The sequence below is a fragment of the Onychostoma macrolepis genome, chromosome 03, assembly GCF_012432095.1.
Source record: "Onychostoma macrolepis isolate SWU-2019 chromosome 03, ASM1243209v1, whole genome shotgun sequence".
NCBI classification, from domain to species: domain Eukaryota; kingdom Metazoa; phylum Chordata; class Actinopteri; order Cypriniformes; family Cyprinidae; genus Onychostoma; species Onychostoma macrolepis.
The window spans coordinates 10,756,180-10,828,268 of record NC_081157.1 but is presented as its reverse complement, the minus strand read 5'-3'; the positions used below and the strand labels follow the sequence as shown (position 1 = coordinate 10,828,268).

Here is a 72,089-nt window from a genome sequence, read left to right as displayed (position 1 = left end):
GTACAAATTTTTTGCATATGGGCCTGGGGCTGACTTACTACAGTCTGATAGCATTTGAAAATTTTAAATATCTGCAAATAAATTTAAAAATTTTAAGCTGTCTCCTGAGCCATTTCTAATTCAGTTCAGAATAATATAGTTTCATCGTTGCCTCATTGTCAAACTGAATGATTACAATTCAGAATTTGGGACATCAAAAATCTATTATAAATACACACATACACAAGTGTTTGTATTTATGTCCATGGTTAGTCATGGGTTGTGTATGGCATTAAAATGTTAAAAAATGGCATTAAAAAGCATTAAATAAGATTTAAAGAGACCTGCAGAAACCCTGTGAAAGCAGGTCCACTCAATTGTAATGCAAAATCAATATATTCCAGTGTCCAGTGTGAGGTATGTGGCCGCATTAAATATGATATTTCATGTGATGGTCCAAAATTAAAAATGTCTTTTAGAGCAGTGTCATTAAAACCTACCAAACAACAAAGTCCACAAAATTCCTCCACAATCCTCAATAGGCCTGTCTCCCTGGTGAAGTTGTGAAATCCTTCCCGCTGGATCCATGTTGTGGTCTGTTGTTCTGTAAATTTTGTGCAGATAAAGCAGATGATCCAAATGCAGTTAAAAAGAATTTATTAGACAAAAACACAAAGTAAGATGAGACAAGGAGCACACGAAACGGCCTTTACAGGATAACAACAGACATCTCAGTTTAATATAATAAAAAAGACAGAATAAAGGACAGTCTTTTCTACAAAAACACAAATATTCCAGCTCATCAAACTCTACAGATTGCCATGTAATTTTCTAGTGCTGCTTAATATTTTATAAAGTTCACTTAATAACCTCTAACGTACTTTTCTTTAATACATTTAATGTAAAACCTTAGCTCCACTAGATTATGTCAGTCATAACCCTCCTCTCCATTACTTACTGCTACTACACAGTCAGCAGAATCAGAAACACAAAATTATCTTTTCTTTTTCTTTCTTTATTTTTAAAATAAAATTCAGTTTACTAATTGTTTTATAAATAAACAAACCTCAATTTTCTTAAAATTAAGTGTTTGAATTTAAAAATGGACCTTGACTTAATTTAAATATACAGTAGCTCAGTGTTTTTCAGCTCATTTATCAGCAGGTTAAACTGTGCTGCAGGTGTTCAGTGAATGAGATGCAGGCTCTTGAGCTGAAATACAGCACACTACAGTACAGCAGCTGTTCTGTGGATTCACTACAGAGTGTTCGTCCCGGTTGTGATTCGATCTCTGATATCTACGACAGCAGCGAACAGACTTCATTAAATCACCAACATCAGGCCTCATGAACAGATACAGCAAACAGTCAGCAAGTGGATTCACATACACGAGCAATCGTGCACATCTGTAAAATTTCACAACAACAATACTGTAAACAAAGTCTGTAATAAATTCCAGAATCAGAAAAGGCAGAATGAGAAATGTGTAAGTCAACAGCACCAGGAACAAACTGCCCAAAATTAATTTGCGCTTCAGAGGAGTCATTGATATTGCGCGAGAAAGACCTCGCCAAGTGCCAGCAAAACAGAGAATGATGATGGGGTAGGGAATTAAACACGCTATACACAGGGGTAGAGTATAAAAATAAATATCAGGGGGGTCTATTTCTGCAAAGATCAGAGGCACAAACCAGATGATCACAGAAATAAAACAGGAGAGTTTGAGTGACTGGTGAGATTTGTACCAGATAGGATGAGAAACCAGAAGATATCGTTCAAAAGCAACACATGCCATAAAATACAGACCCACAATCAAAGAATAGAAATATGCAGTATACAGTTTATATGACCGTGAGATTGCTGTTTTTATTAACATATAAATGACCTGTATGAGATCTGAAAGTATCAAATGACTAACAAAAACTGAAGCAGCAGGCCGAGATTTGATGATGAAACACAAGGCGATCAGAGTTAAGATCATGACTGGGATCTCAACGACTGAAAGGACACTGACAAATACAAAGTATGCATAATCTTGTTTCCTTAGAAAATTCTCCCACTCCTCATTGATTCCGATGCTGATGTTATGTTGTTCCATTGTTTCACAAATTCCTGAGAGCAAGCACTAAATAACAAACCAGTCATTAGCTTTATGTAAGAAATGCTTCAATGTCTCAATGTAAAAATTCTTAATTGTAAAAACAGATGGCCTGACATGTTTCTTCTAAATGTTGCCATTCAATGGGTGACATGTGATGTTAAAGGGATAGTTCCCCCTAAAAATGAACATTGTGTCATCATTTCCTCACTCTTGTGTCATTCCAAACCTGAAAAAATCATTCATCTTATGAACACAAATGAAGATGTTTTTTTATGAATTCTGAGATATTTCTGTCCCTCAACTGACATTGAGTGGTTCAGTCAAATTATCTGAAGAGACTTGATCACTTTATCTGATGAACAGATTTCATTTAGGCTTTTATTCACATATTTACACTCATCAGCAAACATAAACAGGACCTAGTTGGTTCTTACGGATCTCAAACGTGCTGCGAAACACACAAATATCACACAACTATCAATTGATCATGATCACTGATTCTTGGAAGCAATTTGCCATGACTGATGTGTGCATTGATTCGTGTTCATCTGTGAATAAAAGCCTCAATTAAATCTGTTCAGCGTATAAATCGATCGAGTCTCTTCAGAAGATGCAGACTGAACCGCTCAATTCATCTGATTTTCTTTATGAACTCTGTGTTGACTGTCAGCGGAGGGACAGAAATCTCTCAGATTTCATTAAATATATCTTCATTTCTGAATGTGAACAAAAGTCTTGCAGGTTTGGAACAACTTGAGGGTGAGTGAATGATGACAGAATTTACATTTTTCGGTGAAATATCCCTGTAAAAGGCTTAAAGTACATTATACATTAAAAAAGGTAAAGTTTAACTTGAAATAAACTTTAAAAATCCCTCTGTCTATAAAATCTTTTATTTAAACAATATTGTAAGAATGTTGTTCTGAATATTCAGTGTCACAGCTGCTAGTGCTTTAATAAAATAGTTCAATAAAGCAATAAATACTGAACAACTTACATTTATGACAGAACTTGGCCAGTTCAGTTGGTTTGCGATTCTTCTTCCACGAGGAAGTCAAAGGAGAACTTTCAGCGTCACATTTTCCACGGCTATGCTGTCGGTCTGATGGAGGACATCGTTCAGATACAAACAAAAGTGAATAAACTTTTAGTCCATTTAGTAGCAAGTTTAACTCTAACATTTCCAACTTGAATAGTGAGATCTTACTGTCCGTTAAGGAGCGAGACGACTGGGGAAGCTGCAGTGAATGCTGTTTATTGAGCAACAGTTGTATGCTGAAATAAGACGAGAGCCGTGAACAGAACACAGTAGCATCAATGACAAATCAAATAAACTTTTCTTGCAGGAATCCACAGAAACGAAGAGAGCATGTGTTGTAATTAAACACACTCAAAGGTTCACTCAGTCAATGCCATATAAATGACTGTTAAACTGTAATTAAAGCTGAAAAAATGGTAGTGAAAAAAATGTTTTGGCTCAACTACCCGAGTACACTAAAATGTTTTCTAGTTTATTGTTCACAGTGTTTTTCACTTCCTCAGTCAAATAAGAAACCTGCAAACACTAAGAGAAAGCACAAATGCTCTGACTTTCCTAATTCTCTGCTTTGTGAACTTAGGATAATAAAACTGAAACTGTGCACACTTTTAATTAAAGGAAACTAGTTTGATTAACTACAAACAATCAGTGATACCAGAGGCTGAAATGCAAATATAGTTAACACCATATGAACTCGTACATGAGATAACATGATCTGCAATCATAATGACAATTACAAGACAGATGATGATGTTTATGAGCTGATCGCCTCATTATTGAACACAACCCCTAAAATGAGAAGTGGCTCAGACAAGGACCTGAAAGAAACCCCCCAAAGCTACATTAAACAATATACACATGATCTTACCTGGATCAGACCGTGGCTTGAAGATGTTCATCAGTAGATGATGGTGTCTGTGAGCTGATGGTCGTTCTTTTATAGTCTGAATTCACTCCAGAATTCAGAATGGAGAGTGATTCTGTCAGATAATGAGCAATTGAACAAAGATGCATTAACATAATGAATGCTTAATGCACATACAACCACAACTTTAAAATGTACCACCACTACATTTGTGATACAAAACCATTACATGAAATAAAAAATAAATAAATAAATAAACAAAGGCGTTTTATTGCAGACAGTGATATTTGTGAAGCACCACATCAGTCAGCTTCAGCTCCAGCTTTGGTTTAGTCAGACTCTGGTTAATCGTGTAGTTCTGCTCTTCAACGATGTTCTGCTAAAGTGCACCTCATTCTCATTACTGGCTCTTGAAATTGTGATAAATGTGAAGATGTGCAAGAATAACTTTATGAGAAACTGACATTTCTGTTTATTAAAGATTTACAAATCATTACAAAATGTATATTCAAAATGATATATATGATGAATTTAAAATTGGTGAAAATTCAGTGGACTGCTTGCACTGAACATCAGGACTCATTTGTATAAAACCTCTCAGAAATGCTCATAAAAATAGCCTTCAGCTTTGACTTAAAGGTGCTGTATGTAAGTTTTTGACTCTACTAAAGCATAAAAATACCATATGTTTGCAGATATGTAAGAAACATGCTAAGTTAACATACTTGTTCATCTAAAAAAACAATACTAGTCAGTTATTCTCCTTTGAAAATATGCGTTCCGGCCCGGAATGTCTGTGATTGTTTTGGTCTGTGAAACCTGCCCACTGCCAGTTTACCCAATTGTATTTCAGCACCCTGGGTTGCCAGTTGGCAGAAAACAGAGTATCTAATTAAAAAAAACAGTATTTAATTTCAGTCATGGAAGCTGCCAAACGAAAGGTGTCAAGAGTCAGTAATCTGGCAACCTGTGTCTGTGTCAAGTCTGAGGGGCCGGGTGAAAAAAACCCTCTCCAATATTTTACATTTGGACTGCAATACCACTATATTATACATTTGGACTGCAATACTTTTATAAAGAAGCTAAAAGCAACTTTCAGTAAAGTCTAAACCTGATTCTTAAAGGGGTCATATGATGCGATTTCAAGTTGTCCTTTCTCTTTGGAGTGTTACATGCTGGTTGTGCATAGATAAGATCCCTGAAGTTGCAAGGACTAAAGTCTCAAAACCAAAGAGATATTCTTTATCAAAGTTAAGACTCTGCCACGCCCCCCTAAAACGGCACATTCAAACCCCACGTCTACGTTATGATGTGGAAATAGACAAAGATGGCAGTCACGAGAACAGACACTGTTCACTGTGCTCGCAGAAAGAGCTGGAAACATAGGAACATTTCTTGCTGCACTTGATTACTATCACAACACAAGAGCTGCATATTTCCCCAAATTCCAACAAATGAAACCAAATTTTATGGCATTACCAAATGCAGAAAAATTAAGTCACATTTTAGGGGAAAATTCCAAAATGATCACAACATCAGCAAGATATGTATCAGCCTGCCACAAACTAACACTCTCAGCCAGTGGACAAAACTGAAGCAAGTTCATTTATTTATCCCCTCTCGGGCTTGAACTGATGGTAAAACTAAGGACACTATTAACTGTCTTTACATTTATTTTGAGAGCTGAATCCCGCGATTATGGAAAGGGGTGTTACATTTCCGACGCGGCTTGTGGTGTTCGGCCAGTCACAATGCACTGTGTCAGTTGGCCAATCAGAGCAGACTGTGCTTGTCGGAAGGAGGGGCTTTGTAGGGGCATAGAGTATAGTATTTAAAAAATAATGTGTTTTTTGAACATTAAAGCATGTCAACATATTCTGTTACACCAAATACACAAAATAACGATCTTTTGAAAAAGCATCAAATGACCCCTTTAAGTGTTGACTGAGGTGACACTTAAGTGTTGTGAACTAAGGACTACAATGATGCCAACACAAAATGGCCGACCTCGACCTCTGAATCAGCCAATAGTGAGTCTGCTCATGTGAAGTCCAATCATTAAATGTAACTACAATAAAATCATTTAATTAAGACACTGAAATATTTTAATATTTAAATGTTTTTTTTTAATGCTTTGCATTGTGCAAAATTATCACAAATTATTACTGATGATGATCAATGATGTGAACATGAGTTCCATCAATGAGCACGTTTACATGCACGTTCTTAAGCCGATGGTTAATAAACTGAAAACACATGTGGTCATGTAAACGCGATAACCCGTTTTCTTTTATCGGTGTAACGGTGTAAGCATAAACTGTTCGCAACAGGTACTTTTTTGCCTCTTACTCCAATTTCGCTCGGCATGTAAACGCAATGACCTGCTTTCTGTCGGATTATTGAAGTGCACATGTGCGATACGTGACAGGAACGCATCGTTTAGTGCAGATTTAAGCGCATCTTGTAAACGCAGCTTACTTGCATTGTCAGGTTACTGATGTGCATGTAAACCAGGAAAACTGGTTATTTTAATAAGCTGATATTTGTGAGTAATCAGCTAACTGGTGTGCATGTAAATGTGCTCATTGGTTCGAACTACTCCAGGAAAGCCCACAATCCTCATAAAAGTGGCTTGTTTTATTTTGTTTTTGCAGCATGGTCTGATGGTCAGTTGGAAAGTCAATGAACTGCTATACAGTAGTGGCCAAACAAAAAAAGGTGCTAACGATTTTGTAAGCATATTGCATAATAGCTTAGAGTCAATTGTTTTATTTGTGAGACATGCCAAAATTGTGTGGTTATAATTTTTTCCCATGCTGTCATACAAAGAAGTTATGAACACATGCAAAAACAAGAGAGGACCAATGAAATATTAATAACTGATTATGTTGCTATGCTGCATGCAGTCAATGCGACAGTGTTGCCAATTTAGTGATTTTGTCACTAGATTCAGTGACTTCCTCGCCCCTTTTGAGACTTTTTTCAAAAGCCTAGCAACAAAATACATTTATTGGACAAACATTAATTAGTTTCCAAGACTCTCCTGCTGATCTATATTTATATTTATATAGATCAGTGAACGTGCCGTTATGATGTCATCTAACAACATTTATTGACTGCTTTAGCTACTTTCAATTGAACGCAGTAGCAACACTGGTTAGTGTTTTTTCTCTTCATATTTTGATGGTTTAAGTGAACGTGAGAGCATATTTTCTTAGCGATAGATTTTATTTACACTGTAAAAACAGCAGGATTATCTGCTATATTCAATTGTTACGCTCTTTCCCAAAAACGCAACAAAATCAGGGAGATGCCGCACACAACCACTGCTTCTCGAAACTAATTTATTTAACTATAAAAAATAAAAATGTATTGTTTAGTAATCAGGCAAGTGCTTGTAAGTAATACACATCACAATAGTCCAAACAAACACCACTAACAACAGTCAGAGTCATTATGACTTTCATTTCTGCAGTTAAAGCATTGTTTCGTAGCGTGGGAGAAGTTGTTGAATTTTTGACTAGGTCAGTAACAAAAACAATACCTTGACGATCAAGCCTGTATCGTTTTATCAACTCCCTGTCATCATATAATCCAACACATTCTTTTGTTAATGGAAAGTGCGCGGTCTCCTCCTCTCCAGCTCTCTTAAATAATTTAGCAGCCTAGTCTTAGCACTTAGGAACCTTTATGAATCACTCTTATTCTTAAGTCTAGGAATAAGAGTAAAATTCATCATTCTTATAATTTTGACACACTTAAGACTAAAACTTTACTCTGAGCGGCTTTATACATACGGGCCCTGGTTTCTCTCTAACCTACATTTGGAACTTCATTTTCAAAAAAACTCAAAATATGCAGGAGTAAAAGATAACACAATAAGAGACTGATTAAAAACTGAACCAAACCGGGAACAGAGGCAGAAGGAGGAAACAAGACACAGGTTACCATAATCCGTAACTATGGAAGCCAAATTATGATAAACTAAGAAATCATGATAACAAATTACATGAGGGCTAAACACTAAAGGTCCGTTCATACCAAGGACGATAACTATAAGATATAATAAAGATAACTATAAAGATACAGTTAATATTGACAGCCAGTTAGAATCTATCCTGCTATAACGAGCTTGAGAATTTAAAGTGGCAGACAAGCATGTGCTTAAAATAAACAGATGATATCGTCCACTGCTGTGGACATTAATATTGTTATTTTTAAAGTTATCATTCTTGGTGTGAACGGGTTTTTCCTCCCTCCCATGTGGCACAGATCAGATATGACCTATGATGTGTAAGCAGGGAACAATCATGTGTATCCTAATATTCTGCTGTATGTTTCAGGCCTCATACATATGTGGAAATATATATCTCATATGAATCAGATACGTGAATATGTAGACAGATATTCCCCTATCAATGTGAGTCATGTGTAATTGAAAAAGCAATAGTGGTGAATGATGTGAACTCAGGTGGACACAAACCGCGATCACATGACTTTTCAGTGATGTAGTGGAGACTTTCTCATCAGTACATCTACTTTGCGTTGTTTGGATAAGTGTACAGTGTAATTGCAGATTTAGATATGGGTCACTATTAAAATAAGATGTAAGCTGGTCATCAATAGCATCAGAAATAGCCTAGGCATCAATACCTGTAGGGTAAATGCAGCCTATACAGACTAGACGTGGCACTTTTAAGTTTATGTGTGCATATGTGTGTGTGTGTGTGTGTGTGTGTTCTTTAAGGCTTCAGGCATAACGATTTTTTAATTTTACCACAGAGTGTTACCCACATCCACTGAGTATCATAACTGGTTTGGTTTCTCTCATCAGAAACCTCTTCCTCTGTTGTTTGGGTGTTTATCCCTCAAGACATTATCAGAAGCTTGATGTTTTAAAGCTTAATAGATTTAGCTGTGGTTGCATATTTCCTGATTTCTCATCAGAATAAATGTATTATGTATGCCAAAAACCACCTCAAATAATACACAGAGATTTACTTTGTCCTACTGAATGGAGCCAATAGTGAGCCTATTTAAATGTTGTTTTTTTAATGCTTTGCATTGTGCAAAATTTTGACAAATTATTACTGATGCTTCATTTTCTATTGGTATTAGAGGCTGACATTTTTTCGGGAATCCCACGGGATGGGAAACAAAATAGCTACGAATCATGTGATTGGGACAGGACAGGAACAAATGTCATCGGGAGTGGGCGGGACCGGGAATAGTAATGATACCCAACTTTATACACAAATATACCTTCTATATAAATAAACTATAAACTGTATATTTTAATTCTGAACTCAATTCTAGTTGCCCTGTCTCGCTCTCCTCCTGTTTGCTCTGGTGTGGCTGGTTAAGTGAATGACGCAGTCCGCGACGGACAAATTTAACGGCTGGTCTATGTGGTAATACAGTACTCGGGCAGGACATCCAAACGCTCACCTATTATTCATCGACCTCAAATATGGCTTTTCATCTGAAAGATATATGTAGTAGCAACTTTACATGGCCGCTCAATATGATGTTAACCTAGAAAAATATGCGCTATTGAAGAGCGCCTGACATCTTGGCAAATTTAAAAGTGCTGGCTAATGCTAAACGTAAATTCAGTAACATTGTTATCCACGTCGACGCTAATGATGTTCTACTTCGCCAGTCAGAGATCACTAAAAATAATGTTAAGAGGTGTGTGAACTTGCAAGTACGATGTCAGACACTGTAATATGCTCTGATCTGCTCCCTGCTTACCGTGGCAATGAGATTCATAGCAGACTGTCGTCACTCAATGGCTGGATGTCTAAGTGGTGCCCACAAAATAACATAGGCTTTATAGACACTTGGAAGAATTTTTGGGGCAGACCTGACCTGTTGAAAAGAGATGGCGTTCATCCCTCCTGGGGTGGTGCCGCTCTTCTCTCTAGAAATATGGCACATAGTCTTAGAGTTTGTACTTGACTAACTGGAGCCCAGGTCAGGAAGCAGACAGACTGGCTAAACCGATCGTCTGCTAACCGCCTAGAAGACAGAAGTCAGTTAATTCTCAGCACATAGAGACTCCTTCACCTAGATATCACTCTATAGAGACTGTGTCTGTTTCCCTAACTAGAAAATACAGAAAACATCCAAACCAAAGTAATAGTAACAATTTAATTGATGTTCAACAAATAAAATACAGATATAATACAGATAAACATGATAAAGCTTGGCTTATTGAATATTTACTTTTTGTAAATGATATGATCACTGACCATAAACTAGATGTGCTTTGTTTGACAGAAACCTGGTTAAAACCAGATGATTACATTACTTTAAACGAGTCTACACCCCAAGATTACTGCTACAAACATGAACCGCGTCCAAAAGGTAAATGGGGAGGTGTTGCTACAATTTATAGCAATATTTTCAGTATTTCTCAGAGGTCAGGTTCAACATGATCTCACAGAATTCCGTGTAATGTTCACGGACTTAATTAACCCCGAATCTGTGGTGGCATCACGGAATCGCCGAAAATTCCATGATGGGCTCACAGAAAAAAATCTGTGATGGGCTCACAGAAGTGATACCAATGTAAGTCAGTGACAGGCATCAGCCGTGCTCCACGCACGGAAACCCTTAGCATCAACATGCCGACGCGATACTGGGAAATTTATCGTCATCATTATTGTTCAGAACTGGGTAGGTTTAGGGTAGGGGTGGGGTCAGGTACTCCAGTGAAAGTATAACTGCATCGGAGTCACTCTTTTTACGTGGTCCGATGCAGCGCTGGTGTTGAACCAGTGAATCCGTGCATGGACCACGGCTGATGCCTTCTGTGAGCACATCACAGAATTTTCGGCGATTCCGTGATGCCACCACAGATTCGGGGTTAATTAAGTCCATGAACATTACACGGAATTCTGTGAGATCAGGTTGTCAGGTTTCAAGTATAATTCATTCGAAGTAATGGTGCTTCATATAACGTTATCCAAAGAAACAAGTATTAATGATAAATCCCCTGTGATGTTTGTGCTGGCTACTGTATACAGGCCACCAGGGCACCATACAGACTTTATTAAAGAATTTTCTGATTTTCTATTGTAGTTAGTGCTGACTGCAGATAAAGTCCTAATTGTTGGTGATTTTAATATCCATGTTGATAATGAAAAAGATTCGTTGGGATCAGCATTTATAGACATCTAAACTCTATTGGTGTTAAACAACATGTGTCAGGACCTATTCATTGTCGAAATCATACTCTAGGTTTAATACTGTCACATGGAATTGATGTCAGTGGCATTGAAATTTGGCAGCAGAGCGATGATATCTCAGATCATTATCTAGTCTCCTGTATACTCCATATAGCTAAAGCTGTAAAGCCAACTCCTTGTTACAAATATGGTAGAACCATTACCTCTACCACAAAAGACTGCTTTATAAATAATCTTCCTGACTTATCTCAGTTCCTCAGCATATCCAATAGCTCAGAACAACTTGATGATGTAACAGGAACTATGGACTCTCTCTTCTCTAGCACTTCAGATACGGTTGCTCCTTTACGCTTAAGGAAGATTAAGGATAAGAGTCCAACACCGTGGTATAATGAGCACACTCGCGCCCTAAAGAGAGCAGCCCGGAAAATGGAGCGCAGCTGGAGGAAAACAAAACTAGAGGTATTTCATATAGCTTGGCGGGAAAGTACCCTATCCTACAGAAAAGCATTAAAAACTGCTAGATCTGATTACTTTTCATCTCTTCTAGAAGAAAACAAACATAACCCTCGGTATTTATTCAATACAGTGACTAAATTAACAAAAAATAAAGCATCAACAAGTGCTGGCATTTCCCAACAGCACAGCAATAATGACTTTATGAACTACTTTACTTCCAAGATCGATACTATCAGAGATAAAATTGTAACCATGCAGCCGTCAGCTACAGTATCGCATCAGATAGCGCACTATAGATCCCCTGAGGAACAATTCCATTCATTCTCTACTGTAGGAGAGGAAGAATTGTATAAACTTGTTAAATCATCTAAACCAACAACATGTATGTTAGACCCTATTCCATCTAAACTACTAAAAGAGCTGCTTCCAGAAGTCATAGATCCTCTTTTGGCTATTATTAATTCATCATTGTCATTAGGATATATCCCCAAAACCTTCAAATTGGCTGTTATTAAGCCTCTCATTAAAAAAACACAACTTGATCCCAAAGATCTAGTTAATTACAGACCAATCTCAAATCTCCCTTTTCTGTCAAAGATACTAGAAAAGGTAGTATCCTCACAATTATATTATACAAATGACCTGCTTCTATCATCTGATCGTGGTTGTATCTCTTTATTAGTTCTACTGGATCTTAGCGCTGCGTTCGACACTATCGACCACAACATTCTTTTGAATAGACAAGAAAACTTTGTTGGCATTAGTGGAAGTGCCTTAGAATGGTTCAAATCGTACTTATCTGACCGCCATCAGTTCGTAGCAGTGAATGAAGAGGTATCATATCGATCACATGTGCAGTATGGAGTACCTCAAGGCTCAGTACTAGGGCTGTTACTTTTCACGCATTACATGTTACCCTTGGGAGACATGGTGTTAGCTTTCACTGTTATGCTGATGATACTCAGCTCTATATTTCTTTGCGGCCCGGTGAAACACACCAAATTGAGAAACTAACGGAATACATAGTAGATATAAAAAATTGGATGACGAGTAATTTTTTACTGCTAAATTCTGAAAAAAACAGAGGTGTTAATTATCGGACCTAAAAACCCCACATGTAATAACCTAGAACATTATCTAACACTTGATGGCTGTTCTGTCAATTCTTCTTCATCAGTCAGGAACCTAGGTGTGCTGTTTGATAGCAATCTTTCATTTGAAAGCCATGTTTCTAGCATCTGTAAAACTGAATTTTTTCATCTCAAAAGCATATCTAAATTGCGATCTATGCTCTCAACATCAAATGCAGAAATGTTAGTTCATGCGTTTATGACCTCAAGGTTAGACTATTGTAATGCTTTATTGGGTGGTTGTTCTGCACGCTTGATCAACAAACTACAGTTGGTCCAAAATGCAGCAGCTAGAGTCCTTACTAGAACCAGGAAATATGACCACATTAGCCTGGTTCTGTCAACACTGCACTGGCTCCCTATCAAACATCGGATAGATTTTAAAATCTTGTTAATTACTTATAAAGCCCTGAATGGTTTAGCTCCTCAGTACTTGAGCGAGCTCTTATCACACTATAGTCCTCCACATCCACTGCGTTCTCAAAACTCTGGCCGTTTGATAATACCTAGAATATCAAATTCGACTGCGGGCGGCAGAGCCTTTTCCTATTTAGCACCCAAACTCTGGAACAGTCTACCTAACACTGTTCGGGAGGCAGACACACTCTGTCAGTTTAAATCTAGATTAAAGACCCATCTCTTTAGCCTGGCGTACACATAACACACTAATACACTTCTATTATTCAAATCCGTTAAAGGATTGTTAGGCTGCATTAATTAGATCAACCAGAATCGGGAACACTCCCCATAACACACGATGTACTCGTTACATCGTAAGTAGAATGGCATCTACGCTAATATTTGTCTGTTTCTTTCCTATTCTGTTTCTCAGTCCGTATCCGATCAGACGGTGGATCAGCACCAAGATATGATGTCTACAGCCCTGATCGTCAGCGGAGACCAGGACACCCGGATGAGCCCCAGAGACATATCCCCAGTGAAGACCTCGATTAAAATACAATAAAACTAAAAATATAACTAAATAACTAAAAATATAATAAAATACCTAACTACATAATACTATTATTGTTAGAAATTGCAACAAAATTAAAATAGAAATATAAACTTTTGAACTGTGGGTTTCGTCTGGTCAGAGGAGAACTGGCCCCCGACTGAGCCTGGTTTCTCCCAAGGTTTTTTTTTCTCCATTCTGTCACAGAGCGAGTTTTGGTTCCTTGCTGCTGTCGCCTCTGGCTTGCTCAGTTGGTGACACTTAATTTCTAGCGATTATCGCCGATTTGATTGCACAGATACTATTTAACCCTCTGGGGTCGACAAACGCGTATACGCGTTTTGAGGCAGATTTTCCTGATGAAATGAGCTTGAATTACTCTGCCATTTTTGATCGTACAGATAAGAGCAATACACATGCAAACATGTACATCCATCTTGGTCACATATTATTGTACCACAGTTTGTGCTGAATACAAAAAAAATTACATGTTGGTCAATAGTATGTTTTAAGTAGCTGAAATAAGCACAAATATCAGGGCATGTCAAAACATCTCAAGGGCCCCAAAATGACCTCAGACCCCAGAGGGTTAAACTAAACTGAGCTAGACAATGACATCTCTGAATTCAATAATGAAATGCCTTTAACCGAAAATTGAGTGTTTAATCTTACCATTATACATTACTGACACTATATCTTTCAATTTGATACTGTTAAGTGCTTTGACACAATCTGTATTGTTAAAAGCGCTATATAAATAAAGGTGACTTGACGAACCAGAACATAACAGAAAAACACATTACACTGTCAGAGAGTGCAAGCAATTTTACATTTATACACAGCTCAACAGGTTCACTGGAGAGGCGAAAGCAAGTTAACCCCCAAAAAGGGAATAATTTTAATTGGTGGCCACAGATAATTGTTCTCTTTATTCTACCTGACAGATTTGTCTTTAGTTTTTTATTAGGGTCCTTGTCACTTTCTGTAGCAGGAGGCAGTACCTGCAACCCAATCAGGTGGCATCCTCCAGGATGGCACATCCATACGTGCTGTCACAAGGAGGTTTGGTGTGTCTCCCAGCACAGTTTCACAGTATTATGGAGGAGACACCAGAGGACTGTTGTACAAAGCTTTTTTACACAGGTAAGTTTACATTTAGTTTGAGCAATTTAGTTTTACATTTAGTTTCAGGCTCAAGAATGTTGAATTGATTGGGTTTCGTCACCATGGTAACTTACACTAGCTACCCTGCTCCAGAGCAGGTTTTATTCTGGGTTAGAGATCACAAACCCAAACCGGACCAATCAGCTCTGAGCAAAGTGACATATTTATCTGATGCAATAAAGCCACTTCCTCTATCTCTCACTCCAAATTCAAGCAGTTTAAAGTGAAAGAATTGGAACAAAATTTCCCATCTTTTGCTGATAATTATTTATTATATTCATTCCATACACATTAGTGTGTTGTACAAACTGTAAATGTATTTTTTGCTAGTAGTTAAGTGTATTTAAGTCTGAAACCTGAAGTAAACCCTGAAAAGTACTGACCGTGTATGTCTCTGGCAGTTGATCACATAATGCACAAACCTTCTAATCACACCTGTGTAATCATACGCATCAGAGTTAAACACAGGTAAACACAAGCTTTGACCTTGTTATTTTATCAACAGTAACACAATGAGCAGCAAAATAGCTTGATACTTTCACTAAAACATGTGAGAGGAATTTACGAGCCAAACTCCTCCCGAGCTCCCAATTATTTTTAAAAATGCTTAAAAATTTGGGAAGTCGGGCCAATTATGACCAGTGTATATGCTCTCCAGTATTACCAAATCATATACAAACACATCACATACACTAGATCTATGTATATTATCATAGATCAGTGGCTACTCTCACGAATCCAGTCCGTGGCCTTCCATCTGATTGCCACCAGAGGTCGCCCTTCAATTATATTGACTCTCACACCACACAGACTGTTATATGTCACTCTGGACTACATTTCCCATGTTCCATTGCACTGATTGGATTCACATGCAGTCAATCACACACACACACTATATTACACCCACTCAGATCCTTGTCAAACTGATGAGTATTGTTTAGCGTTTATCACTCTCCAAGTGATAGCTACGTTATAGAGCTACATTACATATGCAGTTTTCTGAGTCTAAGTCTAGTTTAATCCTGTTTATTGCCATTCGTGTCTTGATCCTAGCCTGTGTATCTACACACTAAAAAAAAAAGGTTCTTCAGCGGTTCTTTGGGGAGGTTGAGGTGCTATATAGCACCGCTACCGTATAAAGAACCTGTTAAGCACCTGTATGGTTCTTCAGCGGTTATTTGGGGTGGTTAAGGTGCTATATAGAACCACTGCCGTACATAAAGAAGCCATTAAGCCAGCCATTAAGTTTTTTAACTGTATTTGCACTTGAATGGGATTAATGCAGAATACAAACTCCAAATATAGGTTACCATACTTGCCCACACCTCACTTCATTATACTCCAAATTTTGTAATTGCAGTAAATTAAACTTAATTTACCAATTGTACATCAGATTATAATATATCTATATGCACACACACACACACACACACGTCTGGTTTGCTATCCTTGTGGGGACTCTCCATAGGCGTAATGCTTTTTCTACTGTACAGACCGTATACTCTATTGCCCTACACCAATCCTACACCTAAACCTACCCCTTACAGGAAACTACAGGCATTTTTAGATTTTCAAAAAACTTAATTCTGTGTCATTTATTAGCTTGTTTACCCGTGGGGACTAGGGGTGGCACGGTACACCGATGTCACGGTTCGGTACATACCTCGGTTCGGGGTTCACGGTTCGGTATGATTTCGGTACAACGGCGGGGTGGGGGGGGGGGATCTACTATGCTCAGTTTCTTTTCATTTATTTTGAACAGACAGTAGGGCAAATAAAAAAAAAATTCCATCTAGATGTGAAAATACAAAATATTATTACGTTATATATATATAATCTGTTTTGTTTTTATTGTGAGTGTACACAAATAAAAGCAGACCTTTATACAGTGATTATTAATAAGACAATGTGTGTTTAAAGTTGATTCTGCTGGTATAAGGAAACAGTTGAAGTGATCGCGCCGGAGCGCGAGCACGCACGCAAGCACGCACGCACGCACACACACACACACACACACAAAACACATCAGTTCCAGCATTGCTAACTTGACAACGCAGTTGGTACTTTATCAAAATAAAATTCATTGAGCCAAACATCAGCGCGCGCGCCTCTGTGTCACCGTTGGAACGCGACTGAAGTACAAAACCTATTCAGATACCTTACATCGCAAATATGGAAATATTATGCAATATTTGGATTTGTGCCGAATGAGAGAGGTAACGTTAGGATACTCGAGCACAAAGCTCCTTTTCGCAAACAGTTGAGTGCGCAAGCCTTTAAAGTATACTCAGTCAACGTGAGAGACGCGTTCAGAATCAGCACATAGTCTATATGTATGTTCACGCGAAACTGTCTGAGGCAAAACTGTCTGAGCACGGGGCTACATTGCGCATGCGTCGAACCGTGCGACGCACACACGAACCGAACCGAGACAAGCGAACCGAACGGTTCGGGCGTTTTTTCATGTACCGTGCCACCCCTAGTGGGGACCTCAATTTAGGTCCCCACCGTGATACGAGTTCCCATGAGTTTGTGTGTATTCAGGTTTAAGAATAGAAAAACAGGTACACACACACCATACACAATATTTTTTATTTAACCCTTTAAAACCTAAGGGTAAAATAGGTCATTTTCATATATTTTGTTTATCTGACTGTAAAATTCTAACAGAATGTGCTATTTTCAAGTGAAAGGTGTCATTTTTTTTCAGAAAACAAATGGGTTTCAAAAAAGTACAGTTTTTGACTATTAATCTTGTGTGGTGGGTTTGTAAACAGAATTTAAATAGACAAAAATAAAAAAAAACAGGAATAATTTTTCTGTTTTTTATTTGGAAAAAAAGAGAAAAATCATGATCGAAATAATCCAACACTTCTTACTTCAAACCCTAATCCTAACTATAATACATATATACAAGTATTTTTGGGACAATGGGTTGCACAGTTTTCATTCAGGAGGCTTTTTTTGTTCATACACGCACAAATTTACACGTACATGCATGCACCCATATGTTTACACGCATGGACTCATTATAGCGATGCACACACCACATGTGAAAAAGTCTCACTCAGCCTGCTCCCAAAGTCTCATCAAAAATCATCCTAATCGGCACTTGTGCTGTTTACTCCTCCTTCACCATGTTTTTGTTCATTTTGTTTATTATTTTATTCAATCCAAAACTCTGTGCTCCCTATCTCTCCATTCAAATTCTCCCTTCCCACTATCCCGGAAATCTGCTGTCATTTGTTGACGGAGCGCAAGAAATTAACCATATATTAATAGAGCGTAATAAGCCATATATTGCTTAAAAGCGCAGGTTGTCTGCTGTCAGGAGCAATTTGAATGATTTTGATAGTGCAAAAGGTAGAAGAGTTATGGTAATGTCTGGTTACGTATGGTAACCCTCGTTCCCTGATGGAGGGAACGGAGACATTGTGTCGAGTGTACGACACTAGGGGTCGCTCTTGGGAGCCCAAACACCTCTGACATCTTTGAGAAATGGCCAATGAAATTGGGTGTGCAGAATTTGCATAGCTGGCCACACCCGGATATCTGAGTATAAATAGGCAAGTGTAGCTTCTGCTCACTCGTTCTGTTCTGAGGAGTCGAGAAGCGTCTCAACCCACTCAGAGGCAGTTCAGGGTTGTGGCAGGGAGGACACAATGTCTCCGTTCCCTCCATCAGAGAACGAGGGTTACCATACGTAACCAGACGTTCCCCTTCTGTCGTTCACTTCGATGTTGTGCCACGTGTACGACACTAGGAGTCCCTATGGAAAATGCCACAACTGCCGAACTGCGTCACGAGTCCATGGGGGCGCAGATGTTGACAAGCCAGCGTGTCATGACCAAATGCACCTCTCCTCCTCGTAACCTTCCAAAGCCCAAGACTTAAGACCTCACTCTCCTACAACCGGGAGAGTCACGATAAAGGCAAGGTCCCCTCAGCCGTAGCCTTTTCCCTATATTAATACTCACCATAATATATTCAGCTGGCAGTCTTGATGGTGAACGTTGGGACAGTGACTATTCCTCCATGGGGGAAAGCCACTACGGAGATCACATCCTACCCAATGGGGAGGTAACATTTGAAGATCCACCTATGGACTTACAGAGGAAGTACCACACAGGGAGGATTCTGAGGTGGGCTCCGCGTAAGGGGAGATCTACCAAAACTCAGAACCCGTTGACAGATTAAATGTCTGTCTAGGGGAACACTGAACCTCAGGGGTTACTCAGTGGAGAATACACACACGGGGGCCGCACGAGGAGCCGCTACCTGTGGAGCACTAACCCAATACGAGAGTTCACTCAAGGGGACTTACCTCGTAATGGGTTCTAATAGCGAATTCCTCCGCCGAACTCCGCTAAGTGGAGTGCTATATGATGGAAAGGTAGTCCAGAGTTCATAAAGGAACTTAAGCTGGACTGAATAAGCGTATAACTCTGGACCCAGATAAGAAGCCAGTGCTGAAGCGGTCTCATATGCATCAAACCCAGCGGCGTGACCGCGGCTGAGGATGCCATATGCCAGGCTTGACTGCACCCTTCTGTAGAAAGGTTGCAACCTCCGCCCGAAGGACAGAAGCACTCTTGCCTCGAACCGAGGTGAACAGAATGCCTCTGTACTTGGGCGGGGGCACCTGGCAAACTGAATCGCATAACCGAATCGAATGGTTTTGAGAAGACATCGTGAGGGATTGGAGAGGCTTAGCCAAGCATCCAGATACCCTGCCAATGGTCTCAGGGGAACCAGTTCCGACATACCGGGCAGGGTTGCTGTGGCTGATCGGAGTGAAAGGCACAGTGGTAGGACGTGAAACGTCCTGTAACACGCACCGTGTCTTGTCCATGGTACCTGTCACATGCGCCACTGACGGATGAGGGAACATGAGTTCGCCAGCATGCGTCAAGTGGGCTGGGTGACAGATTTCCTGCATCTGAACGTGAGGAAACAGAGTGTCTGTGTCCAAACAGGTTCTGATGCATGGTGTCAGCGTTAGGCCCTCTCACATGGGAGGGCCAATAACACTGTGTGTGTGACCCAGAGAAGAAGGAAATTGCTCTTTTATTGACCATGTGGTGGCTATCTGCCAAGTGGCAGACAGCCGTGTTGGAGCCGAATCCACCTCCTGTCCCCCCGTCGGTAGTGGATCCGGGCTGGCCAGATAGTCCCTCCTCCCTGGGTCGCCTGTCTCAGGAACGCTTAGTGGCCCTACGAGGGTTCCTTGTGGCCTGATGACGGGCTGACGGTGCCACCTTCCTGTGAGTGGTGGGCCGTTGGTCAGGCTTGACTGGAGGTCCAGGCTGTCGCGGGGCCTCTTCAATCCTCGCAGGGGGCTGTCCCCGGTGACGAGCAGACGGAGGTTGCTGACTCGGGAGTGCAGGGGCAGGACCTGACCCGCGCCGAGGCAGGATGTGAATGATGGCCTCCGTCTGCTTTGTTACTGTGGAGAACTGCTGGGCAAATTCTTCCACAGTGTCACCAAAGAGACCAACCTGTGAAATGGGGGCGTCAAGAAAGCGAACTTTCTCGGCTTCCCGCATTTCGGCCAGGTTGGGCCACAGGTGGCGTTCCTGGACTACCATAGTAGACATCGCCCTTCCTCGTGCAGCTCTTTCAATGCCTTGGCCTGGTAGACCTGCAGGATGGCCATAGCGTGCAAGGCGGATGCAGCTTGTCCAGAGGCAGTGTAAACCTTCACCACTAGGGACGAAGAAAACTTACATGCCCTGGACGGGGGTCTCGGGCGGCCCTGCCAGGCGGTGACGTTTTGCGGGCAAAGATGCACCGCAATTGCTCTCTCCACCTGGGAAACTGTATACCCCCTTGCTGGTCACCCGTCGAGGGTGGTCAGCTCCTCGTGCACTTCCGGGAAGAAAGGCACCGAGGCCGAACGCGGCTTAGAGTCGCGCTCGGCCCCAGAAACCAATCATCCAGCAGTGAACGCTCGGGGCAGGGTGGGAGAGACCACTACAACCCAATGCTCTTGGCTGCCCGGGCAAGCATGGCTGCCATCTCAGCGTCAGCCTCGGACTGAGGCCCAGCACCCATAGGGGCCGAGTCATCCACTTCCAATGGCTCGAGCCCGCTCTCTGATGCTGTGATCGACAGCTCGTCCTGCTACAAGTAGAAGGACCAGAGCGGCAAGCAGCCGTAGTGACTCGGGGTCTTTTGGCGAAGAACCCGAGCTGCGAGCGCAACGTGCCGATAGGAAGTGGGGCACGACCCCTCCACGAGCACTGCCTCAGCGTGAGCATGGCCCAAACAGCGGTTGTGCCGGTCTTCCATCGTGACATGCCAACCGCACCCAGAAACACATGGACAGAAAGGCATGACGAATCACACAATCCGACCGTGTTTTTGCTCTTTTATAAGTTTGCTCTTTCAGAGGAATTGCTTCTTCCAGAGATCGCCGTCGAAGCACCCACGGATGCTCTCACAACACTTAGCCGGGTTTAATATTTAAATTAGTTTGATGATCTGAAACATTAAAGTGTGACAAACATGCAAAAAATTTTTATCAGGAAGGGGTCAACAATTTTTTCTATTTCAAAAGTACAAATTTACACACTACTGTTTGTAAAGTAGTGTATCGATTGAAACTGGATAGGATTCAGAGTTACCCTTTGTACTAGTAAAAAAAAAAACATTACTACATTATTGTGATACAGAAAAGAAAAAAGAAATATGGGTACAAAGGCAAACAAAGGAAACCCACCTCAGCCATTGTAAGGCCATGATTGACAACATGGTCCACAGTGGTTCTTATTTCATCTGATATGTGCCTATGTCCTTAGCCTGTTTTGCCTCTGTACCCTTCCACCATGCATTCTTACTTCTATTCCTTCTCTCAGCTGTTGATCCTGATCATTTCCTGGACGTTCATCAAATGTCAGAATTTGTAACTAGTGTGGTGTCCTCCGTCTATATACTTTCCAATTGAAGGTTCATGAGATGCACCTCTGAGCTATTTCAGAGAACTGGTTTCACCTCCAGTCAAGATTCACCTCCACAATTTATGGCAAATTTACAAAAAGTCTAAAAGAAATGTGTAGAAAATATGTTTGACAGTTTACGACAACTAGATCAACAATTTTGCATTTAATGACTTATACGATAAACTAATGACTAGATGTTTTGAGGGGTAAGACTATTTGACTACTAGTATAGACTAGTTGAGAGAACTACATAATACATTTTGAGCAACATGACATTAGCCACATGTCAGAAACCACAGACAAATGCACATAATCACTTGCATGAATGTACCAAAGTAATTGCAGCTTGTTCATGAATGAGAAACTGCTTTTATGATGTGCACAAGTGACTAGATGATGTGGAGGTTGAACAAGTAGTTTTGAGAATTTCATTTCTGATCTGAGAAATGCATCAAAGTGACTGATAAAAACTGTAATTTTTGTTTTAAGATCTTTTGAAGTTGGTATACCACATTGGCTGTGTATAACTATGTATAATACCTGTGTAGGATGGAATAACAAAGCTGGTTAACAGGATGTTAAATAACTAGACAATAGAGTCTGGTGAGACGTTTCATCAGAAGGGAGCTACTCCAAGACATCACTCCCTTTAAACTGACCAAACTCGACACTGATGGCCAGAAGAACTGGGTCAGTGCAAGCCACACTGACATTGGATTGGGTGCTGACTCTGTTCTTAAGGTAATGCATTGTTACTGTTTTATATGTATACATGAACTTAAAACTACACTGCATTCATTCCTGATATATTACTAACATGACACACGCTGTCCTCCTTGGTAGGCTCTTCAGAGCAACCTCACTGCCCTCAAATTTAGAAGGGACTGCATAATCTGTCTCTCCAGAATCTTTAAGAAAATGCAAGAAAAGAGCCCTTTGAAATACTCCACTGTCAGGCAGATAGCATGCTTAGACTCCTCCATCATAAGCAGAGACCCGGAATGGTGCAAGGGAAAGATGAAGTCTCTAGTTCAAAGATTTCTTCAGGACAAGCAGTTGGCAGGAGTTTTAGCTGGTATAGGAGTATTACAGGGAATAGCTTCAAAATAAAGGTTATCCACAGCTCAGTATGCATAAGCTATGTTCTCAGTATATACTATTGTCACAGGCCGGGGTGGCCTCCTCCCGGGTCTCACACCACCCCTATGGAACGTACCACCTCGAGGAGTTACCCAAAGACACGAGACCGGACAAAGTAATCAGTGTGGGAATTTATTGAATTAAAATAGGCTAACTATTAACTAAAAGGCATAGGCTAATCCAACTCTCCTCTTCGTCAGGCTGCGGGGGGGGAGTTTCCCACAGAGGGTTCACACAGCGGTTCCTCTTCGGCAGCCAGAGGGAAGTATTAGAGCAGACACTGGTAAGGGGGTTTACACAGCAATTCCTCTTCGGACAGCCAGAGGCAGGTAACGGAGCAGACACTGGTAAGAGGGTTCACACAGCGGTTCCTCTTCGGCAGCCAGAGGTAAGTATTAGAGCAGACACTGGTCAGGGGGTTCACACAGCAATTCCTCTTCGGACAGCCAGAGGCAGGTAACGGAGCAGACACTGGTAAGAGGGTTCACACAGCGGTTCCTCTTCGGCAGCCAGAGGCAGGTAACGGAGCAGACACTGGTAAGAGGGGTTCACACAGCAATTCCTCTTCGGACAGCCAGAGGCAGGTAACGGAGCAGACACTGGTAAGAGGGGTTCACACAGCGGTTCCTCTTCGGACAGCCAGAGGCAGGTAACGGAGCAGACACTGGTAAGAGGGTTCACACAGCGGTTCCTCTTCGGCAGCCAGAGGTAAGTATTAGAGCAGACACTGGTAAGAGGGGTTCACACAGCAATTCCTCTTCGGACAGCCAGAGGCAGGTAACGGAGCAGACACTGGTAAGAGGGTTCGCACAGCGGTTCCTCTTCGGCAGCCAGAGGTAAGTAATAGAGCAGACACTGATAAGAAATGCACACAGCGGTTCCTCTTCGGCAGCCTGAGGTAAGTATTAGAGCAGACACTGGTAAGGGGGTTCACACGGCAATTCCTTTTCAAGTCAAATAATAATCAGGTACTCACGCCAGGAATCTCCTTCAGGGTAAACAGCTCAAGAGACAGATAATAATTCCTGTTCAGGTCAGGGAGTCAAACAGCAATGCATGAATATTCAACAATCCTCTTCAAATCAGATGATGAGCAAGTACTCACGCCAGGAATCTCCTTCAATGTGAACAGCTCCAGAAACAAATGATGCTTCCTCTTTGAATCAGGGAGTCAAACAGCAATACATGGATATTCCACAAATCCTCTTCCAATCAGACAGGATGGAGCTGCACTCCTGTACAGCATACACTCAACACACAGCAGTTAGTAGTTTCATTTCGGCACATGAGACCAACAAGTAGGTCAACTGGGGACACGGGCAGACACAAAAATACAATATCCCCACCGGTGCATGCAGCAATCACTTCAAATGGTCACACGTGTTCACTTCACACTAAGCACTGCAACTCACAACAACTCACAGTGAAATAGGTCTCCACTCGCGGTCCCAGCCGACTCCCTCCTCTCCATTGACGAAACTATACATCCAAAACTCCCTTCCTCAGTTAGTATTTTCTCCCTTTATAGATCCAGATACATCAAACCGCTGATTTAAGGCTCCTTCCTCCTAACGTGCAGTCTCTCTCCGCTCTGTGTGGTCTCAGTGTTTCTCCCAGAGTAGGTTCCTGCTCTCTCCATACAAACATCTCCTTTTATAATCCCCTTCGCGCACCCAATCTCTCTCGCGGCTCAATCTCCGCTCATTACCCAGCTGACGCTCATCTCTTCGTTTAATAACTCCGCCCAGACACAAAACATGGGGGAAAAACCGGAACCGGCCCGGTGTTGCATCGAAATCGCTCCCACAGGGAAACAACATTCGGCAAAATAGTTCCGCTTCGTCACCCCGTGACACTATTGTAAGGGTTAATAGGTAATGTAACCATAAATCAATTTAGCTCAAAGGGAATCATTTATGATTTTATAGGGAATTTGAACAGAATCACTGTTTTACAGCTGATCACTGAGTCAGCCAGCGATTCATCGAACAAGCCATATAACATTAATTCTGCACTGGATATTAAAATCCAAAATAAATAATAATAAACACAGTAACAAAATCGGCAGATTAAGACATTAACTTGTAAGCACAAAACACAAGATACTTATCTTTTCTATATAAATAAGAGTTTATTTATATAAACCTAAGACATAAACTAATCTAACACATGAACACACGCATTCACACATTCACAAGTTGCAGAAAGAGAGAAAGTGATGAAAAGATGAGTTTAAGAGAATGAAAATGTGATATCCCAAGTTATAGCAATATGTGCAATTTGCATAGATCTGAACAACCATCAATCATTTAATTAACCCTCACATTGAGTTTCTCAATGAGGCTAAAATTTATATTAAATGCAACAGCTCAGTTAGAATCTGGAAGTTACTTGCTTGCGTTGCCTTTGTGTTACAGGGATTCCCTTCTGTCATCGTCGTTGCAGGAAAGGGGTTTTCCCGAGTTGGTGATTGGCTGGAAGTTCAATAGTCTTTGAAGTGATGTCTTGGGAAGCCAATGGTTGTGCATTGGCTGAAGATGGATTTGGAGTCAGTTGCTGGTTGAAGTTTGAAGCGGGTGCAGTCGGAGCTGGACTTTGTGGCAAACTTAACTTTTGAACACGAAACTCAACAGAAAGAAAAGAAACTAAAGTAAAAGAATAAAATGAGACTAGGTGGTTTTTCTTCTCATTGTGGTAGCAGCTGGCGTGCAGGCCGAAGCACACTGGAATGGTGCTCAAAGAGCAGTGTCAAAACGCTGAGAGAAGCTGGATTTGAAGAAGAGCGCAGAAGGGAGAATGGCGATTTTATGGTGTCCTGAGTTTTTAAACTCGGCTTTTGGAACACCTCTAGGATCAAAACGAGTCAGACAAAACTAAGATTCGATCAGAACATCGAAACATGAGGAGCCGAAATTCCAGAAAGCCCAACAGGACGTCATAAATCTGTCCATGGTACTCTGGTGCCATGAGTCTGTAGCAAGCCTAACCAACAAGCTTCTTTCACAGAACAGCTCGCAACATTAAGACAAAAGAACACTTATTGATAAGTCCAACGCAGGAAGGAGATCATCAAATTTGGGGTAAATAATCAAGATTAATGGTCAAAGAGATGGCCATCACATGTGTTCCACAAGAGAAATTACGAGCTTCTTTAGACTGACTTTTCCCCCACCATACAAGACAAAGACTGAGACTGAAATTCTTTAGGAGACCTTTTAACCTCACTCTGGTCTTCACCGAACATATCCCTATGTCCTACATAGAACTACACAGAGACTTTATTTTTCATATGCATATAAAATCATCCTAAAAGGACATTTCTAGGCATAACACTATATTATGTATGTAACCACACATTATGTATGTCTTTTTAATAACTATTGAATAACTTTAAGGTTTATTCGTGTTTGGTATGTATGAGTTTGACAATTCTAGCTTGAAACGTTTCTTCCAATTGATTCTTTGTCAAATGTATCATATTCTGGTTATAGAAATCACATCCAAAAATATACTTTGCAAGAGTGTGTAAAATTTGGACCATGTGACTGATAACATGCTGATTTATGATGGAAGGAACAACCCTAGCTAAGATAATAGCCTATCTAATTGGTCAAGACACCAAATGGGATGTGTCCAGAAGCCGAGTTTAAAACTCAGGACACCATCAAATCTTCCCTTCTTGCCCTTTTCTCTTTTGCCACCGCGTTTTGACGCTGCTTTTTAGCGCTCTTTGAGTGTGCTCTGGCCTTCAGGCTAGTTGCTACTTAACACCACGATGAGAAGAAAAACCACCTAGTCTCGTTACATTCTTTCTTTCTTTTATTTTAGTTTATTTTACGTTGCGAGTTTCATGTTCTCAGTTTAAGTTTTGCCGCCACGCCTTGTCTCTGAGTTCAACTCGAGCCTGTGACTGCCTCAAGACTTCAACCAGACCAACTCCGCATCCTCAGCCAATGCCCAGCCATTAGCTTCCCAAGACATCACTTCAAAGACTACTGAACTTCCAGCCAATCACCAACTCGGGAAAACCCCTTTCCTGCAACGACGACGACAGAAGGGAATCCCTGTAACACAAAGGCAACGCAAGCAAGTAACTCCAGATTCTGGCTGAACTGGTGCATTTAATATAAATTTTAGCCTCATTGAGAAACTCAATGCGAGGGTTAATTAAGTGATTGATGGTTGTTCAGGTCTCTGCAATAGCACATATTGCTATAAACTTGGGATTTCACTTTCTCATTCTCTAAAGTCATCCTTTCTCTCTTTCTGCAACGTGTGAATGCTTGTGTTCATGTGTTAGATTAGTTTATGTCTTAGGTTTATATAAATAAACTCTTATTTATATTGAAAAGAGAAGTATCTTGTGTTTTGTGCTTACAAGTTAATATCTTAATCTGCCGATCTTGTTACTGTGCTTATTAATAGTGTTTTCACTATATTTTGGATTTTAATATCCAGTGCAGAGTTAATGTTATACGGCTCGTTCAGTGAATCGCTGCCAACTCAGTGATCAGCCGCAAAACAGTGATTCTGTTCAAATTCCCTATAAAATCATAAATGATTCCCTTTGAGCTAAATTAAATTATATTTATGTATCAAACCCTACACCTCCGAACTGGTGTGTTGACCAATTAGATAGGCTATTATCTTAGCTAGGGGTGTTCCTCCCATCATAAATCAGTTTGTTATCTGGTCACATTGTCCAAATTTTACACGCTCTTGTAAAGTATCATTTTGGACATGATTTCTGTAACCAGAATATGATACATTTGACAAAGAATTAATTGAAAGAAACGTTTCAAGCTAGAATTGTCAAGCTCATACATACCAAACACGACTAACCCTTAAAGTCATTCAATAGTTATTAGAAAGACATACATAATATGTGCTTAAAACATGATAGTCTAATGTGTGAGTTACATACATAATATGGTGTTATGCATAGAAATGTCCTTTTAGGATGATTTTATATGCATATGAAAAAGAAAGTCTCTGTGTAGTTCTATGTAGGACATAGGGACATGTTCAGTGAAGACCAGAGAGAGGTTAAAAGGTCTCCTAAAGAATTACAGTCTCAGTCTTTGTCTTGTGGGGAAAAAGTCAATCTAAGGAAGCTGGTGATTTCCAGCGTGGAACACATGTGATGGCCATCTCTTTGACCATCAGTCTTGATTACTTGTCCCAAATTTGACGATCTCCTTCCTGCGTTGGACTTATCAATAAGTGTTCTTTTGTCTTAATGTTGCGAGCTGTTCTGTGAAAGAGGCTTGTTGGTAAGGCTTGCTCCAGACTCATGGCGCCAGAGTACCATGGACAGATTTATGACGTCCTGTTGGGCTTCTCTGGAATTTTGGCGAATTTCAACGACTTGATACTTTTCTTCATCAAACTCTCAATGCGTCTTTTCCTGAGCTGTGGAGTTTCTTTCAACGCCTTTTTTGTTATCTCATGGGCAAGCTACGGTAAAGAGAGTCTTCTCCGTGAACAGGAAAGTAGAAACTCACAACATAGAAGAAGAAACTGTTGAGGCGCAGAGACTTGTCTGTGACCAAGTAAGAGCTTCTGGGGGGGTTCTCAAAGTGTCCCTCACAAAGGAACAAAAAAAAATCTCCACATCCACACATACATACACAACCATGGCAACGACAATCACAGAAACAAGCGAAGATGACACACAAGCATATTCAAGCAAAAGCCAACACGGATAAGTTGTGTGAAACAAAGCAAAATCAACGTTACTCACCAATCAAAATGAAACAACACAACCTCGGCATCTGATTTGAGCCCTTCCCGCTCCTTGAGTTCACTCCACCGCTGGAAAGCTACTCTGATATTTACACGGGTCCTACCTCTTGCCGGATCATAACCCTTCTTTTTAATGTTTTGTTTCTCTGATAGAAACATATAAATGCTATAAATTACTAGCCTACTTTAAAACGAAATAATTCAAATCAAAAATTAAAAACTCTTTGTAATCTGTAAAGATGCATTTCTCTCTATAAAGGCACGTTCAATGAGGATATGGGGAGTCAGGATCGTCAACTTCATGCTATTTTTTTTTGGGCTGCTGTGCCAAGATTGTGTTTGCATGCAGTGCCTAGCCTACAGCGGCATTTTACTTGAAAAATAACTAGGCCTAACTAAATAAATATGATTAACGTATTTTAAGAATAATGTCAAAATTAGGATAATAAAAACGTTATATTGCGTGAAGTTGATGTGAAAATTACACCTATACTCCGCCAAAAAAAAACTTAACACAAAAAATGCTATAAAAGTTCTGCATATAAACCTAGCGCTGTGTTTATGGTTCGCTGCACAATGCAGTCTTTTGCCATTTAATACCTGCAGACTGCAGCTGATAGAAATGCTTCTCTATCACTGCGCGTCCTGCCCCTCACAACACAGACCGTAAAGGCAGACTGCAGTTGTTGTCATTCATCGTAACGAACGAAGTGTAGAGACGATGTAAATAATATATTTAGTGTGCAGTGTAGAGAGCTTAATTCATTAAAATGGAAGTTTGTGAGATAGCGATGAACGGAGGGTAACAGCTTTTTAATGATTATAGAGAGTTTGCAAATGTGAAATTGAATTTATACAACAGTTTTTGATTTTATACAAAAGTTAATATTAAGTGACTTACATTTTAGGAACACTGTCTATTTTGCTCTATTTCATCAACAAAAATATGGTTAAAAAACAAAGTCACAGCTGAGCCTCTGCGCAAGTCTTTGACACAGTGCTGTTTCATTTACGAATGAATCTTTGCTTTTGAACAAATCTATTGAGTCAATGATTCAATGGCCCATTCATAAAGAGAGTCACTTGCTTCGTTCCTAAATGAATCAGCCGTTTGAACGAATCGATTGAATGAATGATTCAGTGACAAAGACAGTGGCTTGATGCCACCTACTGGCAGTTTCTGTTTCATTTTTAAAATATAAATTGAGTCATTTAATTCATCGAAATTTATATATTTAAAACATTAATCTCATAACACTGTTATTATGAGATGTATTAATGCCACCTCTGAATCTTTAATTTCTTAAATTCTGTAAATATTCCTTACTGCCACATTTGTGCTCTTCTGTGCCATGCAAAGATTAATTGTTGATGCTGATTTCATTTGACTGGAAACTTATTCTTCCTGATTGTTATATCTTATTATTTTAATTGAATTTATTGTTTAGTTAACATTTTTTGATAAAAGTTTATAAAACTAAATTTTTTGGCACAAAAGATGACATACATTTAATAAAGTTAGAAAAATGGCATTACAAAGGTTTAAAAAAAAAGAAGAAAAAAAGAAAGAAAACCTTTAAGGAGTAAAATATCAATAGGAAGGTTAACTTCTGGGTCATTCCTGGGATTCGGTAATATTTCAGTCCCCCAGAGTTTCTAAAGTGGTGGTTCACCAAAATGAATTGTTAGAAGCTGTTCACAAAACTTTGGGATGCCCATTATAATTAATAAAAATAATTATTGCATTTTTACATTTTTTGCATAAAATCTTATATCTATCTTAAACCAAGCATTTTGTAATGAGTTTGTACTTAGAAAATTATTAACAAAATGTGCATAGTGTCTGTGATTTTTGGCAACAACGTAAGCATTTACTTGTGTTCCTTTCTTGTGCAAAATATTTGATAAAAAAAACAGACAGTAAAGTTATGTCTCTCAGTCTGAACTCAACCCCGTCACACTAACCATTCTTCGCCCATAATAATTTAGTCTCCACTCATATGTGACTTCATTCAGGTCTCTTTAATAGTGGTGCAGAAAATGGTTAGTGGTATCATACTTTTTATTCATATTTTTGAGGCATGTTATGGTCAGGGAGGGTACTGTCAAGCTTAACAACTCAACCCCGTCATATAAAATTAAGATGGAAAATTATTACTTTTACAACATTTTATTTTCCACAACCACAACCCCGTCACACTCAACCCCATCACAAATATATGTATTTCTCATTGTTACAGGGATGTAAACTTGTGACAGGGTTGAGTTATTTGCTTCATTTATTAATCATTTTAATGAAAAAATATAAAATAGTCATGGTTTCAGTAAATATATTTACTCCAAAATCATGACAACTCATTTTTTTTTTTAAATAGAATTTTTGACATAATATGTCCACTTAAACGTGGACAAGCATCATGCAGCAGAAAGACAATGTTGGTCATGCAGATATGTAGACCCAGAAACAAGGGGACAATATGAGAGAGAAACAAAATCAAAAATTTAAATTTAAGGCAATGTATCCCTTCAAATGTGTTACAGTCTTCAACCCCATCACACCTTGTCACATTAATATTTTTAGAAAAATATAGGGAAGACAATTAAGAACAAAAGTATTTCTTGCTGATTACCATCTGACATGTTAAGAGCTAAAATAATAAAATTGTGGTTTTAGTTAAAATTTTTAATTAAAAATGTCTTTTACAAAAAAAAATACAGCACCTTTAAATACGTTGTTAATAAATGTTATTATAGATTATAAAGTGTTTTATAATTAAATACATCCAAAAGGTCATCTAAAATTACCATTTTGAACGAATCTTTAATGTGACTCGGGAAGAACGAGTCGTCTCAGGGAGTGATTCGTTCAGTCACGCATGCGCAACATCCTATAGGTTCTGTACTGGAATGGACTCTATGCATGGCCCACTGCCTACGTGTTTCCGCTAAAATCTCAGTTGTAGGCGAGCTTCCGTTCTCTGATAGCAAGCTGTGGTAATAGCGCGGTCTTTCTGTCAAATTTTCGATTATCTATAGCGATTACAAATAATTATTTTATATTATATATTTTATTAACTGCAGTAACAACATTTTAGTATATTATATTAAAATATAACATTTTATTCATGAGTTCAAGAAGCTTCAAGTGCCTTCGGTGTGAAGGTGCAACGTCTATGTATTGCTGTGTCCCGTTATGTGACACATCCTCAAGGTTTAATTCGGTGGTTAGTTTCCATACTTTCCCTTTGGACAAGGAAACAAGTAAAAAATGGATTCACTATATCCGACGTGAGGATTTTAATATCACTCCTAACACAAGAGTCTGCAGTCGTCACTTCAAGAGTGATGATTTGATCGAGCCATCGGCTCCCACAGGACGCCGGCTACTGAAGAAAGGTGCAGTGCCCACTTTGTTTGAGTGGAACAACTACTCCACTTCTGCACCAAGGCGCACCGGGGCATGGCAGAGGAGAGAAGTTTCCCCTCCACTGAACGAAGATCCTGTGCCTGTGGACCTCCAGCATGAGGAGCATGATTATTGTTCATTTCCCGTTCCTGCGGCTGTCGATCTTTCTTTAGATCAGACTGAAGATCTCCGAAAGGAAGTGGAACAACTGAGGAAACAGGTGGAAGAACTGTCTGTCCGTCACAGATTTTGCTTGGGCAGATTTGCTGCATCAGACGATGACATACGGTTCTACACTAGGTAAGATTTCAAACTTATAAATAATATTATATTATATCATTATTAGGATGCTGTATTATAATTTTCTGGTCTTTGCATAATACAGTATGTCTATGTAGATATTTTATTTACATGTCAGTAAACCTGTATACTGTACAAGTAAGCTACAATACAGTCTAAAAGTAAGATAAAACTGTTGGTCATTTTGTGATGTGTATTATCTCAAACATGTCCCACATCTTATGTAGGTTTGTGACGTACAATCACTTAATGGCGTTCTGGAGACTCATTGAACCTGCATCCCACAACATGGTTCGTGTGACCAGAGCAAGGGCAGCTACAACTAGGAGTGAAGGTGGAGCATCAGGCAATGCATCTGTAATTATATATATTTTTTTCATTTATCATTGCTTTCTAATTTTGTGTATTATACAGTACATACAATATACATTGTGTTATGAATTTATGGGGGGGGGGGGGAAGAGAAAACAAAATTTAAATGCTGCTTTCTCTATGTATAAACACACATATAAAAAGTTTAAAAAAAATTTAACAGGGTCAATGCCTGCAGCCCATAGATGAGTTTTTTCTCTTCATGGTTCATCTCTCAGTTGGTCTGACACAAAGGGATCTGGCTCACAGATTTGATATTCATCAGTCCACCGTGAGTCGAATTATAACAACCTGGGCACATTTTCTTTATACCGTTCTTGGATCAGTGCGCATCTGGATGTCTAAGGAGGTGGTCAAGGCTCACATGCCAAAGGAGTTCCAGGACTATCCAGACACACAAGTGGTGATCAACTGCACAGAGCTGCGGTGCCAAACTCCAACCTCTCTCCTGCTTCAAAGTGAAGTGTTCTCCTCTTATAAATCCCACTGCACCTTCAAGGGGTTAATTGGCATGGCACCACATGGCGCAGTCACCTTTATGTCATCCCTGTATGCAGGATCCATCAGTGACAAGGAGCTTCTCAAGCAGTCTGGGATTGTGTCTCTGCTGAAACCTGACATGGCTATTATGGCCGACAAAGGTTTTCTCGTGGACGACTGTGTGCCATGCAAAGTCTACAGACCTGCTTACCTGTCAAAAAGAGAACAGATGTCGGCTGATGAGGTAAAGGAAACTCAATCCATTGCTCGACTGAGGGTCCATGTTGAGCGTCTCATCCGCAGGGTGAAACAACACAAGCTGTTTGATACAGTCATCCCTCTTTCCATCACAGGGAGCATCAACCAGCTATACACTGTTGCTTGCCTCCTTGTGAACTACCAGAATGGCCCCTTGGTAAAAGCATGGGCAAAGGATTAAAGACTAGACAAGACACTTGCTGTAGGGGACAGAACAATTTGAATTTATTTGTAGAGAATATAAATATGTTGATTAATTGTAAACAATTTTAATAATGTGTCTGTAAATAAATAACTTTGATACAGCATTTCTGTAAACATGTAAATATAAATAGCTGATAGTGTTTCTGTAAACGTAAATATAAATAACTTTGATACAGCATTTCTGTAAACATGCAAATATAAATAACTTTGATGCAGTGTTTCTGAAAATGTGTAAATAAATAACTTTTTTACAATGTAAATCAACTTTTTTTTTAATTTTTTTTTTAACATTTTTAAGGATCTTGGCAGGTAGAAATAAAAAAAGAAATGGTCAGCCCTCTCTCTAATAGTTTTAAACATTCTACAGTAGATGCGCTGGATCATCATGTCATCCTGTGCGTACACCACAAAATCACACCAGTCCAATCCCGAGATCAGCATCTGACCTTGCACTTGCCAGTAATAAGCATGCTGCTGTTTTAGCTCAGGTGTGCTATTCTGCAGCTTCAGGTAAGGGCAGTCAACATAACTTTTTAGATTTGGGCACTTTATCTCCAAAAGGCCAAAAACCTGGTGCTCTGTGGGGTCGTAAACTATACCATCAGGAGAGGAGCCAAGCCAAGGTGCATCTGGGTGAATTAAGAATCCACAAGGGTAGAAGTTCACTCCACGCAACAGACAGTGTTCCTCCACCGCTGCAGATTCCAGTTCAAGGCCTCTCTTCATGTCTGCTGTCTGGCGAGTTCCCTTGTGGATTCTTTCAGCCGAGTGTTCAGCAGAGCTCTGCCCCCTTACATGGCAAACCTCTCTAAATCGGGACGATGTTACTCGTGGCTTTCTAACGGAGTGCCAATCCATTGAAGCACTCTGGTCTTTGGTGGCATCCTGAATCTTGTGTGCCGTTTCCAGAGTTACTGCCAGTGACTTCATGTGCAGTAGTTCATGTTTGTTATGTACAAATAAGCACACAGATGGGTCAAGGTTGTAACCATCCAGAGGCAGAGGTGGTCGTGGTGGGGCATCTTGATGGGGAGTAACGTTGCGTGTTGTTGCTGCTGGCTGTTGGTATGACAGAACACTCCCAGCCTGAACTTTACCGAAAGCAGAATCCACCATCCAATCATCACTGGACATCCCCATTGTGGTGACTAAAGGGGCTGTAGTGCTGGTAAAGTCCTTATACACCTCTGCCACTTGCAGGACTGAGAGGTCAGGCAAGTCACTGGAAACACCTTTATACAAGGTACTCCTGAAATGAAAATTAGTAAAAAATAATAATAATAAAAATAGTATGAAAAATAAGTTACACATTTTTATAGACTCAGTTACCATTCTTTAATTGTATGGAGAAAAAAGATGCAATGAAAGTGAATAGTGACTGAAACAGCCATGCTGCCTAACATATGTTTTTGTGTTAAAAGTAATATGGGTTTGGAATGACATGAGAGCGAGTAAATGCCATGACTTTGTGAACTCTCTCTTTGTCCATATAGTAAACAATCCTAAACAATCCCATATTATACTTCTACATTAAGTAAGTAACTGATTGCAGTGTGCACCTTAAGCCATCAGCGAGTTTCCTTTCTTTAGGTCGTGCAGATATAACCACCATCCCACTGACAGGACCTGGCCGGACTCCCTAGGAATACCAATAGTCACTTTAGTATGAACCAGTGTTTGCCAGACTTGTTCCTGGAGGCCCACCAACAGTGCATGTCTTGGACATCTCACTAATCTGACACACAAGTTTTAGGTCTTTTTAAAGAGCAATGAGTTGAATTTAAAACAAGGTCTGTGTGCCTCCAGGAATGATGTTAGGAAAGCAATCATTTAATATACTTCTAAAAAGTTTTGAAAATTCACTTAAACTTACCATTGTTCGTGGTTTGTGCCAGCTCTGCTCAGTTTCAGTACAGCTGCGAACTGGAGGAACTGCACTGATGCCAAGCTGAGAGTAATGTGCAGTCTGGTACAATAGTGCAACAATATGGTTGCACAGTGCTGTGCCAGCAACACAGGAACAGCTACACTGGGACAGTATGACAGGTTTGGAGTCCTTTAATGTAATCTGTAAAGATAATTAAACAATGACATAGTAAATGGATGGCCCCAAATGAAACAAATATCTATCTAAATCAGTATGTTTCTTTTAAAGTGCTAAATTTATTTACTGAATAGACTTATGTCTGCATTTCTAAACTTACTGTATAAATTAATAGAAATTAATTTTTTTTTTAAAGTTTAGGAAATTTAAACATTTTAAAATATGAACAATACATCCATCCTTTATTTCTCTAGTTGTGTCTCCCTACTCTCAAACTATGTGGCTTCTCTGTCTTCCTCATAGATCTGAAACAAGTCGCCCTCACGCTGATCTCTCCTGTCACCTGATCCTTTTCAGAGACTGAAAAAAATGACAGCTTTAAAGGCTCATACAGATCGTATTAACATATCATTAGCGAAATTATAAAAACAGAAGATCTTAAAAAGGTTAAGTAAACAAAACACATCCTATAAGTGTATGCACTGTGACAAACGAAGCTAGCTAACGTTAGCTTGTTAGCTTGAGAATACGTACTTTCAAAGTTGTTGATATAGCTCGAAACATCAAATTTGAAGCCCTTCTCCTTTTTACTTGAAGGAGTGACCGATGCTAATCTTACAATTCGATTGACATCGTTCACTGTAATCCGTGGAGGTTCTTTCAAGCAGCGAGTGTAAAATGCCATGCTGAGAGCGCTCATTGAAACGGTAGGGAAAAACTGCTTCCGCTGCAGCACCGGAAGTTGCGGAGCAACTGACACGAAACACGGAAGTAGTCGTGCATCGAGTCCATTAGTTCACCTGTTTCGAGTCTTCGGGTTTGAGTCGTTCGTTCATCACGTGACAGTCCCATAAACTAAACCAATGCAGTCAGAGCCGGAAAGAGAATTGATTAGTTCACCTCCCGAGTCTTCGGGTTTGAGTCGTTCGTTCTTTTGTCACGTGACGTGACAGCTTTGGGCAGAGAAATTAGTTAATTTACAACCTTCCTAACAAACGGGTGCATAGTCAATATTATTATTATTTACTCGTACAGTTATGTGATGCATTTCTGGTCTCAAATTATTGCTTTTTAATTTCTGTCACGATGGTTCTTTTCCATAATACTGAATGTAGTAATAAAGATCATAAAGAGTTGGTTATGCTTTAATTTAATTTTATTTATTTTTTTGGAGTCTAATCTTCATAAAATACAATACCTTGCTGTATTTATGTCTTTTGAGTTAACCCTTTAGATTAGACTATAGTGTTACTTACTATACTTTTGTAACATATGACACTTTAGACATTAACACTGTGTACACACTCTTGAATTGTTTTTTGTTGTTGTTGTTGTTTTGTTTATTTTTGTGCCAGAAAAAGCTTTAGCAAAGAGGATAACTATTCCAAAATGAATTAAAACAATTTAAATAAAAAATACAAGAAAATTAAAATATACTAAAGCCACAGAGCCAGATCATAACCTTAATATTTTAAACTAACATTAATCATTCATATTCAAAATGTTATTTGCTTTCACTTTATGTCATTGTGTCCTTTTTGACCAATCTTCTTATACAAACATTAGACCAATATGTCAAGTCTGCTTAGGAAAAACAATTATACCAGCAAAGTCAAAACTGGAGTAAAAATGAACAAACTATAAGTGCTTTGTAATTTTAGGCTTGGATTTTTTTATTATATAGTTATATTATATGTTTATTGATAGACAGTGAAAGGACAAATCAATCAATATTTTATTTATAACAGGGTTTTATTTATTTATAAAATAACACAGTTCCTCAAGAAACAGTAACAAAAACATAGTGACAGAAATGAACAGACCATTTTTATTTCTAGGAAAATGCTTATTACACATATTTTGATAATTTTATGATAATTCTTAAATATGATCCAACATACAAAAAATACAGTTTTACTTTATAGTATTTTACTGATCCGGCAAGTGACAAAAGAACGAACGACTCAAACCCGAAGACTTGTCACATAGAGGTGAGGTGAGCTAATAATAGAAGACCCAGGTAAACAATGAATTAATCTTTTCTGTTTCTTATAGCATTATAGTTTGTAGTGTGATCAACGTTTGCGTAAGTAGTAGATGTGTTAGGGAAGTAGCACGTAACATTTTAATTATATTTTGCTAAAATGAACGAAATGACTTGGAAAAAAAGATTTGTTCATTTTGCTGAACGAGACTCAAAGGTCCGAGTCAGTAAAATGATCCGAACTTCCCATCACTAGCTTCATTTGTGTCTGGTGTGAACGCACCTTGACCCCACCTCTTCATTACCCAATAGCGTTACATTCACCTATTTGGGAGGCGGGTTTAAGCTATTAAGCATCCAATCACTAAACATAAGACATGTTTGATTGTACACACCACGTTTTTCACATGTGCATTTCTAACAAACTTTTATGCTACATTACATAATGACACATATGTACGAAGAACTGTAAAAGTATAGAAAGCTATTAAACATCATCCCCGATGTAGAAATGAATGGACAATGCACATTCAAACGAATAAACAAAACAATAGACTAAAATAAATGTTTTGACCCTATTACTCATAGGTTTTTTTTTTCCTCTTTAAATTGGGTTACATTTACAACAGCAGCGAACAGACTTCATTAAATCACCAACATCAGGCCTTATGAACAGATACAGCAAACAGTCAGCAAGTGGATTCACAAACAGGAGCAATTGTGCACATCTGGAAAATTTCCAAATAAATTCACTGTAAGAGTCAACAAAATCTGTAATTAATTCCATAATCAGAAAAGGCAGAATGAGAAATGTGTAAGTCAACAGCACCAGGAACAAACTGCCCAAAATTAATTTGCGCTGAAGGGCAGTCAGTGATATTGAGCGAGAAAGACCTCGACAAGTGCCAGCAAAACAGAGAATGATGATGGGGTAGGGAATTAAACACGCTATACACAGGGGTAGAGTATAAAAATAAATATCAGGGGGGTCTATTTCTGCAAAGATCAGAGGCACAAACCAGACGATCACAGAAATAAAACAGGAGAGTTTGAGTGACTGGTGAGATCTGTACCAGATAGGATGAGAAACCAGAAGATATCGTTCAAAAGCAACACATGCCATAAAATACAGACCCACAATCAAAGAATAGAAATATGCAGTATACAGTTCATATGACGGGAAGATTGCTGTTTTTATTAACATATAAATGACCTGTATGAGATCTGAAAGTATCAAATGACTAACAAAAACTGAAGCAGCAGGCCGAGATTTGATGATGAAACACAAGGCAATCAGAGTTAAGATCATGACTGGGATCTCAACGACTGAAAGGACACTGACAAATACAAAGTGTGCATAATCTCCTTTGCTTATAAATTCCATCCACTCCTTAAATATAAAATAACCTGATCCAGTTGAGTCATTGATGCTGATGTTATGTTGTGCCATTGTTTCACAAATTCCTGAGAGGAAACACTAAATAACAAACCAGCCATTAGCTTTATGTAAGAAATGCTTCAATGTCTCAATGTAAAAATTCTTAATTGTAAAAACAGATGGCCTGACATGTTTCTTCTGTCTAAATGTTGCCATTCAATGGGTGACGTGTGATGTTAAAGGGATAGTTCCCCCTAAAAATGAACATTGTGTCATCATTTCCTCACTCTCGTGTCGTCCCAAACCTGAAATAATCATTCATCTTCTGAACACAAATGAAGATATTTTTTATGAATTCTGAGATATTTCTGTTCCTCAACTGACATTGAGTGGTTCAGTCATATTTTCTGAAGAGACTTGATCACTTTATCTGATGAACAGATTTAATTTAGGCTTTTATTCACATATTTACACTCATCAGCAAACATAAACAGGACCTAGTTGGTTCTTACAGATCTCAAACGTGCTGCGAAACACACAAATATCACACAACTATCAGTTGATCATGATCATTGATTCTTGCAAGCAATTTGCCATGACTGATGTATGCATTGATTCGTGTTCATCTGTGAATAAAAGCCTCAATGACTGAACCGCTCAATTCATCTGATTTTCTTTATGAACTCTGTGTTGACTGTCAGCGGACGGACAGAAATCTCTCAGATTTCATTAAATATATCTTCATTTCTGAATGTGAACAAAAGTCTTGCAGGTTTGGAACAACTTGAGGGTGAGTGAATGATGACACAATTGACATTTTTCTGTGAAATATCTCTGTAAAAGGCTTAAAGTACATTATACATTAAAAAAAGGGTAAAGTTTAACTTGAAATAAACTTTAAAAATCCCTCTGTCTATAAAATCTTTTATTTAAACAATATTGTAAGAATGTTGTTCTGAATATTCAGTGTCACAGCTGCTAGTGCTTTAATAAAATAGTTCAATAAAGCAATAAATACTGAACAACTTACATTTATAACTTGGCCAGTTCAGTTGGTTTGCGTTTCTTCTTCCACAGGAAGTCAAAGGAGAACTTTCAGCGTCACATTTTCCACGGCCATGTAGTTGGTCTGATGGAGAACATCGTTCAGATACAAACAAATGTGAATAAACTTTTAGTCCATTTAGTAGGCAAGTTTAACTCTAACATTTCTAACTTGAATAGTGAGATCTTACTGTCAGGTAAGGAGCGAGACGACTGGGGAAGCTGCAGTGAAAGGTGTTTATTGAGCAACAGTTGTATGCTGAAATAAGACGAGAGCCGTGAACAGAACACAGTAGCATCAATGACAAATCAAATAAACTTTTCTTGCAGGAATCCACAGAAACGAAGAGAGCATGTGTTGTAATTAAACACACTCAAAGGTTCACTCAATCAATGCCATATAAATGACTGTTAAACTGTAATTAAAGCTGAAAAAAGGGTAGTTTGAGTGAAAAAAATGTTTTGGCTCAACTACCCGAGTACACTAAAAATGTTTTCTAGTTTATTTTTCACAGTGTTTTTCACTTCCTCAGTCAAATAAGAAACCTGCAAACACTAAGAGAAAGCACAAATGCTCTGACTTTCCTAATTCTCTTGCTGCTTTGTGAACTTAGGTGTCGTTATTCCATTCAGTGCTGATAATAAAACTGAAACTGTGCACACTTTTAATTAAAGGAAACTAGTTTGATTAACTAAAAACAATCAGTGATACCAGAGGCTGAAATGCAAATATAGTTAACACCATATGAACTTGTACATGAGATAACATGATCTGCAATCATAATGACAATTACAAGACAGATGATGACGTTTATGAGCTGATCGCCTCATTATTGAACACAACCCCTAAATGAGAAGTGGCTCAGACAAGGACCTGAAAGAAACTCCCCAAAGCTACATTAAACAATATACACATGATCTTACCTGGATCAGACCGTGGCTTGAAGATGTTCATCAGTAGATGATGGTGTCTGTGAGCTGATGGTCGTTCTTTTATAGTCTGAATTCACTCCAGAATTCAGAATGGAGAGTGATTCTGTCAGATAATGAGCAAATAAACAAAGATGCATTAACATAATGAATGCTTAATGCACATACAACCACAACTTTAAAATGTACAACCACTACATTTGTGATACAAAACCATTACATGAAATAAATAAACAAAGGCGTTTTATTGCAGACAGTGATATTTGTGAAGCACCACATCAGTCAGCTTCAGCTCCAGCTTTGGTTTAGTCAGACTCTGGTTAATCGTGCAGTCCTGCTCTTCAACGATGTTCTGCTAAAGTGCACCTCATTCTCATTACTGGCTCTTGAAATTGTGATAAATGTGTGCAGGAATAACTTCATGAGAAACTGACATTTCTGTTTATTAAAGATTTACAAATCATTACAAAATGTATATTCAAAATGATATATATGATGAATTTAAAATTGGTGAAAATTCTGTGGACTGCTTGCACTGAACATCAGGGCTCATTTGTATAAAACCTCTCAGAAATGCTCATAAAAATAGCCTTCAGCTTTGACTTGTATGTAAGTTTTTGACTCTACTAAAGCATAAAAATACCATATGTTTGCAGATATGTAAGAAACATGCTTGTTTATCTGAAAAACAATGCTAGTCAGTTATTCTCCTTTGAAAATGTGCGTTCCGGCCCGGAATGTCTGTGTTTGTTTTGGTCTGTGTAATGTAGAGGATTTTTATTTATATTAATCAGAACTACTCAGACATAATCAAGGTGAATTTTGCCTATAAGGTATCTGTTGAATCTTCCAATATATTCTGAAGGCCTTTGTGTCAAAGTGTGTACGTGGCAAAGCACATCTGGAAGAAATGAGGAGGGGACTTTCTCCCCCTTACCATAACAAATTCTAGAGGGTCTCTTCTCCTCTGGGACAGATAGAATTACATACACAAGTGAAAAGTATGCATATGACTTAACCTTAGAATCCGCCTTAAACGGCTTGTATATAAACCAGAGACAAAGAACAGTCGAGAAGCTTTTCTGAAGAGAGCTTCGGTTTTATTTCGCCGAATAAAATCTAATTTTTCTAGCATTAAAACTCCAAGTCTTTGTTTCATTCTTCGAACCGCGGGGCGCGACACTTCAGTAACCTGCCCACTGCCAGTTTACCCAATTGTATTTCAGCACCCTGGGTTGCCAGTTGGCAGAAAACAGAGTATTTAATTAAAAAACAGTATTTAATTACAAGCTGATTGTGCATAGATAAGATCCCTGAAGTTGCAAAGACTAAAGTCTCAAAACCAAAGAGATATTCTTTATCAAAGTTAAGACTGCCACGCCCCCCTAAAACGGCTCATTCAAACACGCCCCCACATGTCTACGTCACGATGTGGAAATATTTGCGTAATGCTGCCCAAATGTTCACGCAAGGAAAGAAGGCGTGGTTTCAGTAACCGCAGTAGTGTTGATGCAGCTGTGTCAGGGAGACGCTGTGGGTTTGTAGGCAAAAGCAAAAGCACTTTATTTGGCCTTACGAAAGTAGATGCATTTAGGAATCATTAAGATTACTTACAACAGAACAGCACAACCCAGATGTTATCACAACGCATTTTATGGACGATCGTTTTGTGAACCTAGGAGAGCAGGTAATTCTGACTTTGCTATGACAATCTGGTGCTTCTGAATCAGCGACTGCAAGTATGCTTTGTTATTAGTTATTAGTTAGTATTTATTTGCTATTGACTGTTCAAATGCGGCGTTTTGCGCGTTGTGTATGTATGTGTGTGTGTGTGTGTGTGTGTGTGTGTGTGTGAGAGAGAGAAAGAGACAGGGTCACATCACATCAGTGGAGTCAGCTGTGGCAGGAGCAGAACCTGCAGAAGAGCGCACTTTTACAGCTGGTACTCACACTACACCCAAACCAGCACAGCACAGTCCGGCCCGACCAAATCACAGTTACAAAAACAAAACTACACCGCCTATTGGAAAGATGCCACTAAAATACGAAAGAAGATGGAGCTGTATTTACACCTGAAAAGAGACTACAAACCAGCAGAATACCTGAGCTGTGTAAAAGATCACAAATTAATAAAGACACTAACGAAGTACAGACTGAGTGATCACTGTCTGGCTATAGAGAGAGGAGGACACCGACAAAGATGGCAGCCACGAGAACAGAGACTATGTTCACTGTGCTCACAGAAAGAGCTGGAAACAGAGGAACATTTCTTGCTGCACTGTGATTACTATCACAACATTAGAGCTGCATATTTCCCCAAATTCCAACAAATTAAACCAAATTTTATGGCATTACCAAATGCAGCAAAATTAAGTCACATTTTAGGGGAAACTTCCAAAATGATCACAACAGCAGCAAGATATGTATCAGCCTGTCAAAAACTAAGACTATCAGCCAGTGGACAAAACTGAAGCAAGATCATTTATTTATCTCCTCTCGGGCTTGAACTGATGGTAAAACTAAGGACACTATTAACTGTCTTTACATTTATTTTGAAAGCTGAAGCTTGCGATTATGGAAAGGGGTGTTACATTTCCGACGCGGCTTGTGGTGTTCGACCAATCACAATGCACTGTGTCAGTTGGCCAATCAGAGCAGACTGTGCTTGTCGGAAGGAGGGGCTTTGTAGGGGCATAGAGGACCTACAATAATGTATAGTATTTAAAAAATAATGTGTTTTTTGAACATTAAAGCATGTCAACATATTCTGTTACACCAAATACACAAAATAACGATCTTTTAAAAAAGCATCAAATGACCCCTTTAAGTGTTGACTGAGGTGACACTTAAGTGTTGACCTCTGAATCAGCCAATAGTGAGCCTGCTCATGTGAAGTCACAGCAGCACAACACCAATCATTTAATGTAACTACAATAAAATCATTCAATTAAGACACTGAAATATTTTAATATTTAAATGTATCATTTTAAATGCTTTGCATTGTGCAAAATTATCACAAATTATTACTGATGATGATCAATGATGTGAACATGAGTTCCATCAATGAGCACGTTTACATGCACGTTCTTAAGCCGATGGTTAATAAACCGAAAACGCATGTGGTCATGTAAACGCGATAACCCGTTTTATCGGTGTAAGCATAAACCGTTCGCAACAGGTACTTTTTTGCCTCTTACTCCAATTTCGCTCAGCATGTAAACGCAATGACCTGCTTTCTGTCGGATTATTGAAGTGCGCATGTGCAATACATGACAGGAACGCATCGTTAGTGCAGATTTAAGCGCATCTAGACCGAGCAAAAGTCTTGCAGTAAAGAAAGTAGGAAATATATCACAAAAGCAGACTTTTTCAAAATGTGTTCTCATCTCATGCAGCAGAAGTAGAAGTGGTTCAGTCACAATGCTGCATTTATAACTGCATGAGAGGATAATATATGAGCTGTAAATTTCCCGCTGACATGTTGCAAGCTTAATTTAACATCACAACTTAGAAATGTATGGCATACTCTGAGTCAGGTACGCAAATGATTATATTTTGACGTCACTACAGGGAAATAACCGGATTTATTAATGAAGTCATGTAAACGCAGCTTCCTTGCGTTGTCAGGTTACTGATGTGCATGTAAACGGGGAAAACTGGTTATTTTAATAAGCAGATAGCACACGCACGTCTGCAAGAAGTCTGTTAAAGATCTCTTGATCTGGAAAGCATCTGCTGTCTATAAACGTCTGACAGACGTCTGTAAGATGTCAGTTTTACATACATTCTAAATCATCATAAATCATAAACATCTTAAAGACATCTAATAGACGTCTATTTGACATCTAAAAGGAGACGTCCTATAGACGTCTATATGTTTCAGGCCTCGTACATATGTGGAAATATATCTCATATGAATCAGATACGTGAATATGTGGACAGATATTCCCCTATTAATGTGAGTCATGTGTAATTGTTTAATTGTGTCATTGAAAAAGCAATAGTGGTGAATGATGTGAACTCAGGTGGACACCAACCGCGATCACATGACTCTTTTCAGTGATGCAGTGGAGACTTTCTGATCTACTTTGCGTTGTTTGGATAAGTGTACAGTGTAATTGCAGATTTAGATATGGGTCACTTTTAAAATAAGATGTAAGCTGGTCATCAATAGCATCAGAAATAGCCTAGGCATCAATACCTGTAGGGTAAATGCAGCCTATACAGACTAGACGTGGCACTTTTAAGTTTATGTGTGCATATGTGTGCGTGTGTGCAGGGCTCGCAAAATTTCAAAATCCCTGGTAGCCCTTCGGGCAGGTACTCTTCAGATTTTGGTAGCCCGAAAATTAATTTAACTAGCCCAAATAAAAAAATAAAAAAAAAGACCTTTTTTTTTTTTTTTTTTTAAATATAGAAAATCAGATAGGAGTTTAAATGTCAAATCAAAAATATTTTCAATACACAAATATCAACAAATATGAAGGAAGGATTTAAAAGAATTTAAAAAAAATAAATTTAAGGCAATTTATGACCCATTTTAAGAGCTGCACGAGTAAAATGAACACCGAATGGGTGGGGCTGGACAATGTCTATGGTAACATACAGTATTGAGCCATAAAATTACATGATTTACAGTTCAGATACAGGTTTTCACAAAAACTAAAATCTTATACAACAGCATTTCAGGCTATAGACCATTTTTATGAAAAGGGATAAATCAAGCATATAAATTGTTAATTTAAAACATATAAATATTACTGTCTTAATTGTTAAAATGTTTAAAAGGCATATTAACTTCTCTCTCATTTACAACTCTATGTGTTTGCTGCGTAAAAAGTTGATATTTGCATTGATCTGACCATAAACAGCAAGAAAGGCTTACTGGAAATGCAAATTCATTCTCTGCCACGAGGCGGCGCTTTAGGAGCGCTGAAATATTGTGGTTTCCCTGGAAACGCTGTACACAAAGCAGCTCTGCGCTCATAAACGCTGCTTTATCAGGAATTATAGTTAAGATGAAATTAAAATGCCAACGACACATTTCTGAGGACAGTCGGTTCCCTTCGGATACATTCACATAAAGACATCCGCGCCGCGTTTTGACTTGAAATGTGCAGCGCTATTTATTCAATGACATCATTGCCTTTTGAAGTTTAATCCTGCCGTATCGCGACTCTTGTCTTTCCGTCCCCAACTGTAAGACCTCTAGAAATTATAATTAAGACATTTCTTATACCATTTAACGTATTTAAAACATTTTATGGCCTTAAGTTTGATACAACTCACTTTAAGAGTTTTTAAGGACCCGCGGGAGATCTGTATTTAAGGTAGCCCCTGTCGGGCAGGCGGTGATACATTTTGGTAGCCCGACTGGAAAACACAATAGCCCCGGAACGTCGGACTAGCGATTTTGCAAGCCCTGGTGTGTGTGTGTGTGTGTGTGTGTGTGTGTGTGTTCTTTAATGCTTCAGGCATAATGTTTTTTAAATTTTACCACAGAGTGTTACTCCACATCCACTGAGTATCATAACTGGTTTGGTTTCTCTCATCAGAAACCTCTTCCTCTGTTGTTTGGGTGTTTATCCCTCAAGACATTATCAGAAGCTTGATATTTTAAAGCTTAATAGATTGAGCTGTGGTTGCATATTTCCTGATTTCTCATCAGAATAAATGTATTATGCATGTCAAAAACCACCTCAAATAATACATGGAGATTTACTTTGTCCTACTGAATGGATCTGCACAATATATTTTGTCATGACTAAAATCTTACTTATCTGGGCCCGTATTTATAAAACTTCTCAGAAATGCTCTTAAGAATAGTCTTAATGAATGAATGAGGCATTTATAGTGCTTTGTGTATTGCTGTACAACCTTTCACTTAAGTGTCAAAAAATCTTAGTAAAAAGTAGGACTTTTCTAAGAGTAGGAGACTTTTATAAAGAAGCTAAAAGCAACTTTCAGTAAAGTGTAAGACTGATTCTTAAGTGTTGACTGAGGTGACACTTAAGTGTTGTGAACTAAAGACTACAATGATTTCAACACAAAATGGCTGACCTTGACCTCTGAATCAGCCAATAGTGAGCCTATTTAAATGTTTTTTTTATTTTTAATGCTTTGCATTGTGCAAAATTTTTACAATTATTACTGATGCTTCGTTTTCTATTGGTATTAGAGGCTGACATTTTTCGAATACCACGGGATGGGAAACAAAATAGCTACGAAACATGTGATTGGGACAGGACAGGAACAAATGTCATCGGGAGTGGGCGGGACCGAATAGTAATGATACCCAACTTTATACACAAATATACCTTCTATATAAATAAACTATAAACTGTATATTTTAATTCTGAAATCAATTAGTTGCCCTGTCTCGCTTTTCTCCTGTTTGCTCTGGTGTGGCTGGTTAAGTGAATGACGCAGTCCATGACGGACAAATTTAACGGCTGGTCTATGTGGTAATACAGTACTCGGGCAGGACATCCAAACGCTCACCTATTATTCATCGACCTCAAATATGGCTTTTCATCTGAAAGATATATGTAGTAGCAACTTTACATGGCCGCTCAATATGATGTTAACCTAGAAAAATATGCGCTATTGAAGAGCGCCTGACATCTTGGCAAATTTAAAAGTGCTGGCTAATGCTAAATGTAAATTCAGTAAGATTGTTATCCACGTCGACGCTAATGATGTTCTACTTCGCCAGTCAGAGATCACTAAAAATAATGTTAAAGAGGAGTGTGAACTTGCAAGTACGATGTCAGACACTGTAATATGCTCTGGTCCGCTCCCTGCTTATCGTGGCGATGAGATTCATAGCAGACTGTCGTCACTCAATGGCTGGATGTCTAAGTGGTGCCCACAAAATAACATAGGCTTTATAGACACTTGGAAGAATTTTTGGGGCAGACCTGACCTGTTGAAAAGAGATGGCGTTCATCCCTCCTGGGGTGGTGCCGCTCTTCTCTCTAGAAATATGGCACATAGTCTTAGAGTTTGTACTTGACTAACTGGAGCCCAGGTCAGGAAGCAGACAGACTGGCTAAACCGATCGTCTGCTAACCGCCTAGAACACAGAAGTCAGTTAATTCTCAGCACATAGAGACTCCTTCACCTAGATATCACTCTATAGAGACTGTGTCTGTTTCCCTAACTAGAAAATACAGAAAACATCCAAACCAAAGTAATAGTAACAATTTAATTGATGTTCAACAAATAAAATACAGATATAATACAGATAAACATGATAAAGCTTGGCTTATTGAATATTTACTTTTTGTAAATGATATGATCACTGACCATAAACTAGATGTGCTTTGTGTATTGCTGTACAACCTTTCACTTAAGTGTCAAAAATCTTAGTAAAAAGTAGGACTTTTCTAAGAGTAGGAGACTTTATAAAGAAGCTAAAAGCAACTTTCAGTAAAGTGTAAGACTGATTCTTAAGTGTTGACTGAGGTGACACTTAAGTGTTGTGAACTAAAGACTACAATGATTTCAACACAAAATGGCTGACCTTGACCTCTGAATCAGCCAATAGTGAGCCTATTTAAATGTTTTTTTATTTTTAATGCTTTGCATTGTGCAAAATTTTTACAATTATTACTGATGCTTCGTTTTCTATTGGTATTAGAGGCTGACATTTTTCGAATACCACGGGATGGGAAACAAAATAGCTACGAAACATGTGATTGGGACAGGACAGGAAAAAATGTCATCAGGAGTGGGCGGGACCGGGAATAGTAATGATACCCAACTTTATACACAAATATACCTTCTATATAAATAAACTATAAATTGTATATTTTAATTCTGAAATCAATTAGTTGCCCTGTCTCGCTTTTCTCCTGTTTGCTCTGGTGTGGCTGGTTAAGTGAATGACGCAGTCATGACGGACAAATTTAACGGCTGGTCTATGTGGTAATACAGTACTCGGGCAGGACATCCAAACGCTCACCTATCATTCATCGACCTCAAATATGGCTTTTCATCTGAAAGATATATATGTAGTAGCAACTTTACATGGCCGCTCAATATGATGTTAACCTAGAAAAACGTGCGCTATTGAAGAGCGCCTGACATCTTGGCAAATTTAAAAGTGCTGGCTAATGCTAAATGTAAATTCAGTAAGATTGTTATCCACGTCGACGCTAATGATGTTCTACTTCGCCAGTCAGAGATCACTAAAAATAATGTTAAAGAGGAGTGTGAACTTGCAAGTACGATGTCAGACACTGTAATATGCTCTGGTCCGCTCCCTGCTTATCGTGGCGATGAGATTCATAGCAGACTGTCGTCACTCAATGGCTGGATGTCTAAGTGGTGCCCACAAAATAACATAGGCTTTATAGACACTTGGAAGAATTTTTGGGGCAGACCTGACCTGTTGAAAAGAGATGGCGTTCATCCCTCCTGGGGTGGTGCCGCTCTTCTCTCTAGAAATATGGCACATAGTCTTAGAGTTTGTACTTGACTAACTGGAGCCCAGGTCAGGAAGCAGACAGACTGGCTAAACCGATCTAAACCGGTCTGCTAACCGCCTAGAACACAGAAGTCAGTTAATTCTCAGCACATAGAGACTCCTTCACCTAGATATCACTCTATAGAGACTGTGTCTGTTTCCCTAACTAGAAAATACAGAAAACATCCAAACCAAAGTAATAGTAACAATTTAATTGATGTTCAACAAATAAAATACAGATATAATACAGATAAACATGATAAAGCTTGGCTTATTGAATATTTACTTTTTGTAAATGATATGATCACTGACCATAAACTAGATGTGCTTTGTTTGACAGAAACCTGGCTACAACCAGATGATTACATTACTTTAAATGAGTCTACACCCCAAGATTGCTGTTACAAACATGAACCACGTCCAAAAGGTAAAGGGGGAGGTGTTGCTACAATTTATAACAATATTTTCAGTATCTCTCAGAGGTCGGGTTTCAAGTATAATTCGTTCGAAGTAATGGTGCTTCATATAACGTTATCCAAAGAAACAAGTGTTAATGATAAATCCCCTGTGATGTTTGTACTGGCTACTGTATACAGGCCACCAGGGCACCATACAGACTTTATTAAAGAATTTTCTGATCTTCTATCGGAGTTAGTGCTGACTGCAGATAAAGTCCTAATTGTTGGTGATTTTAATATCCATGTTGATAATGAAAAAGCATTTATAGACATTCTAAACTCTATTGGTGTTAAACAACACGTGTCAGGACCTATTCATTGTCGAAATCATACTCTAGGTTTAATACTGTCACATGGAATTGATGTCAGTGGCATTGAAATTTTGCAGCAGAGTGATGATATCTCAGATCATTATCTAGTCTCCTGTATATTCCATATAGCTAAAGCTGTAAAGCCAACTCCTTGTTACAAATATGGTAGAACCATTACCTCTACCACAAAAGACTGCTTTATAAATAATCTTCCTGATTTATCTCGGTTCCTCAGCATATCCAATAGCTCAGAACAACTTGATGATGTAACAGAAACTATGGACTCTCTCTTTTCTAGCACTTTAGATGCGGTTGCTCCTTTACGCTTAAGGAAGATTAAGGATAAGAGTCCAACACCGTGGTATAATGAGCACACTCACGCCCTAAAGAGAGCAGCCCGGAAAATGGAGCGCAGCTGGAGGAAAACTAAATTAGAGGTATTTCGTTTAGCTTGGCGGGAAAGTACCCTATCCTACAGAAAAGCATTAAAAACTGCTAGATCTGATTACTTTTCATCTCTTCTAGAAGAAAACAAACATAACCCTTGGTATTTATTCAATACAGTGACTAAATTAACAAAAAATAAAGCATCAACAAGTGTTGGCATTTCCCAACAGCACAGCAATAATGACTTTATGAACTACTTTACTTCCAAGATCGATACTATCAGAGATAAAATTGTAACCATGCAGCCTACAGTCAGCTACAGTATTGCATCAGATAGCGCACTATAGATCCCCTGAGGAACAATTCCATTCATTCTCTACTGTAGGAGAGGAAGAATTGTATAAACTTTTGTAATTGCAGTAAATTAAACTTAATTTACCAATTGTACATCAGATTATAATTTATAATATATCTATCTATCTATCTATATATACACACACACACACACACACACGTCTGGTTTGCTATCCTTGTGGGGACTCTCCATAGGCGTAATGCTTTTTCTACTGTACAGACCGTATACTCTATTGCCCTACACCAACCCTACACCTAAACCTACCCCTTACAGGAAACTTTCTGCATTTTTAGACTTTCAAAAAACTTAATTCTGTGTCATTTATTAGCTTGTTTACCCGTGGGGACCTCAATTTAGGTCCCCACCGTGATACGAGTTCCCATGAGTTTGTGTGTATTCAGGTTTAAGAATAGAAAAACAGGTACACACACACCATACACAATATTTTTTATTTAACCCTTTAAAATCTAAGGGTAAAATAGGTCATTTTCATATATTTTGTTTATTTGACTGTAAAATTCTGACAGAATGTGCTATTTTCAAGTGAAAGGTGTCATTTTTTTTTCAGAAAACAAATGGGTTTCAAAAAAGTACAGTTTTTGACTATTAATCTTGTGTGGTGGGTTTGTAAACAGAATTTAAATAGACAAAAATAAATAAAAACAGGAATAATTTTTCTGTTTTTTATTTGAAAAAAAGAGAAAAATCATGATCGAAATAATCCAACACTTCTTACTTCAAACCCTAATCCTAACTATAATACATATATACAAGTATTTTTGGGACAATGGGTTGCACAGTTTTCATTCAGGAGGCTTTTTTGTTCATACACGCACAAATTTACACATACATGTACATGCATGCACCCATATGTTTACACGCATGGACTCATTATAGCGATGCACACACCACATGTGAAAAAGTCTCACTCAGCCTGCTCCCAAAGTCTCATCAAAAATCATCCTAATCGACTCTTGTGCTGTTTACTCCTCCTTCACCATGTTTTTGTTCATTTTGTTTATTATTTTATTCAATCCAAAACTCCGTGCTCCCTATCTCTCCATTCAAATTCTCCCTTCCCGCTATCCCGGAAATCTGCTGTCATTTGTTGACAGAGCGCAAGAAATTAGCCATATATTAATAGAGCATAATAAGCTATATATTGCTTAAAAGCGCAGGTTGTCTGCTGTCAGGAGCAATTTGAATGATTTTGATAGTGCAAACGGTAGAAGAGTTATGGTAACCCTCGTTCCCTGATGGAGGGAACGGAGACGTTGTGTCGAGTGTACGACACTAGGGGTCGCTCTTGGGAGCCCAAACACCTCTGACATCTTTGAGAAAAGGCCAATGAAATTGGGTGTGCAGAATTTGCATAGCTGGCCACACCCGGATATCCAGGTATAAATAGGCCAGTGTAGCATCTGCTCACTCGTTCTGTTCTGAGGAGTCGAGAAGCGTCTCAACCCACTCAGAGGCAGTTCGGGGTTGTGGCAGGGAGGACACAATGTCTCCGTTCCCTCCATCAGAGAACGAGGGTTACCATACGTAACCAGACGTTCCCCTTCTGTCGTTCACTTCGACGTTGTGCCGCTTGTACAATACTAGGGGTCCCTATGGAAAACGCCACAACTGCCGAACTGCGTCACGAGTCCACGGGGGCGCACATGTTGACAAGCCAGTGTGTCATGACCAAATGCACCTCTCCTCCTCGTAACCTTCCAAAGCCCAAGACTTAAGACCTCACTCTCCTACAACCGGGAGAGTCACGATAAAGGCAAGGTCCCCTCAGCTGTAGCCTTTTCCCTATAGTAATACTCACCATAATATATTCAGCTGGCAGTCTTGATGGTGAACGTTGGGACAGTGACTATTCCTCCATGGGGAAAGGCACTACGGAGATCACATCCTACCCAATGGGGAGGTAACATGTGAAGATCCACCTATGGACTTACAGAGGAAGTACCACACAGGGAGGATTCTGAGGTGGGCTCCGCGTAAGGGGAGAACTACCAAAACTCAGAACCCGTTGACAGATTAAATGTCTGTCTAGGGGAACACTGAACCTCAGGGGTTACTCAGTGGAGAATACACACACGGGGGCCGCACGAGGAGCCGCTACCTGTGGAGCACTAACCCAATACGAGAGTTCACTCAAGGGGACTTACCTCGTAATGGGTTCTAATAGCGAGTTCCTCCGCCGAACTCCGCTAAGTGGAGTGCTATATGATGGAAAGGTAGTCCAGAGTTCATAAAGGAACTTAAGCTGGACTGAATAAGCGCATAACTCTGGACCCAGATAAGAAGCCAGTGCTGAAGCGGTCTCATATGCATCAAACCGCGTGACCGCGGCTGAGGATGCCATATGCCCCAGGAGCCTCTGAAAGTTTTTGAGAGGGAACGTTGTTTTCCGCTTGAGAGCCCTCAAGCATTTCTGCACTGACTGGGCACGGTCTTGAGAAAGACGTGCAGTCATCGTAACCGAGTCCAGTTCTACACCAAGAAAAGAGATATTATGCACAGGGGAGAGTTTGCTCTTTTCCCAGTTGACCCGAAGTCCCAATCGGGCTAGGTGGTCAAGGACCATGTCCCTGTGTGTGCAAACCAATTCCCGCGAGTGAGCTAAATTTAGCCAGTTGTCGAGATAATTGAGAATGCGAATGCCCACTTCCCTGAGAGGGGCAAGGGCAGCTTCCGCGACTTTTGTAAAGACGCGGGGAGACAGGGACAGCCCGAAGGGAAGGACTCTGTACTGATACGCTCGTTCCTCGAAGGCAAACCGAAGAAACGGTTAGTGCCTTGGTAGGACTGAGACATGAAAGTACGCATCCTTCAGGTCTATTGCCACAAACCAATCCTGATTTCTGACACGTTAATATGTGCTTGAGGGTTAACATTCTGAACGGAAGCTTGTGAAGGGCCGATTCAGAACCCTCAAATCTAGGATCGGTCTGAGCCCTCTGCCTTTCTTGGGTACAATGAAGGGCTACGGGCTGTAAAACCCCTTTTTCATCTCGGCTAGGGGGACAGGCTTGACTGCACCCTTCTGTAGAAAGGTTGCAATCTCCACCCGAAGGACAGAAGCACTCTTGCCTCGAACCAAGGTTAACAGAATGCCTCTGTACTTGGGCGGGGGCGCCTGGCAAACTGAATTGCATAGCCGAATCGAATGGTTTTGAGAAGACATCGTGAGGGATTGGACAGGCTTAGCCAAGCATCCAGATACCCTGCCAATGGTCTCAGGGGAACCAGTTCCGATATACCTTGGGCAGGGTTGCTGTGGCTGATCGGAGTGAAAGGCACAGTGGTAGGACGTGAAACGTCCTGTAACACGCACCGTGCCTTGTCCATGGTACCTGTCACATGCGCCACTGACGGATGAGGGAACATGAGTTCGCCAGCATGCGTCAAATGCAGAGCACAAATTCCGAGTATGGGTCACCATACTTGGCCGTATGTCACTTCACTTCACTTCACTTCACTTCACTTCACATGGGAGGGCCAATAACACTGTGTGTGTGACCCAGAGTGGCAGACAGCCGTGTTGGAGCCGAATCCACGGGGCCTCTACAATCCTCGCAGGGGGCTGTCCCCGGTGACGAGCAGACGGAGGTTGCTGACTCGGGGGTGCAGGGCCCATAGTAGACATCGCCCTTCCTCGTGCAGCTCTTTCAATGCCTTGGCCTGGTAGACCTGCAGGATGGCCATAGCGTGCAAGGCGGATGCAGCTTGTCCAGAGGCAGTCTGGGTCACCCCTCTGGGTCACCCGTCGAGGGTGGTCGGCTCCTCGTGCACTTCCGGGAAAAAAGGCACCGGGGCCGAACGCGGCTTAGAGTCGCGCTCGGCACCCAGAAACCAATCATCCAGCCGTGAACGCTCGGGGCAGGGTGGGAGAGACCACTCCAGCCCGATGCTCTTGGCTGCCCGGGCAAGCATGGCTGCCATCTCAGCGTCAGCCTCGGACTGAGGCCCAGCACCCATAGGGGCCGAGTCATCCACTTCCAATGGCTCGAGCCCGCCCTCTGATGCTGCGATCGACAGCTTGTCCTGCTACAAGTAGAAGGACCAGAGCGGCAAGCAGCTGTGGTGACTCGGGGTCTTCTGGCGAAGAACCCGAGCTGCGAGCGCAACGTGCCGATAGGAAGTGCCTCGCAAGCGGGGCACGACCCCTCCACGAGCACTGCCTCAGCGTGAGCATGGCCCAAACACTGAATACAGCGGTTGTGCCAGTCTTCCATTGTGACATGCCAACCACACCCAGAAACACACGGACGGAAAGGCATGACGAATCACACAATCCGACCGTGTTTTTGCTCTTTTATAAGTTTGCTCTTTGAGAGGAATTGCTTCTTCTAGAGATCGCCGTCGAAGCACCCAGGGATGCTCTCACAACACTTAGCCGTGCTAAATATTTAAATTTGTTTGATGATCTGAAACATTAAAGTGTGACAAACATGCAAAAAAAAAATTAATCAGGAAGGGGTCAACAATTTTTTCTATTTCAAAAGTACAAATTTACACACTACTGTTTGTAAAGTAGTGTATCGATTGAGACTGGATAGGATTCAGAGTTACCCTTTTTACTAGTATAATTACTACATTATTGTGATACAAAAAAGAAAAAGAAATATGGGTACAAAGGCAAACAAAGGAAACCCACCTCAGCCATTGTAAGGCCATGATTGACAACATGGTCCACAGTGGTTCTTATTTCATCTGATATGTGCCTATGTCCTTAGCCTGTTTTGCCTCTGTACCCTTCCACCATGCATTCTTACTTCTATTCCTTCTCTCAGCTGTTGATCCTGATCATTTCCTGGACGTTCATCAAATGTCAGAATTTGTAACTAGTGTGGTGTCCTCCGTCTATATACTTTCCAATTGAAGGTTCATGAGATGCACCTCTGAGCTATTTCAGAGAACTGGTTTCACCTCCAGTCAAGATTCACCTCCACAATTCATGGCAAATTTACAAAAAGTCTAAAAGAAATGTGTAGAAAATATGTTTGACAGTTTACGACAACTAGATCAACCATTTTGCATTTAATGACTTATACGATAAACTATTGACTAGATGTTTTGAGGGGTAAGACTATTTCACTACTAGTATAGACTAGTTGAGAGAACTACATAATACATTTTGAGCAACATGACATTTGCCACATGTCAGAAACCACAGACAAATGCACATAATCACTTGCATGAATGTACCAAAGTAATTGCAGCTTGTTCATGAATGAGAAACTGCTTTTATGATGTGCACAAGTGACTAGATGATGTGGAGGTTGAACAAGTAGTTTTGAGAATTTCATTTCTGATCTGAGAAATGCACCAAAGTGACTGAGAAAAACTGTAATTTTTGTTTTAAGATCTTTTGAAGTTGGTATACCACATTGGCTGTGTATAACTATGTATAATACCTGTGTAGGATGGAATAACAAAGCTGGTTAACAGGATGTTAAATAACTAGACAATAGAGTCTGGTGAGACGTTTCATCAGAAGGAGCTACTCAAGACATCACTCCTTTAAACTGACCAAACTCGACACTGATGGCCAGAAGAACTGGGTCAGTGCAAGCCACACTGACATTGGATTGGGTGCTGACTCTGTTCTTAAGGTAATGCATTGTTACTGTTTTATATGTATACATGAACTTAAAACTACACTGCATTCATTCCTGATATATTACTAACATGACACACGCTGTCCTCCTTGGTAGGCTCTTCAGAGCAACCTCGCTGCCCTCAAATTTAGAAGGGACTGCATAATCTGTCTCTCCAGAATCGTTAAGAAAATGCAAGTAAAGAGCCCTTTGAAATACTCCACTGTCAGGCAGATAGCATGCTTAGACTCCTCCATCATAAGCAGAGACCCGGAATGGTGCAAGGGAAAGATGAAGTCTCTAGTTCAAAGATTTCTTCAGGACAAGCAGTTGGCAGGAGTTTCAGCTGGTATAGGAGTATTACAGGGATAGCTTCAAAATAAAGGTTATCCACAGCTCAGTATGCATAAGCTATGTTCTCAGTATATACTATTGTAAGGGTTAATAGGTAATGTAACCATAAGTCAATTTAATTTAAAGGGAATCATTTATGATTTTATAGGGAATTTGAACAGAATCACTGTTTTACAGCTGATCACTGAGTCAGCCAGCGATTCATCGAACGAGCCGTATAACATTAATTGTTAATAACTGGATATTAAAATCCAAAATATAGTGAAAACTATTAATAAGCACAGTAACAAGATCGGCAGATTAAAGGAACACTCCACTTTTTTTGGAAATAGGCTCATTCTCCAACTCCCCCAGAGTTAATAAGTTGAGTTTTACCGTTTTTGAATCCATTCAGCCGATCTCCGGGTCTGGCGATAGCACTTTTAGCATAGCTTAGCATAGATCATTGAATCCGATTAGACCAGTAGCATCGCGTTCAAAAATGACCAAAGAGTTTCGATAGTTTTCCTATTTAAAACTTGACTCTTCTGTAGTTATATCGTGTACCAAGACCGGCGGAAAATGAAAAGTTGCGATTTTCTAGTCCGATTTGGCTAGGAACTATACTCCCAGTCCGGCGTAATAATCAAGGAATTTATTACTATGTATATAATCTATGTAGGACATGTTCGGTGAAGACCAGAGAGAGGTTAAAAGGTCTCCTAAAGAATTTCAGTCTCAGTCTTTGTCTTGTGGGGAAAAAGTCAATCTAAGGAAGCTCGTGATTTCCAGCGTGGAACGCATGTGATGGCCATCTCTTTGACCCAAATTACTTGTCCCAAATTTGACGATCTCCTTCCTGCGTTGGACTTATCAATAAGTGTTCTTTTGTCTTAATGTTGCGAGCTGTTCTGTGAAAGAGGCTTGTTGGTAATGCTTGCTCCAGACTCATGGCGCCAGAGTACCATAGACAGATTTATGACGTCCTGTTGGGCTTCTCTGGAATTTCGGCTCCTCATGTTTCGATGTTCTGATCGAATCTTAGTTTGTCTGACTCGTTCTGACCCTACACTGTGATTTTAAGAACATTTAGAAGTTTTTTTTTTGTTTGTTTTTTTATGTGCATGCTTAATTAAATGAAGTATGATATGGGCTTAAACAGTAAATAATCAGATGTTACATGTTTTATATGTATTAGTCTTCCTCATGTTCAAACTTGGATTATACAAACAAATTTACATCAATATCCTGCACCAATAAGATGACTATATATAAACTATTCATTTAAAATTATGTGATTTAATGGCTTGATTTTTATTTTTGTCCGTTGCAGGCAATGCTGTTGTGCAACAATTTGACAGCTTTCTCTCTCTGCATGGCAAAAGTGAGGAGTTCCTCTCTTTCACACCCATGGAGCCAACGACTTGATACTTTTCTTCATCAAACTCTCAATGCGTCTTTTCCTGAGCTGTGGAGTTTCTTTCAACGCCTTTTTTGTTATCTCATGGGCAAGCTACGGTAAAGAGAGGCTTCTCTGTGAACAGGAACGTAGAAACTCACAACATAGAAGAAGAAACTGTTGAGGCGCAGAGACTTGTCTGTGACCAAGTAAGAGCTTCTGGGGGGGGTTCTCAAAGTGTCCCTCACAAAGGAACTAAAAAAAATCTCCACATCCACACATACATACACAACCATGGCAACGACAATCACAGAAACAAGCGAAGATGACACACAAGTATATTCAAGCAAAAGCCAACACGGATAAGTTGTGTGAAACAAAGCTAAATAAACATTACTCACCAATCAAAATGAAACACCACAACCTCGGCATCTGATTTGAGCCCTTCCCGCTCCTTGAGTTCACTCCACCGCTGGAAAGCTATTCTGATATTTACACGGGTCCTACCTCTTGCCGGATCATAACCCTTCTTTTTAATGTTTTGTTTCTCTGATAGAAACATTATAGCATTTATAATTACTAGCCTACTTTAAAACGAAATAATTCAAATCAAAAATTAAAAACTATTTGTAATCTGTAAAGATGCATTTCTCTCTCTATAAAGGCACGTTCAATGAGGATATGGGGAGTCAGGATCGTCAACTTCATGCTATTTTTTTTGGGCTGCTGTGCCAAGATTGTGTTTGCATGCAGTACAAATAGGCCTAGCCTACAGTGGCATTTTACCTGAAAAATAACTAGGCCTAACTAAATAAATATGATTAACGTATTTTAAGAATAATGTCAAAATTAGGATAATAAAAAATGTTATATTGCGTGAAAATTACATATGCAATGCAATAAAAGTTCTGCATATAAACCTAGCGCTGTGTTTATGGTTCGCTGCACAATGCAGTCTTTTGCCATTTAATACCTGCAGACTGCAGCCGATAGAAATGCTTCTCTATCGCTGCGCGTCCTGCTCCTCACAACACAGACCGTGAAGGCAGACTGCAGTTGTTGTCATTCATCGTAACGAACGAAGTGTAGAGACGATGTAAATAATATATTCAGTGTGCAGTGTAGAGAGCTTCATTCATTAAAATGGAAGTTTGTGAGATAGCGATGAACGGATGTAACAGCTTTTTAATGATTATAGAGAGTTTGCAAATGTGAAATTGAATTTATACAACAACTTTTGATTTTATACAAAAGTTAATATTAAGTGACTAACATTTTAGGAACACTGTCTATTTTGAACAAAAATATAGTTAAAAAACAAAGTCACAGCTGAGCCTCTGCGCAAGTCTTTGACACAGCGCTGTTTCGTTTACGAATGAATCTTTGCTTTTGAACAAATCTAGTGAGTCAATGATTCAATGACCCATTCATAAAGAGAGTCACTTGCTTCGTTCCTAAATGAATCAGCCGTTTGAACGAATCGATTGAATGAATGATTCAGTGACAAAGACAGTGACTTGATGCCACCTACTGGCAGTTTCTGTTTCATTTTTAAAGTATAAATTGAGTCATTTAATTCATCGAAATTTATATATTTAAAACATTAATCTCATAACACTGTTATTATGAGATGCATTAATGCCACCTCTGAGTCTTGTCAAAAATTTCTTAAATTCTGTAAATATTCCTTAATGCCACATTTGTGCTCTTCTGTGCCATGCAAAGATTAATTGTTGATGCTGATTTCATTTGACTGGAAACTTATTCTTCCTGATTGTTATTGTTATTATTTTAATTGAATTTATTGTTTAGTTAACATTTTTTGATAAAAGTTTATAAAACTACATTTTTTGGCACAAAAGATGACATACATTTAATAAAGTTAGAAAAATGGCATTACAAAGGTTAAAAAAAAAGAAAGAAAACCTTTAAGGAGTCAAATATCAATAGGAAGGTTAACTTCTTGGTCATTCCTGGGATTCGGCAATATTTCAGTCCCCCAGAGTTTCTAAAGTGGTGGTTCACCAAAATGAATTGTTAGAAGCTGTTCACAAAACTTTGGGATGCCCATTATAATTAATAAAAAGAATTATTGCATTTTTACATTTTTTGCATAAAATGTCTTATATCTATCTTAAACCAAGCATTTTGTAACGAGTTTGTACTTAGAAAATTATTAATAAAAAGTGCATAGTGTCTGTGATTTTTGGCAACAATGTAAGCATTTACTTGTGTTCCTTTCTTGTAAAAAATATTTTTCTAAAAAAATGCACAATATTTGATAAAAAAAACAGACTGTAAAGTTATGTCTCTCAGTCTGAACTCAACCCTGTCACACTAACCATTCTTCGCCCATAATAATTTAGTCTCCACTCATATGTGACTTCATTCAGGTCTCTTTAATAGTGGTGCAGAAAATGGTTAGTGGTATCATACTTTTTATTCATATTTTTGAGGCATGTTATAGTCAGGGAGGGTACTGTCAAGCTTAACAACTCAACCCCGTCATATAAAATTAAGATGGAAAATTATTACTTTTACAACATTTTATTTTCATTCATAAGTATATACAATGTGTTTATTTTATTGCTGCCATACATGGTCTAGTCTCCTGTGCTACATGAGCAGCAGTGGCCATTTTGTGTGAAAAACCACAACCCCGTCACACTCAACCCCATCACAAATATATGTATTTCTCATTGTTACAGGGATGTAAACTTGTGACAGTGTTGAGTTATTTGCTTCATTTATTAATCATTTTAATGAAAAAATATAAAATAGTCATGGTTTCAGTAAATATATATACTCCAAAATCATGACAACTCATATTTTTGTTTTAAATAGATTTTTTGACATAATATGTCCACTTAAACGTGGACAAGAATCATGCAGCAGAAAGACAATGTTGGTCATGCAGATATGTTGACCCAGAAACAAGGGGACAATATGAGAGAGAAACGAAATCAAAAATTTAAATTTAAATTTAAGGCAATGTATCCCTTCAAATGTGTTACAGTCTTCAACCCCATCACACCTGGCATGATGTTAATTCATGCGTTTATGACCTCAAGGTTAGACTATTGTAATGCTTTATTGGGTGGTTGTTCTGCACGCTTGATCAACAAACTACAGTTGGTCCAAAATGCAGCAGCTAGAGTCCTTACTAGAACCAGGAAATATGACCATATTAGCCCGGTTCTGTCAACACTGCACTGGCTCCCTATCAAGCATCGGATAGATTTTAAAATCTTGTTAATTACTTATAAAGCCCTGAATGGTTTAGCTCCTCAGTACTTGAGCGAGCTCTTATCGCATTATAGTCCTCCACGTCCGCTGCGTTCTCAAAACTCTGGCCGTTTGATAATACCTAGAATATCAAAATCGACTGCGGGCGGCAGATCCTTTTCCTATTTAGCACCCAAACTCTGGAACAGTCTACCTAACACTGTTCGGGAGGCAGACACACTCTGTCAGTTTAAATCTAGATTAAAGACCCATCTCTTTAGCCTGGCGTACACATAACACACTAATACGCTTCTATTATTCAAATCCGTTAAAGGATTGTTAGGCTGCATTAATTAGATCAACCGGAACCGGGAACACTCCCCATAACACACGATGTACTCGTTACATCGTAAGTTGAATGGCATCTGCGCTAATGTTTGTCTGTTTTTTCCTAGTCTGTTTCTCGGTCCGTGTCCGATCAGATGGTGGGTCGGCGCCGGAGGTGGCGTCTGCGGCCCTGATCGTCGGGCGGAGACCAGGACGCCCGGATGACCCCCAGAGATATATCCCCAGATATATCAACCAAAATAACAAAATAACTAAAATATAATAAAATACCTAACTACATAATACTACTATTGTTAGAAATTGCAACAAAATTAAAATAGAAATAGAAACTTTTGAACTGCGGGTTTCGTCTGGTCAGAGGAGAACTGGCCCCGACTGAGCCTGGTTTCTCCCAAGGTTTTCTCCATTATGTCTCAGAGGAGTTTTGGTTCCTTGCCGCTGTCGCCTCTGGCTTGCTCAGTTGGGGACACTTAATTTCTAGCGATTATCGCCGATTTGATTGCACAGATACTATTTAAACTAAACTGAGCTAGACAATGACATCTCTGAATTCAATAATGAAATGCCTTTAACTGAAAATTGAGTGTTTAATCTTATCATTATACATTACTGACACTCTATCCTCCAATTTGATACTGTTAAGTGCTTTGACACAATCTGTATTGTAAAAGCGCTATATAAATAAAGGTGACTTGACTTGACCTGGTCACATTAATATTTTTAGAAAAATATAGGGAAGACAATTAAGAGCAAAAGTATTTCTTGCTGATTACCATCTGACATGTTAAGAGCTAAAACAATAAAATTGTGGTTTTAGTTAAAATTTTTAATACAGCACCTTTAAATACGTTGTTAATAAATGTTATTATAGATTATAAAGTGTTTTATAATTAAATACATCCAAAAGGTCATCTAAAATTACCATTATAATTTTGAACGAATCTTTAATGTGATTCGGGAAGAACGAGTCGTCTCAGGGAGTGATTCGTTCAGTCGCTATAGGTTCTGTACTGGAATGGACTCTATGCATGGCCCACTGCCTACGTGTTTCTAAAATCTCAGTTGTAGGCGAGCTTCCGGTTTAGCGTTCTCTGATAGCATGCTGTGGTAATAGCGCGGTCTTTCTGTCAAATTTTTGATTATCTATAGCGATTACAAATAATTATTTTATATTATATATTTTATTAACTGTAGTAACAACATTTTAGTATATTAAAATATAACATTTTATTAATGAGTTCAAGAAGCTTCAAGTGCCTTGGCGTGAAGGTGCAACGTCTATGTATTGCTGTGTCCCATTATGTGACACATCCTCAAGGTTTAATTCGGTGGTTAGTTTCCATACTTTCCCTTTGGACAAGGAAACAAGTAAAAATGGATTCACTATATCCGACGTGAGGATTTTAATATCACTCTAACACAAGAGTCTGCAGTCGTCACTTCAAGAGTGATGATTTGATCGAGCCATCGACTCCCACAGGGCGCCGGCTACTGAAGAAAGGTGCAGTGCCCACTTTGTTTGAGTGGAACAACTACTCCACTTCTGCACCAAGGCGCACGGGGCATGGCAGAGGAGAGAAGTTTCCTCCACTGAACGAAGATCCTGTGCCTGTGGACCTCCAGCATGAGGAGCATGATTATTGTTCATTTCCGTTCCTGCGGCTGTCGATCTTTCTTTAGATCAGACTGAAGATCTCGAAAGGAAGTGGAACAACTGAGGAAACAGGTGGAAGAACTGTCTGTCCGTCACAGATTTTGCTTGGGCAGATTTGCTGCATCAGACGATGACATACGGTTCTACACTAGGTAAGATTTAAAACTTATAAATAATATTATATCATTATTAGGATGCTGTATTATAATTTTCTGGTCTTTGCATAATACAGTATGTCTATGTAGATATTTTATTTACATGTCAGTAAACCCATATACTATACAAGTAAGCTACAATACAGTCTAAAAGTAAGATAAAACTGTTGGTCATTTTGTGATGTGTATTATCTCAAACATGTCCCACATCTTATGTAGGTTTGTGACTTACAATCACTTAATGGCGTTCTGGAGACTCATTGAACCTGCATCCCACAACATGGTTCGTGTGACCAGAGCAAGGGCAGCTACAACTAGGAGTGAAGGTGGAGCATCAGGCAATGCATCTGTAATTATATATATATTTTTTCATTTATCATTGCTTTCTAATTTTGTGTATTATACAGTACATACAATATACATTGTGTTATGAATTTATGGGGGAGAAACAAAATTTAAATGCTGCTTTCTCTATGTATAAACACACATATAAAAAGTAAAATAAAAAAAATTTAACAGGGTCAATGCCTGCAGCCCATAGATTAGTTTTTTCTCTTCGTGGTTCATCTCTCAGTTGGTCTGACACAAAGGGATCTGGCTCACAGATTTGATATTCATCAGTCCACCGTGAGTCGAATTATAACAACCTGGGCACATTTTCTTTATACCGTTCTTGGATCAGTGCGCATCTGGAGGTCTAAGGAGGCGGTCAAGGCTCACATGCCAAAGGAGTTCCAGGACTATCCAGACACACAAGTGGTGATCAACTGCACAGAGCTGCGGTGCCAAACTCCATCCTCTCTCCTGCTTCAAAGTGAAGTGTTCTCCTCTTATAAATCCCACTGCACCTTCAAGGGGTTAATTGGCATGGCACCACATGGCGCAGTCACCTTTATGTCATCCCTGTATGCAGGATCCATCAGTGACAAGGAGCTTCTCAAGCAGTCTGGGATTGTGTCTCTGCTGAAACCTGACATGGCTATTATGGCCGACAAAGGTTTTCTCGTGGACGACTGTGTGCCATGCAAAGTCTACAGACCTGCTTACCTGTCAAAAAGAGAACAGATGTCGGCTGATGAGGTAAAGGAAACTCAATCCATTGCTCGACTGAGGGTCCATGTTGAGCGTCTCATCCGCAGGGTGAAACAACACAAGCTGTTTGATACAGTCATCCCTCTTTCCATCACAGGGAGCATCAACCAGCTATACACTGTTGCTTGCCTCCTTGTGAACTACCAGAATGGCCCCTTGGTAAAAGCATGGGCAAAGGATTAAAGACTAGACAAGACACTTGCTGTAGGGGACGGAACAATTTGAATTTATTTGTAGAGAATATAAATATGTTGATTAAATGTAAACAATTTTAATAATGTGTCTGTAAATAAATAACTTTGATACAGAATTTCTGTAAACATGTAAATATAAATAACTTTGATAGTGTTTCTGAAAATGTGTAAATAAATAACTTTGATACAGCATTTCTGTAAACGTAAATATAAATAGCTGATAGTGTTTCTGTAAACATGTAAATATAAACTTACAACTGTAAGTTTGATACAGTGTTTCTGAAAATGTGTAAATAACTTCTTTGATACAGCATTTCTGTAAACATGCAAATATAAATAACTTTGATGCAGTGTTTCTGAAAATGTGTAAATAAATAAATTTTTTACAATGTAAATCAACTTTTTTTTTTTTTTTTTTTTTTTTTACATTTTTAAGGATCTTGGCAGGTAGAAATAAAAAAAGAAATGGTCAGCCCTCTCTCTAATAGTTTTAAACATTCTACAGTCTTTGTAGATGCGCTGGATCATCATGTCATCCTGTGCGTACACCACAAAATCACACCAGTCCAATCCCGAGATCAGCATCTGACCTTGCACTTGCCAGTAATAAGCATGCTGCTGTTTTAGCTCAGGTGTGCTATTCTGCAGCTTCAGGTAAGGGCAGTCAACATAACTTTTTAGATTTGGGCACTTTATCTCCAAAAGGCCAAAAACCTGGTGCTCTGTGGGGTCGTAAACGATACCATCAGGAGAGGAGCCAAGCCAAGGTGCATCTGGGTGAATTAAGAATCCACAAGGGTAGAAGTTCACTCCACGCAACAGACAGTGTTCCTCCACCGCTGCAGATTCCAGTTCGAAGCCTCTCTTCATGTCTGCTGTCTGGCGAGTTCCCTTGTGGATTCTTTTAGCCAAGTGTTCAGTAGAGCTCTGCCCCCGTACATGGCAAACCTCTCTAAATCGGGACGATGTTACTCGTGGCTTTCTAACGGAGTGCCAATCCATCAAAGCACTCTGGTCTTTGGTGGCATCCTGAATCTTGTGTGCCGTTTCCAGAGTTACTGCCAGTGACTTCATGTGCAGTAGTTCATGTTTGTTATGTACAAATAAGCACACAGATGGGTCAAGGTTGTAACCATCCAGAGGCAGAGGTGGTCGTGGTGGGGCATCTTGATGGGGAGTAACGTTGCGTGTTGTTGCTGCTGGCTGTTGGTATGACAGAACACTCCCAGCCTGAACTTTACTGAAAGCAGAATCCACCATCCAATCATCACTGGACATCCCCATTGTGGTGACTAAAGGGGCTGTAGTGCTGGTAAAGTCCTTATACACCTCTGCCACTTGCAGGACTGAGAGGTCAGGCAAGTCGCTGAAACACCTTTATACAAGGTACTCCTGAAATGAAAATTAGTAAAAAAAAATAATAATAAAAATAGTATGAAAAATAAGTTGCACATTTTATAGACTTAGTTACCATTCTTTAATTGTATGGAGAAAAAAGATGCAATGAAAGTGAATAGTGACTGAAACAGTCATGCTGCCTAACATATGTTTTTGTGTTAAAAGTAATATGGGTTTGGAATGACATGAGAGCGAGTAAATGCCATGACTTTGTGAACACTCTCTTTGTCCATATAGTAAACAATCCTAAACAATCCCATATTATACTTCTACTAGGGTTGTTCCGATTCCGATACTAGTATCGGAAATTCCACCGATACCACAAAAAATTCTGGCATCGGTATCGGCGAGTACTTGAACCCATGTACCGATCCGATACCATTTTTAAACAAGACCTATAGTTATGCGCACTAGCTTTGCTTAACGCTGCAAATCGGAAATCAATTCTTCTTCGCTGCTCAGAATGCAAAGACAGGAAGTTGTGCTGTGTTGCCACACAAGCAACCACTATTTAGAGCAGCGAAGAAGAAATACAAACGTGCTAGCACATTGCCAGTAAGTTAAATCACTCGCATACGCGACTAAATCTTCACCCTGGGTGACTATATGATGTCTAATATTAGCCACTGGCTAATAAATGATCAGATTTTACTGGTAGGCTATGTATAAGTTTAGCACAGATATATTGTCACTCGCTGAACACTCTGAGCGCTTCAGAGTTTCTCTCTCCGTCAAGCGATATATTTTTCAGTTTATTTGAATGAATGCGCAGCGCAGCTGTATTTGATGTACCGTAAACTCTAGTGTGAAGCGCGACTCGTCGCTTTGCTTTTTCCTCACACGCAGAGAGAGAGAGGAGAGGGAGCAAGGGAGTCTTACATGTAGCCTGTCAATTCTGCATGGTATGTAAACGTTATTCTTTGTTGTATTTTTTTGAGTTCCTTTGGAATTCTTCAGCTTAACTGCCGGGTTCTCCGGTAGTAGGCGGAGCTAATGCGCAAACGACAATCTCATTGGCTGGCGTTCACCTATTATCGCCCCTGTTTTGATTTCAGCAAATCCGTTCGAGCCAATGCAGACAACGTGATTAATATTCATGAATCCAGCAGCTCGTTAATCCTTAGTGCGTTTTATATTGTTCTTAGTAGAATTCATAGTATGATTATTATTTTATCAGTATTATTGACAGTTTTTCCCCATTTTTACAGAAACACCGAATGACCAAAAAAGCACCACCACCGGTCTTAAATTCAGTTAAAATTACTCGCCAGACTATCTATCTATCTATCTATATATGGTGAAGCACACTAAAATAATTGTATCAATTCATACAGGGCTAGTAGTACATACAACTGTATAACCAGATACACACCCGGGTATCGGATCAGTACTCGGTATCGGCTGATACCCTGAGCCTAGGTATCGGAATCGGTATCGGGAAGGGAAAAAGGGTATCGGAACATCTCTAACTTCTACATTAAGTAAGTAACTGATTGCAGTGTGCACCTTAAGCCATCAGCGAGTTTCCTTTCTTTAGGTCGTGCAGATATAACCACCATCCCACTGACAGGACCTGGCCGGACTCCCTAGGAATACCAATAGTCACTTTAGTATGAACCAGTGTTTGCCAGACTTGTTCCTGGAGGCCCACCAACAGTGCATGTCTTGGACATCTCACTAATCTGACACACAAGTTTTAGGTCTTTTAAAGAGCAATTCCTGTGTGCCTCCAGGAATGATGTTAGGAAAGCAATCATTTAAAGGGGTCATATAATGCCATTTTTATACAAGTTAATATGATTCTTTAGGGTCTAAATGAAAAGTTTGTAATATACTTTAATTAAAAATTCTCGTTCGTATTGTAAGAAAACACTCATTTTACCTGCTCAAAAACAGCTCTCTGTTCAGCACGCCATTTCAGTGCATGTGCCTTTAAATGATCATGAGCTCTGCTTACCCCGCCCCTCTGCTCTGTGGGGCGTGACACAACACAAGTGGAGTGTTGCCTTGACAACAGTTGAGGGTATCTTTTGGCAGAAGAATGGCAGCGGGAGTTTTTGAGGACACTTTCATTCATTTTAATGTACTGTTACCATGTTAACTTTACCACAGCGTACACAGTTTATAATAACACAATAACCATAACGCGTTGTTCATTACAAACGTGGGATTATGAATTATATTGAGAACATCGTACATAGAAAACATGCCGTAATGTACACTTGATTTCACATAATGAAAGTTAGTGTAAACTTTAGCCACATTCATGGTGAAACATGCAAGCGATTAGCAAAAATTAATATAAAGGTTAATAAAACGTTACACTCACTTCTTCTGGAGGTGCAGCAGGAACACGAATAGTTGGTACCGATCCTTTTTTCAGGAGCAGCTTCTTGGCAAAACCAGCTTTAAACTGACCCTCGTTTATAAAGCAGTCTGGTGAGAAATGATTCGCGCAAACATGAAAGAATTGAGGTTGATCTGGGGGACTATTCCCTTCGAAAACAAAACTCAGCCACTGTGTCTTCAGCGGTTCTGATTTAGAAACATCAAAATGACTGCTGTGTTCGTTATTACACCAAAGAACAGAACACCACGATCGCTTAGACGCCATTCTGCTCATAGACAGCTCCAGCGTATATCAACAATGACGCGCGGACTATGATTGACAGCTCGCTCATGAGCAAGGGCGGGTCTGTGTTGAAACACCGCTGTCAATCAACCATCGTGGGAGGGGCATCCGACCGTGTGGCGTCACACGGTCGAACGGCTTGATTTGAGACAGGGTAAAACAAATAAGGAGATAAAAAAAAAAACACTGGATGGATTTTTATCATTTTATGATGGTTGTGTACAGGCACTGCTAACACACATTTCAGTACAATCAACTTGTAAAAGTGCATGTACCATTATATGACCCCTTTAATATACTTCTAAAAAGTTTTGAAAATTCACTTAAACTTACCATTGTTCGTGGTTTGTGCCAGCTCTGCTCAGTTTCAGTACAGCTGCGAACTGGAGGAACTGCACTGATGCCAAGCTGAGAGTAATGTGCAGTCTGGTACAATAGTGCAACAATATGGTTGCACAGTGCTGTGCCAGCAACACAGGAACAGCTACACTGGGACAGTATGACAGGTTTGGAGTCCTTTAATGTAATCTGTAAAGATAATTAAACAATGACATAGTAAATGGATGGCCCCAAATGAAACAAATATCTATCTAAATCAGTATGTTTCTTTTAAAGTGCTAAATTTATTTACTGAATAGACTTATGTCTGCATTTCTAAACTTACTGTATAAATTAATAGAAATTAATTTTTTTTTTTAAAGTTTAGGAAATTTAAACATTTTAAAATATGAACAATACATACATCCTTTATTTCTCTAGTTGTGTCTCCCTACTCTCAAACTATGTGGCTTCTCTGTCTTCCTCATAGATCTGAAACAAGTCGCCCTCACGCTGATCTCTCCTGTCACCTGATCCTTTTCAGAGACTGAACAAAATGACAGCTTTAAAGGGTCATACAGATCGTATTAACATATCATTAGCGAAATTATAAAAACAGAAGATCTTAAAAAGGTTAAGTAAACAAAACACATCCTATAAGTGTATGCACTGTGACAAACAAAGCTAGCTAACGTTAGCTTGTTAGCTTGAGATACGTACTTTCAAAGTTGTCGATATAGCTCGAAACATAAAATTTGAAGCCCTTCTCCTTTTTACTTGAAGGAGTGACCGATGCTAATCTTACAATTCGATTGACATCGTTCACTGTAATCCGTGGAGGTTCTTTCAAGCAGCGAGTGTAAATTGCCATGCTGAGAGCGCTCATTGAAACGGTAGGGAAAAACTGCTTCCGCTGCAGCACCGGAAGTTGTGGAGCAACTGACACGAAACACGGAAGTAGTCGTGCATTGAGTCCATTAGTTCACCTGTTTCGAGTCTTCGGGTTTGAGTCGTTCGTTCATCACGTGACAGTCCCATAAACTAAACCAATGCAGTCAGAGCCGGAAAGAGAATTGATTAGTTCACCTCCCGAGTCTTCGGGTTTGAGTCGTTCGTTCTTTTGTCACGTGACGTGACAGCTTTGGGCAGAGAAATTAGTTAATTTACAACCTTCCTTACAAACGGGTGCATAGTCATTATTATTATTTACTCGTACAGTTATGTGATGCATTTCTGGTCTCAAATTATTGCTTTTTAATTTCTGTCACGATGGTTCTTTTCCATAATACTGAATGTAGTAATAAAGATAATAAAGAGTTGGTTATGCTTTAATTTAATTTTATTTATTTTTTTGGAGTCTAATCTTCATAAAATACAATACCTTGCTGTATTTATGTCTTCTGAGTTAACCCTTTAGATTAGACTATAGTGTTACTTACTATACTTTTGTAACATATGACACTTTAGACATTAACACTGTGTACACACTCTTGAATTGTTTTTTTGTTGTTGTTGTTGTTTTGTTTATTTTTGTGCCAGAAAAAGCTTTAGCAAAGAGGATAACTATTCCAAAATGAATTAAAACAATTTAAATAAAAAATACAAGAAAATTAAAATATACTAAAGCCACAGAGCCAGATCATAACCTTAATATTTTAAACTAACATTAATCATTCATATTCAAAATGTTATTTGCTTTCACTTTGTCATTGTGTCCTTTTTGACCAATCTTCTTATACAAATATTAGACCAATATATCAAGTCTGCTTAGGAAAAACAATTATACCAGCAAAGTCAAAACTGGAGTAAAAATGAACAAACTATAAGTGCTTTGTAATTTTAGGCTTGGATTTTTTTATTATATAGTTATATTATATGTTTATTGATAGACAAAGACAGTGAAAGGACAAATCAATCAATATTTTATTTATAACAGGGTTTTATTTATTTATAAAATAACACAGATCCTCAAGAAAGAGTAACAAAAACATAGTGACAGAAATGAACAGACCATTTTTATTTCTAGGAAAATGCTTATTACACATTTTATGATAATTCTTAAATATGATCCAACATACAAAAAATACAGTTTTACTTTATAGCATTTTACTGATCCGGCAAGTGACAAAAGAACGAACGACTCAAACCCGATGACTCGGGAGGTGAACGAATCAATTCTCTTTCCGGCTCTGACTGCATTGGTTAATGTATGAGGCTGTCACGTGATGAACGAACAACTCAAACCCGAAGACTTGTCAGATAAGAGGTGAGGTGAGCTAATAATAGAAGACCCAGGTAAACCATGAATTAATCTTTTCTGTTTCTTATAGCATTATAGTTTGTAGTGTGATCAACGTTTGCGTAAGTAGTAGATGTGTTAGGGAAGTAACATTTTAATTATATTTTGCTAAAATGAACGAAATGACTTGGAAAAAAAGATTTGTTCATTTTGCTGAACGAGACTCAAAGGTCCGAGTCAGTAAAATGATCCGAACTTCCCATCACTAGCTTCATTTGTGTCTGGTGTGAACGCACCTTGACCCCACCTCTTCATTACCCAATAGCGTTACATTCACCTATTTGGGAGGCGGGTTTAAGCTATTAAGCATCCAATCACTAAACATAAGACATGTTTGATTGTACACACCACGT

General features: G+C 39.3%; 4 protein-coding genes and 1 long non-coding RNA gene across 5 annotated transcripts; 2 read left to right on the top strand and 3 right to left on the bottom strand.

Moving 5' to 3' along the window:
* Window positions 1-770: 770 nt before the first annotated feature.
* LOC131537933 (mas-related G-protein coupled receptor member A5-like) lies at window positions 771-4,158 on the bottom strand. The gene is made up of 4 exons (XM_058771646.1): window positions 3,988-4,158; window positions 3,288-3,355; window positions 3,078-3,182; window positions 771-2,104 (listed from the first exon to the last, which is right to left on the bottom strand). The coding sequence occupies exon 4, from the start codon at window positions 2,075-2,077 to the stop codon at window positions 1,145-1,147; it is 933 nt and encodes a 310-aa protein (XP_058627629.1). The 5' UTR covers window positions 2,078-2,104; window positions 3,078-3,182; window positions 3,288-3,355; window positions 3,988-4,158; the 3' UTR covers window positions 771-1,144.
* Window positions 4,159-31,595: 27,437 nt separating this feature from the next.
* On the top strand, window positions 31,596-33,716 carry LOC131537467 (uncharacterized). Its single transcript, XM_058770923.1, has 3 exons — window positions 31,596-32,414; window positions 32,642-32,771; window positions 32,950-33,716. The coding sequence occupies exons 1-3, from the start codon at window positions 31,834-31,836 to the stop codon at window positions 33,703-33,705; spliced, it is 1,467 nt and encodes a 488-aa protein (XP_058626906.1). The 5' UTR covers window positions 31,596-31,833; the 3' UTR covers window positions 33,706-33,716.
* On the bottom strand, window positions 33,716-36,123 carry LOC131537466 (uncharacterized). The gene is made up of 4 exons (XM_058770922.1): window positions 36,041-36,123; window positions 35,602-35,796; window positions 35,288-35,367; window positions 33,716-34,977 (listed from the first exon to the last, which is right to left on the bottom strand). The coding sequence occupies exons 1-4, from the start codon at window positions 36,071-36,073 to the stop codon at window positions 33,750-33,752; spliced, it is 1,536 nt and encodes a 511-aa protein (XP_058626905.1). The 5' UTR covers window positions 36,074-36,123; the 3' UTR covers window positions 33,716-33,749.
* Window positions 36,124-40,173: 4,050 nt separating this feature from the next.
* Window positions 40,174-41,367, bottom strand: LOC131537468 (uncharacterized). Its single transcript, XR_009270286.1, has 3 exons — window positions 41,103-41,367; window positions 40,370-40,437; window positions 40,174-40,263 (listed from the first exon to the last, which is right to left on the bottom strand). It is a non-coding gene; the product is annotated as an uncharacterized LOC131537468 (long non-coding RNA).
* Window positions 41,368-63,758: 22,391 nt separating this feature from the next.
* LOC131537460 (uncharacterized) lies at window positions 63,759-65,078 on the top strand. The gene is made up of 2 exons (XM_058770913.1): window positions 63,759-64,129; window positions 64,486-65,078. Exons 1-2 carry the CDS (start codon window positions 63,985-63,987, stop codon window positions 65,076-65,078), a joined length of 738 nt encoding a protein of 245 aa, XP_058626896.1. The 5' UTR covers window positions 63,759-63,984.
* Window positions 65,079-72,089: the final 7,011 nt, after the last annotated feature.

What these genes read in the sequence shown, in the direction of transcription:
- LOC131537933 (XM_058771646.1), bottom strand. Translation starts at nt 2,077, where the DNA reads ATGGAACAACATAACATCAGCATCGGAATCAATGAGGAGTGGGAGAAT.
- LOC131537467 (XM_058770923.1), top strand. Translation starts at nt 31,834, where the DNA reads ATGAGTTCAAGAAGCTTCAAGTGCCTTCGGTGTGAAGGTGCAACGTCT. An exon ending in GACATACGGTTCTACACTAG is followed by an intron (nt 32,415 to 32,641) that starts GTAAGATTTCAA and finishes CATCTTATGTAG; the next exon opens with GTTTGTGACGTACAATCACT. An exon ending in GAGCATCAGGCAATGCATCT is followed by an intron (nt 32,772 to 32,949) that starts GTAATTATATAT and finishes AAAATTTAACAG; the next exon opens with GGTCAATGCCTGCAGCCCAT.
- LOC131537466 (XM_058770922.1), bottom strand. Translation starts at nt 36,073, where the DNA reads ATGAGGAAGACAGAGAAGCCACATAGTTTGAGA. An exon ending in AGAAGCCACATAGTTTGAGA is followed by an intron (nt 35,797 to 36,040) that starts GTAGGGAGACAC and finishes TTATCTTTACAG; the next exon opens with ATTACATTAAAGGACTCCAA. An exon ending in AAACTCGCTGATGGCTTAAG is followed by an intron (nt 34,978 to 35,287) that starts GTGCACACTGCA and finishes TTTTCATTTCAG; the next exon opens with GAGTACCTTGTATAAAGGTG.
- LOC131537460 (XM_058770913.1), top strand. Translation starts at nt 63,985, where the DNA reads ATGTGTATTATCTCAAACATGTCCCACATCTTATGTAGGTTTGTGACT. An exon ending in AGCTACAACTAGGAGTGAAG is followed by an intron (nt 64,130 to 64,485) that starts GTGGAGCATCAG and finishes TTCTTGGATCAG; the next exon opens with TGCGCATCTGGAGGTCTAAG.